This window comes from Leiobunum rupestre, chromosome 6 (genome assembly GCF_980474605.1).
Source record: "Leiobunum rupestre chromosome 6, qqLeiRupe1.1.hap1, whole genome shotgun sequence".
NCBI classification, from domain to species: domain Eukaryota; kingdom Metazoa; phylum Arthropoda; class Arachnida; order Opiliones; family Sclerosomatidae; genus Leiobunum; species Leiobunum rupestre.
In genome coordinates, this window is record NC_143389.1 from 18,265,192 (window position 1) to 18,337,280 (window position 72,089).

The following is a 72,089-nucleotide window of genomic DNA, read 5'->3' on the forward strand; positions in this document are numbered from 1 at the left end:
GCTCAACCATCTGGTTTTTCCTATATTAACCAGGCGAAGCAATTTTTCTCTGCCTTTTAATATATTTGTTCGTTTCTCCCAAAGAGCAACCCGTTTATGGGATTCCGATAGAAAAACATAGGTCTTTTGCAGCAAGCCAAATAAATTCTTTGCTGATAAAACGCAAGATGTTGCGTCTACAACTACTAAATTTAAAGCATGCGCGTAGCACCAAGTGTAAATGATATTCGAGTTCAAGTTCTTTTGAAGCCTAGCTTTTAGTCCGAGCTCGTCTCCCCTCATGTTAGAGGCGCCATCAAACGAGCATCCCACTATTTTATTCATATCTAAATTATTATTCAATAGTTCTTCTTTAATAGAGTTGAAGTATTCTTCTCCAGTGGTCGATTCTAATCGAATAACACTCAAAAGGCTTTCTTTAATTGGATCAGAAATTTCTATTGAAATGAATCGAAGAACTACGGCACATTGCTCATGTCTTGCGTACTATCTACCATTATACTATATTCCACACTTTCACGAACAGCATTGACTAGTTTTTTCTTAATTTCACTGCCAATTATCTGAATTAATTTGTTTAAAGTTGACTAGCTTAAAAACGTTATTTTAGATCCCCGCCCTACTGGTCCACTCTTTGTCTTAGCAGTCTTCTTATTTTCCTTAATAATTCTTTGAAAATGTTGATTTAAAATTTCATCATGTTTGTAAGCAGTAAGCAAAATTTCTAATAAATTTCCGTGATTAATACTTCCATCTGACAGATATTTGATTGATTCGAAATTTCCTCTATACGCAATTCCTTGTTTTCCGATACAAATAAGCCAGTTTACAATTCTTTCTAATAACATTCTGTTAATTCTAATTTTTTCGTTTCGGAGTAATCTTACATCAATATTTATTGCCTACTCAATATCTTTGGACTTTTCGGCTAAAATTAGAGCTTCAATCGTTTCTTCATGGGCTAAAGATCCTTCATGTCTGATAACTTTAGTTGATCCGTGTTTAGTATTCAAAATAATACCTTCCACAAATAACGAATCTTGGTTGCTAAAGGCCATGCGCACTGGGAGATGTTAGCTCCGTCCAAATGGTCCTATCTCCACCTCCGACTTCGGTCAGGTGTGGGCTGGATACTGGGCTTCGGCCCAGGCTAACGGAGAGGGTCCAGGCAAACTGGCCGCCTCGGCGGATTGGGTAGCCTGCTGTGGGGCGGCGGGCCTCCATATGCAGGCACGGTGGCCCTGTTTCCCGGCCTTTTGGAGTCCACCGGGATATCCGGTGCCAGCTGTGCTGGGTTACTTGGGCTGCTGTGTGATCATCGTTCCCCTTTGGGAGCTCTTTCCAAAGGGTTTGGCTCTCTTCCTTCCTAGGTAGGGTGTCGGCCGGAGTTGCCAGAGCATCCGCACTCATTCCCACTGCTGTGTGCGAAGTGGCGAGCTGGTCGAACCATTGCTGCACCTTCTGCTGGGTTGAGCGGCTTGCGTCAAGGGTGCGACCATCAGTAGTGGGGTTCTACTACCCATGCTGGTTTTGTCACCTGTCCGGGCTTGTGGACGCCGGTGTAGGGCATTCTGATGATAGACCTCCGGTGGTGTGGTTTGAATCTTACCGGTACACCGGGCTATAAATCTGACACATGCTAAAGGCCATGCATGTTGCACAGAAAAACTTTCGGGTGAGATCTCCAGACGTAAGCCATTTTCGTTGATTTTTTTGATTTTTTATTGTTTTGGAAAACAAGTTGTAGTTTGGACAGTTTTTAGGTTGAACTGGGTGTGATTTGAGAAAACGTAGTTTTTCGTCAATAGAATTGCCCGGCCTTTTAAAACGAACAACCGATTCATTGTCATTTTCGATCGATGTTAGCGAGAGTTTATCCGAATGCAAATTTCGTATGTCAAGTAAATAATTTCCGAAAGATACTTGCTGGACATCGGTATTCACTATGAATGACGTAGAACTGAAATTCATTGATAGGTCAATTTTATTCTCAGGAAAAAATATATCTCGAGTCGGAGGAAGAGTCTGTTATCATTATCTTTTTCGGCCCCGGGGTGGGAATTACAGATACCATAGGTGAAAGTTTCTGTCGTGCAGTATCAATTTCATTAGGTGGCTTCTCTAAATTATCAATAATACTAATACGATCCGATGATTCCGATTCCATATTGTCAGAGATAGAATCATTTTGCCTAGACAAATTGGCCAAAGATGTAGTCGAATCTAAGTCTTCTAAGAGATCTGTTCAATCAAAATAAAACCAAAGTTATAGGTCACACGAGTCCGTATACACAATTTTCGTTAAAGCGAAGCACAGCTGCACAAGCAGACTTGGAATTAGCGGGAGTCTTGGGGCCAATGGCTCTTAACAAAAATCAGTGGGTTCTTAAAATAAATAATTCGAACGGGGGTTGCGGGCCACCGGGGCTCTCAATTTAATTAAAAAATATTTATTAAACTTTTCACGGAAATTTCTCGATCATATTGATTTGTACGCCGTTTTTCAAACTCTGTTTTCCTACCGTATACGAGAGCGGGATCTAGCGTTACAAATGATTATGTGTGATATTATAATATACTTGCTTGTTTTAAAGTTAATAAATGTTATGTAAGTAACGTAACCAATTTTTATTTTCCTATTTTCCCTACCTAATTTTAAATTTTTTCCCCTAATCCCCCCCCCCCGGTTGGGCCAGTGGCTCTCAATAAAAATAAACTTAAGGGGGGTCGGGGGCCCTGCTGCGGGCCCCCGTAAAAAATATCACTATTTCCAAGTCTGTGCACAAGTAACAAGTAACAAACACATACAGCCATACACTGACTCTCTGAACTCTTTAAAAAAACACACACAATATTTTTTTTATAAAAAAAATATCCATAAATACCAAATTTTCTTATTTAAAAACGAAATAAAATAGTAAATTTTTATTTGTCAATTTATTAATATCGACGTCGTGTGTCCCACCTTAGACCAAAAATAACATGAAAGTAAAACTTTCACCTACAACTAATAGCTCTCTAGTCATATAGCGCTGCCTACGTTAACGTAGGCAGCGCATATAATCAAAAACGAGCGACAAGACGATTAAATTTAAATAATACCTTTATCCAAATTAAAATTGTGTTCTGAGTCTGAATTCTGTAAAGTCTGAAGCTGTGGTTTAAAAGAGTCAAGAATAGACTTTTGGGTTGGTGACGAAGCTATTCTAATTCTCGAAGCCGCTTCATTTAACTTTCTGAATTCCGCACCACTTTTCTTTTTCTTCTTTGTTCACATATCAATTGTTGCATTTATCAGCGGCGGGGCTAAGACTTTATTCAGGGTAGGCTATAGAAGGTTTTGGGGCCCCCCATAAATAGGTCAGGGGCGAGCAATTCTACACTAATTGAAATTGTCTTTTTATTTTCGTTAAAATTTTAATTCAAACATAGATTCAAAAAAACATTTTATTTTAAAAGTTATTATAATTAGGCTAGAAAAGTTTAGAAAATATATAGGCGCTATTTATTTTACAGCCTAAATTGAAGCCTGCGATTGAGGGGGCCAGATAATATTTATAATTTCAAAGTATCCTGAGAATCATTTTTGGGCCCCCTTTTTCTATTATAGGCTACATAGGATATAGCCTACTTAGCCTCAGTGTAGCGCCGCCACTGGCATTTATGTTTCTCTTTCCCCCAAATAGCAACATAATGAAATAAAATTAATTAATAAGTATCACTGTGTTCTTTGTATTATATTTCATGCATGCACGCGGCACACTAGAACTATAATTCCCGCCTAGTCACAAATCTGAAATCAAATAATTAAGGTAAATCAAGTAAAATATGGATAACGTAGGGAATAATAAGAATATTAAAGTTGTGCGTAGATTGTAGACATAATAACGTAAAGCAGGATGCTAGGAAATAATAAGAATATTTCCGAAACGAGCCAAGGTGGCGCAGCACGGCAGCGCCGCAGCGTCGCTGTCCGCGCTGAAGCTTTAGTGTCTGCTAAAAGCGAGGCTAAAAAAGTGAACATCAACTTTGAATCGTGTCCTAAAAGTCTAAATCGTCTGCTTAAAGATGATTTTTCTGTATTACGATTTTTTAACCTCATTCGATGTTTTCGGTAGCTACCAAGTACCAAAAGGAGGCATAGTGATAGTTTTCGGTAGCAAATAAAAGATTTATCTAGTTATAATATTTTTAGATTCTTTTTAAAGTAATAAAATGAAAAAATAAATAAAAAAATTGTTGAATAAGGGCGCCTTTTCGGTTTTTATGGCAAGGGCGCATGTGGCGATCGCCACATCGCCACAATGACCAGTCCGTCACTGGCATTTATCAACCCGAGCGTGGCTGCTTGGAATAATCACTTGCTACTGGAACTGGATATATCACTTGTACCTTCCACAACGCATTCGCGGGCGACGCTCAAAAGGGAGAAAAAGCGGGGGTCTTGCGCGGGCGGGATGAAATTATGGTGGGACAAACTCTTTTGCGCAGGCGCCAGTTTCCGAAAATATGGCGGGAATTAGGCTCAACTTTTCGGTTTTGACGTTTGTTTTCAAAATATTAAACTTATAGATAAGTATTATTATTATTTCTTTAGGTTGATATGGCGAGAATTAAACATTGTGTCTATCCAAAATGTAATGGCGATAGTAGGTATGAAAAGAAACCCCACATGTTGGGAGTAACCTTTGTCGCTTTCCCTAAAGCGAAAAGGAAACCAGAAATTAGTAAAAAATGGTTTCAATGGTTAAAACAAGTTAGAACAGATTTTAAATTTAACAACATTACTAAGGACACATATGTGTTCTAAACATTTTTTGGGGGAAAAGGACCAACAATGGAACATCCAGATCCTATTCATTCATCCGTAAGTGCATAACAAAGTATATTAACTTATATTTATGGTAATAACTCATAAGTGTTATCCTAGACAAAACCTCCACCTTCTGGAAGTGAAGAACGACATATTTTGGCCGAACAATTGGATTCTGAGGCTGTAAATGAGTCTGTTGAATCGGATATACAAATGATGGGGGATTCAGATCCTATTCATTCATCCGTAAGTGCATACCAAAGTATATTAACTTATATTTAATTTTATAACTCATGCTTGTTATCTTAGACTGTTTAATCATTGCCAAAAAGGCTGCGTTCTGGAAGAGAAGAACAATTGCATCGAAAGGCTGTTGGATCAGAAATAAAACTAATAGAAGAACTTGAAGAAATGGAACCTGAATCAAATAACCCATTGACTGAAAAACCTGAAGCATCATCTAAAGAAATCGGAATTATTTCGAGTGGAATAGTTGATAACGGAGAAAATATTGAACCTCTAAATACCGAAGTAACACATAACGTTACATACTTAAGAAATTTCTTATGCAGTGACCAATGGTTCAAAATTCAAGGTGAATCAAATTGGTTTTCCTCGTTAAATACCATTCAACTGCAACTGTTCAGAGATAAACAAGGAACGACTAAAACAGAAATAGCTTTGACTATCAGTTACGACTTCGAATTTGAAATGTCTGTTTTAGGTCAAGATTTGGATAATCATAATTTATTCGCTGTGCCTCGTAAACTTTGTAATAAAGACGAATTATGTGGCGCAATGTTCAACTTAAATGAGCTAACAGTATGCAGTGGTATTGCGGAGGAAGATCGAGTGGAATTGTTGAAAGTGAGAAATCGCGGAACGTTTTGCATGGAATCGGGAGCTGTGCACGATGAAAGGTGTCTCAAGTTGTCCAAGAAAAAAACCTGCGTGTTTTGTGTAAAGCTAAGGAGCTATGCCTTAAAAACCAAGTCATTAAGCAAGAAGACAGTAAACAAAAAATACAAATCTTTATCCAAAAAAGAGCTCATCAAATTAGTCAAAGCTTCGAAGTCGAAAGAAATGCTAACGAGAAGAAAGATAAAACGCTTACAAAAATGATTAAGCCAAGCCATTGATGTAGAAGGACAACGAATTGAAGAGAGTGACGATTCCGCAATTCAAGAAATTTTAGAGAAGAGTTTACCAAAGAACGAAGATAATTCTTTTTTGGTTGTTTTTTACGAACCAAATTGAAAATTTTAAAGCAAACGGATAAACGAGGCAGGAGATGGCACCCCCTTGTAATAAAATGGTGTCTATATCAATTCCATAAATCTCCAAATGCTTACAAGAGTCTTGCGGAATCCAAAATACTTCAATTACCTTCGTACAACACTCTTTTTCGACATACACCAAAGGATAAAAGAACTCTAGGATTCTGTTATAAAATCTTAAACAAAATGAAGGAAGAAATTCAGCCTGGGAAACTAATATTGAAACACACGTACTAATGTTGATGTTCAGAGGAAAAACTACTACTTCGCCCACTTTGCGACATGAAATGAAACTTTATTTACTTTTGGAGATAAATAAATAATACAATAACGACATAATAAACAATCAATACATATTTTAAAAACACAACAAATTACAATGAATAAAAGCGGTATTTATTTAAGTAATTGTTTGTTTTATTTAAATAATAGGCTTATTCACTTTCAATTATTTAAACATTTTGCAATTTCTATTAAACTATTAGTTATTTAAATAAATATTGAAATATAGCCGAGCTTATTTTATTCATGGAAAAAAATTAATCGACTGCCGAACACTAACTTTTGCAACTCGAAAGACTATAATTTTACACAAATGGATGGCTGGTTAATTTTTAATAGTAAAATAATATATTATAAAGTTGGAAAACATTTTTAAATTACATAATCAATAAGAATTCCAAAACCATTTATTTAAAATAAATAAAAAATAATTAACTTTTTTAAATTAAAAATAGCAACATTGTAATAGAATTTTCTCTGACTATACACAGTAAACGAACGGGTATTTATTGGTGGCTAAATTAAAACAAAATTAAGTTTGATAATTTGAATTATTTTCAAAATTAAACATTACTTACATTGATTTATAATTTTTTAACTTTCTGTTGATCAGCATTACCAGAAGCAAGCTCTATGAAACTCTGCCGCATTGTGAACTATAAAAAATATCTATATATCTTTAAATTCATAAATTAAAAAATTACCTCTAGGATAGAACAGGTTCAATTGCATTAGCCTTGTAAAACTGATTTGATACCCACCCTTAATTATCGTCACGTGTAAACGTTATCATCTACAGTTACAACCTTGTAAAACTAGTTTGGATTTTTCAACAATTGACTAATTATATCAATTAAACGCAAAAATGTTTATTAACATATGGCATCATTGATCCTACTCTATTTTTCCCAACTTTCGCATCTCCGCGCCAGATTGAATTAATCAATAAAATTATAAACGCAGATCACGTTTTGCCAGGAGACATTCCACAGAGCCCCGTTATAAAGAGAAAAAAAAACTGGTTGCTCTAACAAACGTTGTATATATTTAATGTGAATTAAAAAACGGTTTTTTTCAAAAAATTGAATTTTATTTTGTATTGCTCTGTTGTTTATGTAACTTTTCTCTATATAATACAATAAATATTTATAAAAAAAAAGATTTATTTCATTTTATACACAGTGTTTTTTTAGATCGAGGATAAATACATACCGAACTATATTCAGATTCTATACAATCTGTATCTCTCGAACGTCTTTTATTTCCTCTTACACCACATATTATACAAATTAAATGTTGAGGAAAGATTAATAATGCATCCGATGGAATTCTCATTGATAAACAATTGCCTTGTCTAAAAACAACAGGTTGGTAGTAAAATCGACATTGTTTATTCCAACAATAATACAGGAGTCCACCATAGGTTTCTAACGACTCAGTATATCCAAAACAATAAGGACAACAAATAAAACCATCTTTTTGTACTTTAACAGAACCTCTTTCTAACAAATTTTTGCAAGAACTCTCGTCCACTATATAAAATGAAGAAATAATTAAAAAAATATAATTAAAGAATATTAAAATTACTAAATAACATACTTTTATCTCCAAAATTGAAGAAAAACTGTATTTCTTAATATTCAACTCTCTCGTTTACACGGCGAATATATTTCTAATGATTAAAGGTAAAATTCAAGTTTTTATACAAATGTTGTATGTGTAGATATTAGTATTATCATAAATTAAAAAACCCGAAGATTTTAAGTTATATAAAAAAGAGTCAAGGTAAAATCTTTTTTCATAATATAGTATATTTAAAATCACCTTTAGAAATAATTAATCAAATAATTATGTTTCAAAAATAATTTATATTTTGTAATTATTTTCAACCTTATTAAACGATAATTATAATACAAATTTATCGTAAATACATGTACTTTTTATATATTAAAAAGGGTGTTCGTATCGTTGGAATGTGCTTTCCCCCATCAATACACAAACCTGCTAACCTTGAGGAATTTAATATTTTTCAAAATATAAGTTATTTGTTGAGTTGTATAATATCACTGTAAAACCTAATTGCGAGTAAATTTTTTTATTATATCACAGTTGAAATGGGAAAACGCAAAATGTCTCAAAAATCGCCCTCTTTAAAAGTTAAAAAAATGAAGTTATTTATGGGGAAACCAGAATTTAAATGCGATTCACTCGTTGATAATTCGTGTTATTTTGACATGCCATGTCTAAAACCCGCGTTTAAAAGTATGGAGGGATTTACCTTTAAGGAAAAATGTTGGATTTGTCAAGATCTATGTCTAGACAGGAGAATTTTTAAGCAACATTTAATGAACCATTTAACATGTAGTTTTTCGAATAAAACACTCACTAATAAAAGAGTGTGTGATTGTTTAAATTCAAAACACCAGAAATACACACTCGAAGACGAACTATTAGACGATCAAATTATTGATTATTTGAACGAGTTTAACGTAAAAAATCAAGAATGGTACGATGATTTAGTAATCGACGGTAAGATTCAACCTTCGAACTCAAATGTTGAACCAACAAGTAAAGAAGAAAGTATAGATTCGAATATTCTTAACATGGCTGAAGAAACGTTGAATTCTTTAATGGAGTCTAACCCTGTGCTTACTAACGATTTGAAAATGCCGAGCGATAATCAGCTGGAAGCATTTATTAAAGAAATTTGAGATTGAAAATATGTTTTTCTATTTTTCCAAGGACAAAAATTTTTGTTTTTGAAAATATTTTGGGGGGGTGGGGGGTTGTTTTGGTGGCCATCTTGGCGGCCATCTTGGAAATAAAAGCGTTTTGAGCGTCGAGGTCAAAGATCATCTTCAAGGTGAAATTTGAAAACAAAAATATGATGATTTTTCCAAAGACAAAAAGTTTTGTTTTTGAAAATATTTTGGGGGATGTTTTGGCGGCCATCTTGGCGGCCATCTTGGAAATAAAAGCGTTAAGTTTTAGTCCTTCTCTACTGTCAAAGTTATTTAAAAAAAACCCGTAGATGCTTGGAGTATTTGTTTACGTTGCCTGTCCTTCGAGTTTGCTTTTGATTTAGCAGCTTTTTGTTGAGCTTTGTTTTTAAAATCTTCCTTAAGTTTTTTCAAATGACCATTCGCAACGGTGTTTATCAGGTACTGCAAACAATGGTTCAATAACAATAATTTTTCATTCGGTAACACATCATCTTCAAAAAAAGAAATCCAAAAGTTCATAACATTTTGATCTTGAAGAACTTATTCTTTAGCCTTAGAAACTCTATTTTCTATACAAACGTTTCCATAATATTTCGAAATTATTTTGTAGATTTTAACAAAAACCAAATAAGTTTCATTGCTGGGGTAAAAAAGTCCTCCTCTATCTTGTCTCTCAATCTAAGATTTCAACGGTGTAAGAATATTGCATTTTTGTGTGAGAAGCTTGGACGCTAATTTTCTTCCTAATTTTGACTTTCGACTTAATGACCGCACAACCGCACCTACATGTATCACATACATTAGAATATCACTGGCTTCTTCTACAGGAATATTTACGTCAATAGAAACTTGTTTTTCCTTTTTACATGCAGTTTCAATTGTTCTCCGGAGTATGCAGTTTATAGCTCGTATTTCTTTTTGTGTCACTCAAGTCATTGAAACCCTTAAGTGAAAATGAAAAAAAAAAAACGGGTGTTCGTGAATAATTATGAGAATTTGTATTTTAACTTACTTCAGTATGTTTTAATGACTTTATAATTTGACTAGTTTTCTTTTTATTGTTTATAAGCTCGTTCATTTTCAATGATGCATTTTAAACGAACCATTCGCCCGAAACTCGAATTCGATTCCAAGGACCTTACGGACCTGTCCAAGATACTTGACTTCGAACTTCTGTGCTATTGTTCTGTAAACGTCTTCTATGCATTCTTTGTTTCTCGCCAGTACGACTAGGTCGTCCACATAGACCAGAACCAGTGCTTTCATGGGTGTATAATACACGCAATTCGTGCCGACCAGGGATTTGAAACCCATTTCATGGAAACTCTTGTTTAATTCGATGAACCATTGCCGTCCACTCTGGGGCAGCCCATACAAAGCTTTCAGCAGGCGTAAGCAATGCGTGGCTGTATCTGTGGTCGTGAAGCCAGGTATTTGCTTCATGTATACTTCTTGCTCCAGACTCCCGTACAAATAGGCGTTCTTTACGTCTATGTGACAATGAACCCACCCTAGACAGGTGACGAATAACATAAGGAAAAACCTTATTAAGCTGAAGCTTACAACTGGGGCAAAAGCGTCGTCATAATCAACGCCTTCGAGTTTATTATACCCTTGTGCGACTAGTCGTGCTTTGTAGCGGGTGACACGGCCCTCTGCATCTTCTTTTAGTGTGTTCACCCATCTGCACCCGACTATTTTCTTGGGCGTAGGCTTCTCTACGACTTCAGACACTCCCCTCTCGTTCAAAGTATCGACTTCATTCTGCATGGCCTGTTGCCACTGCTCGGATTGAGGGGATGTAATAGCTTCCTGATACGTCTTTGGTATCTGCAGATCGGCGCAGTAGACATCAAAGGTTTCACCATCCATACCACATATTGACTCGGGTTGAGGACCTTTGTCTATCAAATACGACGGCAGAGTTGCTGTGATCAATTTTCGGGAAAAATCAAACATCGCCTGATTATACGGCAACGCATTTGCTTCTAGATACTCCGCTAGAGATTTCCATGATCGGAAAACCTCGCCATCCGGAGTGTAATAATACACATCTCCAACTCCCTTCGAAGCTCCAGATTAACGTATTCGTACTTCGTGTCGCCATCCTGGTGGTAATTTGTTTACAGCTGGTTAGGCCAATACCGCCTCTATGGCCACTTCTTGGATGGGTTTGGGAGCACCGGTTGTACTCTCAGTTTCTTCAACAAAATTGACGGGGATGTCCGTGCCCGGATTGTCACCAGGTGTCCGCTCAACCTCTTCGTCTTTATAATCTCCTTCGGAGGACCACTGGAAAGTCACGAAATCGTCATCTGACAGACCATGGTTAATTTGGTTGATTCCGGCTATCTTCTCATCTATTCGTACGTGTTGGCTCTCGACTACGGTGTTGCTTTCCGGTAACCAGACCCTGTAGCCTCCAGTCTGGACTGCGTAGCCAACAATGACCCCCATTTTAGCTCGTCATTGTAGTTTGTTGCCTCGTTGTTTCTGCGGGATATGCACGTAAGCCGGGCACTCCCCAAGCTTGGAGTGTTTAGAGTGATTCTTGATACAAGCGGCCGTTCTGACCAGTTCCATCCACAGATTTTTCGAAACCCCTGACTCCTCTAAGAGCGTTCGTACCGTATTCAATAGTGTCCTGTTTATCCTCTCTGCTACGCCATTCATTGCTGGGGAGTAAGTATTTGTTCTCTCATGTTGCAAACCTTCTCTGTCGCAATAATCATCAAAAGCTCGTGAACAGTACTCAAGTCTGAGCCATAGGATATACGGTCAGATGTCGGTTCTTGTCGTCGATAAACAGGGCCGGCTCAAGAAATATTTTTCACCCGGGCAAGGGGGATTTTTGGCGCCCCTCTTATTTTGAGACTAAATAAATTATAAATTTACCGTTTTCCTAACAATAAATAATCCCTTTAATCCCTTTCTAAATACTTTGTGTAAACGTATTTAATACCTTCTTTATGGTACAGGGTCATTTTACACGGAGCTTGAAACACTAGGTAAGGTGGCAAGACTAGTATACCTTAAGTACATTATTTATAATGTCCATACTGAATTGTATCACGGTTAATATGTGAAATAAAAGAATTAAATTTACAAAGAACCCGTGAGTTAAAGATAAAAATAATCCCTGGATATTTTTATTTTTAACTCACGGGTTGTTCTTAGTAAACTTAATTCTTTTATTCATTACATTAATTGCTTTAACAACTTAATTAAGAAACTTTTTACGGGTTTTTTTAAGGCCTACACTTATGAACTTTTTAAAAGCTGTCGCTTGCTTTTCTGCTTTAACGGCTTCTCTTAATTTACTTTTTTTTATAAAAAGAACCAGAATGCTTCTATTTCTCGGACATCTTAATTCAATTCAACGTGACTCTAATTAATATCTATCTTACAAAAACTATTTAACTGAAAGTAATAAATGGCTTTCTGCGCGTGCGCGTAAAATAGAAGAGACTAACGGTAACCACGGACACACGACAGATTAAATCGTACCGATAGACTGCTTAAGAACTAGCCATCGAAAACGATTTAAATGCATTTTAGAATATTAAATGCAGGTTCATAATAGTCTAAGAAACAAATAGAATTCTTGAAAATGGCCTGCTAGTTTATTTATCACAAAGCTGGATAAATGGACAACGAAATAGCAAGCAAGTACATAGAAGTACTGTATTACTTTGGGCTTCCTTCTATTCTTGTGGCCCTAAATTGGTTAGAGTGTGCAATAACTGGTGGGTTTACCGGGGAGTCGGGGTCCGGCTCTTGTAACCCATAAGGGCGGTGGCGCACTGGGAGATGTTAGCTCTGATCAAATGGTCCTATCTCCACCTCCGACTTCGGCCAGGTTTGGCTGGAAACTGAACTTCGACTCAGGCTAACGGAGAGGGTCCGTGTAAACTAGCCGCCTCGGCGGATTGGGTAGCCTGCTGTGAGGTGGCGGGCCTCCGTGTGAGGGCACGTTGGTCCTGTTTCCCGGCCTTATGGAGTCACACCGCGATCTCCGTGGCCAGCTGTGCCGGGTTATGTGGACCGCTGTGTCCCGTCGTTCCCCTTTAGGAGCTCTCTACAAAGGGTATGACTCTTTACCTACGTAGGTAGGGTGTCGGAAGGAGTTGCTTTAGCATCCACTCTTACTCGCACGGCTGTGTGCGAAGTGAGAATTGGTCCACCCATTGCTGCACCTTCTGCTGGGTTGAGTGGCTTGCGTCAAAGGTCCGACCATAAGTAGTAGGGTACTACTACCCTAGGGGCTATCGACTTCCCGTAATCGGTGTACACCCTAACTGTAATGATTACGTATTTTTCTGTAATCTTTTGTACTTATTTTTAATCCCGTTATCATTTGTAATCTTCGTACTCATCTGTAATCACCGTAATCATTATGAAATAACGCGTACTCATCTGTAATCACGTGTAATAATCTGTATAGTGCGTAATCGTCTGTAATCACGCTTATTCATTGGAATTATCCTGTACTCAATTACTCATCTGTAACAATTTTAAAGTTTTGGGTTGCCTGTGTACTCATCGTAATAATTATCTTCTCATCATAATCATTCTGTACTCATCGTAATCATTCTGTACTCATCGTAATCATCTGAACTCATTAATGATTACGTAATCGGTGTACAGGCAAATTCTTACTGGCTAGCCCCACGCTACTACCCATGCTGGATTTGTCACCTGTCCGGGCTTGGGGACGCTGGCGTAGGGCACTATGATGATAGGCCTCCGGTGGTATTCCCCCTGTTGCTAGGTACACCGGGCTAAAACTTCTGACACACTTCTTTTCTTGTAGTATCGCCCAACCACTTTTTCTTCTTCATATTATATACCCTGGTTTATAATGAAAATCCCAGGAAAATGCTTTATCCGTCAGAACTATGGACCGTAATTTTATGGTTTATTTACTATTTTAAAATAAATAGTCGCAAAAAAAAACGATCATCGACGATGTTGGACATTTTGGTTGGGAAAACGGTTTGTATTTCTAATTAGCTCAAGATTTTTCAAATTATGTTATGCTTTCTTTAAAAATTTTATAAACAAATCCAATTCTTGGTGTAAACTAAAAAGGCGCACAACTTAATTTTGGCGCACCTCTCAAAACGGCGTCCCGGGCAGTTGCCCGGGTTGCCCGGCCCTTAAGCCGCCCCTGCGATAAAGTTAATAAAGTAGCGAGCTCCCCCTAGCGAGACAACCTGGACGGGCCCCCAGATGTCAGAATTCACCAGTAATTTCTTACTCTGGATATCTTGAATAGGCTTGTGGCTCAACTTCGTGCTCTTGGACAGGTTACAGGCTGCACAGCTATCCAAAGAACCATGCAAATAACTGAGACCTTGTAACATGTCCTTTCACGCCACGTACTTTGTACTTCAGGTCATTTTGGTTGAGGTGACCCAGGCGACGGTGCCATAATTGAAGTAAGCTGAAATCTTTGGCCTTTGCTGCATAACCAAAACGTGTGCGTCGACTTTATAAAAGTTATCCGTAGTCAGAGGAGCGTCGAATGCAAACGTTCCATCTGGAAAATAGGCTACGCATTTCTGATTTTCCCGGCAACTTCTGTAACCTGCTTGCTAAATTATTGCTTTTCCTTGGATGATTACAATTAAATTACAATGCAGATAACCATGTTTGATTTTGTTGCTGGAGTCTTTTTCCTATTTAATAAAAAAATATTTAAGAATATCTAAAGGAAGTTATGGAACAAAGGCTAATATTTTCAGTATGCACTGTCCATGGATTTAATAATTTTAGTTAGATTTAACGTCTAAATTAACAGTTGTTATACCGACACCTATTAAATTAAGAGAAAACATACTAATTTTAAAATCAAATTAAAACTTACCATTAAATATTTTCTAATGCAAATGGAACAGTTGGAACTCCAACGAGAACACCGCACGTCCAACAGCTATTACAGCTCGCCTCTCTTATGAAAAACCGGAAGACGCAATGGTAATGGGCCAATTGCGCAGTTCCCATTTCCGCAAATGCAATTTCGCGGTTTTCCATTTGCGCAGTTTTCATTTGCGCAGTATCCCATTTCCGCAGTTTTCCATTAGCGCAGTTTTCCACTTGCGCAGATATTTTCCATTTGCGCGGTTTATCATTTGCGCAGGTTTTTCTATTCCGCGGCTTCTCACGACCTGAATATTCTATATTAAGCAATTTTCCTTGAAATAAGATTTTTTCAGGTAGTTTATTTTTAACGTAACCTTGTTTACCATCCAACTGTGCTGCTGGTGTATTTTTAATTACCGGTCGCGCTGTCCATACCAATAATTTAAAGTTGTTTGAAGTTGACATATCGGTTGTTGAATTATTTTGTTGGGAATAAATCTTCGGTCGGCAAGCGAATCGTAGCTAAAAGAAAATGGAGTATCTGGAACACTGAGGACAGTATATTGGCTGCTATTTAAATTTAATGCCTTCCACCAAAAATGCACCTTTTTAATTGCACTGCATGTTTCCTAAGGGTCAGAAAGAATATTATTTAACGGTTAGATTAGCCGGGCGCGCCACAGGCGCGTAGGCACCGTTTTCATATAGGAGGTGTTCTACGACAGAGGCCATTCTAACGAAATATCTTGGTATTGGCCTCTCACATAGGACGTAACTGTCCTATGACAGAGGCCATTTCTACGAAATACAGGCAGTAGCGTCGCTAAGGGTGGGCTGAAGTGGGCTTTAGCCCCCCTGCATTTCTGAGAGGGGCCACATGTTTATAATAAAGAGGCTACTTATTTTAATTTAAGAATTTTCTTTATCTCTAGAAATTTGTTTTACTGCCAAGAAACGTTTTTTGGAAAATCTTTCAAAATCAATTCGTTTACTCAAAAAGGTAGTAGGGAGCGAAAATTGACAGAAAGTTGAAAAGAAAAGGGCTTAAGGGAATTTAAGGAAATATCCCAGGCATGCACGTGTCCCCTCCAGGTCGGATACAAGGTCAGTAGGGGGTCCAGAAAACGCGACGAGAGCCGCAACAATAAAACGACCTTGCTCTTCTCGCTTCCTGGAAAATCTGGGATTTTTTCGATATCACGATTTTCGCGAAATATGGTCAATCCAAGGTTCCCACTAAGGGCAACAAAATTCTTAGGGGCCACAAAATAATTAGCCCACCTGTAAAAAAAACCTTAGCGCCGCTACTGAATACAGGACGCTTACTGTCCTATATTGGAGGCCATTTTAACGAAATAGTTTTTATATAGAGGTAGTTAAATCAAGGCTAGCGCGCGAAGCGCGCAACGGTTAGGTTAGCCGGGCGCGCCGCAGGCGCGTAGGCACCGTTTTCATACCTGTGTTCTACTACAGAGGACGTATATTGTCCTACGACAGAAGCCATTTTAAAAGTGGTGCTAAGGTATTAGCAGCATTTTTATCTGAAATTGAAACAATTGTTTAAGAGGTATGGCCATCATTAAAGTCGTCCTTAAAGCTGGAACTGTCAGTAAACAGTTACTACACTACGATCTTAGCCTATAGGCCGAGAAGCTTCGAGTCGCTGTTGGACTTTATATATTTTCCCAAGAGACTTATTCAACGAATGCTATTTTAACTAAGAAAAACCTAATTGTTTTTGGTATTTACAGCCCAACCGGACATTAAACCAACACTAGCAGCGCAGCTGGATGGTAAACAAGGTAATGTTAAAATTTACCTGCCAGAAATAACCCTTTTTCTAGGAAAAAGGATTAATAGTGAATATTTAAGTCATAAAAATCCCCGCAAATGGGAAAACCGTTCAAATAACAAATCTGCGCAACAGGAAAATCGCGCAAACGGGAAACTGCGCAAACGGGGAGACCGCGCAAACGGGAAACTGCGCAATCGGGAAAAAGCGCGCAAATGGTAAATCGCGCACATGACAAACTGCGCAAATGGGGAGCTGTGCAAATAGCAATTCCGCAAATGGGAAACGCGCAATTGGGAACGTGCGCCAACGAAAACTGCGGAAGTGGGAAGTGCGCAAATGAAAACTGCGCAAGTGGACCCAAACCAGACGCAATACCGCGCGAATGGAGAAAATTTTAAAATTTGTCGGCACTTCCGTTATGAGAAACAGTGGCCCAGGCGGAAAAAATCTGCAACTTAAAATGCCATCGGAAAAAAAAATCAGCGCGCACCGGCCTCTAAGATTACGGAGTCACCACTCAGTAGCTCTCGTAAAAATACTAGACTTTTTGTCTCGTTAAAACGTCTCTGGAACGCGTTTTTGAAAAAGTCTCGTATTTCTACTAGACACGTCCCCTTTTTCGAAAATTTACGAGAGTTTTTCGTCTCTGGGGGCTTATTCTGTAAATATTCGAAATCCAATTTTCGATCAAAAACTAGATTTTGAACTTCGAGATCTCGACGAATGGTATTCGGTAAAGATTTCGAATAAGCATAAATCAATGCAAATTGTCGAAGTCGATTTCGACATGCTATAGGGTATCGAGATCGAATTCCCATTCGATTTTTTACAGAATCGCCCCCCAGCTGGAACGGGCCCTAAGGCCCCAGGATTTACTGACTGTACTAATAATCCTAAAAAATAACATTTTGCCCTTCTTGATAATATAATCAAGATGTGGTTTCCATGTTAATTTGCTGTGAAGGATGACACCTAGGTATTTCACCTCAGTGCTTTCCACTAGGTTAGTTCCAAATAAGGAAATACCATTAAACGATACCTGGATCCTTCTACGAGTAAATGGGACCGTGAGGTTGACCTCCTTGCACTCAACTGATACCTGAGCCCTCCTCATTACATACTTAACTGTCATTGAGAATTTTCCAGTGACAATGATGGCAATATCATCGGCGTAACCGAAACAGCGACATCCCCCCCCCTATTCAGCCTCCGCGTGAGATCATCCACTTGTGATGACGTCACTCCGTTACTAGCTCTCAGTAAAATATTCCCAAAGTGACAAACAATATAGACTTATGGTATTACCTAAACAAATATTATGTCGTCTTGCGTGGTCGTGCACACTACTACATCATAAAAAATATGGAACGTTTGAGAGAAACGATAGTTTTAGTTTCACTTTAGGTTATGTAAGATTGTAGATTTTAAAGGGTTAATTCAGATTAATAAACTTGGTTACCAATTTACAATATGTATCATCAATGTCATGTAAAATAATGAAGTAATATAAAATATAGAAAAGAAAAACTTACAAACTTAAAAGTGTCAAATGAATGAACACAATAAAGAGAAAAACTATCCGTATAATCCGTTTCCGTTAATCTAAAAACTGAACACGATCGGCTAAAACTTCGACGGAATCGGACCAACTTCTATCGACGGTTATTACTACGTTAGTAGCCGCTGGACTCAGGGAAGCATAATAATACTAATACATATGCATTTATTTTTATGATTTATTATTTGAATGTTCTTCTTTAATTTACTCTGTAACTTTTTTTTCAACTGTATCAGATGCATTTTGCAAGGTAAATTTTTATTTTATAAAAAATAAGACTACTTCCTAACACCGCCACTGCACCAAATAAAAAAAATGCTTACCTAATAGAACTAGAAAATTTGCGCCTCCAAAAATCTTTGGACCCGTACGCAGTTGCGTACCGCATTTCGCCACCCCTGCACACGTTTTTAAGAAACTCTGCTAATGAAGTTTCTTGACTTTCTTCATTTATATTTATCCTCGATTTATCGTTTTATTTCAACACCTTTACATCTGTTTAAAGCGAAATAGATACAGAACGCACCACGTGTATTACTAGAATTGTTCTGTATCTGTTTTGAATTAAATGTTATTGTTTTACTATTTCGTTCAATAAAATCATTAAACTTAAAGTAATTTGGTGAGTGTCCGAAACTGTCCCAAAACTCTGCCTGTCCAGATATTTTTGAAAAATATACCGCTACCAAGTGCTGACCAGCTCCAACACTCGTATCGGTATTTACAATAAATAGAGAAGGGAATGTTTTAACATACTTCGGTAATTTATCCGCGGCGAACACTCCGCGGAATACACCTTTAGTATTTTTATCCTTCTCTAAAATTTGAGATATTTGAAGCGAATCCATTAATTACTATAGTCAAAAATCATGGTTCGATTTTTATCTATTTCAATCAAATTTTGAAACTCACTGTAAATTATAACGGAAATCGTCTCCGGTAACGGTTTTGCAAATTTTAATTCTATTCTCAGGTTTCTATTTTTTACAAGATGCAAGTGATTAGCATTGTTATTAAGATCTGAAGTTAAATTGTACGCGAATAAACAATTTCCGTTAGGGTAATCTTCCCGACTTATCTGATTCCCTTCATCTACGTTCCACTGATTTGTTTGAATGAAAAGATTGCAATATGCTTGAATATATTGATTTTCCTCAAAGTTTAGAGATAACGCTTTATGCGAGACGCTGCTACCGTCAATGTACAATCCAATGCTCGATAAATCAAAATGTTGAAAGTTGTACGGCGATTTTTTCAAATCTCCTAGAAACGCTTTTTGTTCCACAAACCCGATAACAACTTTCTTGGGTGCTTGTCCGGTAAATAAATGATCTTGCACACTAGTCATAAGACCAGCTGGTATAGAAAATGAAGTGCACTCCGAACGAGTTACAGGATATTTAGCGGTTCCATATTGTAGTGCCTTGTCTTGAGCGAGCGATAGTTCCGGTATCACTTTTACTTTACTCAGATAAAGGGAAGCTGATAAAATCTCCACTTTACATTTTACGTCGGGGTGAACGCAAAAAGCTGCTCTATTTTTATCGAATTTAAATTTCAAATCAACCATATTACATAGAAAACGTGGTTGTTGACATAACTCAGTAGGGACTACGCCTAACAAGTCAATCGCCCAGGTGTATCCCGATAGAAAAGTGAACTTATTAAATAACTTTTTTTCGCAGAATCTCCGAACGTTAATAGAGTTTGTATCATACTTTTATAAGCGTAATTTTGACTGGAAGGTGTTACTGATACTTCATTAAGAAATACGTGAACGTCGCTAAAAAGCGAATGAAGAAACAAATTATCGGGGGCGATATTGTCGGCTGGAGTTCCGGCGGCCCCACCCGCAACACCTCGAACCGCGGGTTGCGGTAGTTGACCATTATCTTTAGTTACCTTAACTCGAACGTGCAACAAAGTTTGTGAAAGGTCTATATACGTTTCAGAGTTACCGTTGATAGAAAATGTAATTGATGCGTTATCAACTATATTTGATATTGGATTATACTCAACCCATTCTCCACCAATAATCGAAGATTGTGTCATAGGTACTTGAAACAAATCTAGCTCGGAATTTATACACTCAACTGAGTGAGGGTGTAAAAGAGACATTATGATAATATATCGGAACGTTTAGGGAACCGTCCTTTCGCTATCCTGCCTGCTGTTGAAATGGCGCTTTTCGACTGAGCTCGTTTCCTTTTATTTCCGGAACCCGTCATTCTTTTAATATGATCCGTAGCTGAAGATGTTAGTCTCATGGCTTCATCAGCTGCTGAAGCTAAAGTTTCCCTTCCAGCGTTAATAGAATGCGATTTAAGCGCTGTTTTAATTGGGACTCCGCTAACAACATCGGTCGCTACTTTCGCTCCGGTACTTAAAAGATTTTTCCCCAAGTAAGAAGCACCTTTCTTCAGTAAAGGTACCGTGAATCTAAACGCTGAAGATAATATATTTCCTAGACCATGTCCTCTTTGCACAGCTAAACCTCTATATACAGGTATCCCTCCGAAACCAATCTGGTTTAAATAGTAACTTTCATAGTCTGTTTTGGAAGGTGAATATCCAGACCTCATGATGTTAACTGTTCGCTCTCTTAAGCTAGAATGAGGGTGTGTCTTAAATGATAAAGAGGTTTATAGTGAAGTCCACATTTTACGGGGTTTAAAATGTAATACAACGTGAGCTTTTCCACTAAGGAACTGTATTGGTTCACCTAAATCATCCGTAATATTAATTTCTATAGTCTTAATATTATTACACAAGACTGGTAGGTAATGAGGTTGTGAAAATATTTTTGTAACCGTTTTCCCATTAGTCACAGCTTTCCCTTCAAGGCTTATGATTCTTAATAGAGGTGTTAAACTATCGCCGACAACACTATTTTCAGCCAAGTCAGAATCCATATCAACTGGGTAGGAGGCTATCATTGAATTTACAATGTTGTAATCATTATCTCTTCTATTGCTAAAACCTAGTAAAATCTATAGATCGGGGCCAATTATAGCCCTGATTTTCGGTAGCTATTTAACCTTAATTCGATTAGAATAATTTAAATAAGCGAATGTAACTTTATCGTCCTGGTTGTGTACGTTCATAACATGTAATAGTTCTTCAGGAGTTTTATAAAAACCCGCGGGAACTTCAATTACTTTATCATATTCGAGAGGGTCTTTAATAACCAATCGATTAGGTTTTTGAACGTTATGCCATGTCCGAGGGTAGCTTATTTCCGCTAACCAAACTTCGTACTGTTCCTCAAATCTTAACGGTTCAGCTAAATACGTTCGAAATCTACCAACGCTATTATCTTTGTAATATAATGACGATGAATCTGAAGGTAGCGTTACGTAAAAACTCATTTTAAATTAACTTCGTGTATCCAAGAATTAAATGGTGGATCGTAATCTTGCCACTTTACATACAGTTCTACGCTGCCGTTCGATTTTTTCCTCTTTTTTATTACTTTTTCGATTATGAACTAACAGTCTTTTAAATCTCGACCAACAATCTGAACCTCATCGCGATAGAATACCCCTAAAATGGGGTTAGAATTTAAATCCACCAGCTTATATACAGGCGGGTAGTCTCTCGAATGTTTTAAACAATTTGGTAGTAAAATTCGGATTATATTTCTTATCAAAAATTGATAAATTTCTACTTATTCTACAAATGTCGTCAATTTCAAATGCGTATGTTAATGGAGGAGAAAAATTACCGAACCGTAAAGATTTTTCCATATTTTAGCAGAGTTATCTAGAGTAACTTCCACAGGTTTACATTTAATTAAACTGTGATAACTATTGTTAGAAGCGTTTATAATATCATCTAAAACGTCGATAAATTTAAGGGTGTTATTCTGTGTGAAATAGTGAAATAGACGTGATTTAAAACTCACAAACCGACGCCTTCATTTCCGATCGGGTAGCGAAAAAGTTAATGTTCCTTCTTTGTAATTCACTATGCACTTATTGACAAACAAATTCATTTCCATGGTCACTTTGAATTCTTTTCGGTTGACGACCTTTTACAAAAATTTTACGTTACGCTTCTAAAATCGTTACACCTTTCTTATTTTTAACTGCTACCGCCATAGTGTGATTGCTAAATATGTCGATGATACATAATACGTAGCGAGATCCTGACCAATACTTCACAGACAAACGTATGTCTATCACCGTGTACTTCTCTAACATGCCAGCGTATGACTCTGGGTCAGCAGTATTAGTATAGATTTTCTCAAGTTCTTTCTCCATATCGGGTAATAGTTTTATGTAATGGCATGTAACACCAAAAAATTAAATTAAATAATTCTACTATTATAATAACTATGATAATTAATACAGCTGTGATAATTTTCGGTGATTTTGAAAGTGATTGTTATGAATAGGGTAAAAGCCCTAAAGACACGGTTTCTGTACAACCTTCCATTGTAGGCTTATACTATGAAATGAGACCAAAATTGTCAGGTTAATATATTTTATTTAGTATGTATCCAAGGTCTTAGAGGACTAGGTGAAGATGAAGATAACGTTGAACTACTTGACGGTATATGAAATACAGCAAATGTTTTTAACAGTGCCAATCTTACAGGATTTTTAATTAAACTTTTTGAAATTTTTGACTTATGAATACCCTCGTAAAACTCTGTGACTCCTATAGGATCAATCGTCGTTCCAGGTGGTTTTCTCACAGCATCATACAAGAGATCGATTATATTAGATCCTCCAATCACTTTCATTACAATGTTTTCCATTGCATCCTTCGTTTCTTTTACTTGTTTTAAACATTTTTGGATTAACTCATACTGATCAACGATATTAATCCATGATGATTGCGCTAGGCTTATACCTCGTTTAAATGGAAATATCGTTCCGTAGTTGATTCCATTACCACGGTACATTTGACGAACATCTAAGAACTTTTGGTCAAAGAATCTATGAAGTTGTATCCGTTTGGTCTCGGAACCTTCGAAGAACCATGCAGTTTCCGGATATTCACCACCTCCCAAGTATGAAGATATGATGTCTTTCTTAACAAATAACTCCCGCAGTTCCGCTTTAGTTAATTTTATACCCCTAGATATATCTAGAAGACCGCAAAAGACGGTCCCATCGGCATTTACGATGAATCCTTTATCACCCGAAACTTGGAATACGCAATTCCTTTAAAATATACATATATGTTAAGAGACAAATAATTTTATGAACAGATTTTAAACTTAAATTTTTTAAGATTTTCTGAGAATTGCTTCTAATTAAGTTACAAAACTATTCGAATGTGGTTAAAACAATGAATAAGCCCCTCTTTTTATACCCGCAAAGTACTTAGCGATTCTATCTTATCGATTAAAATTGGTCTTAAAAAACTTTCTATTCTAAGTACACGCATTTTTAACTGCATTGCATTACGTGTACGTGGATTTACCCGGTCCTCATAAGGTATCACATGTACAATTACAATATTTGAGAAAAACAATTTCCCCATTATGAAAGTGGAATCAAAACTAAGAATCACTTCAATTTAAACACATTTTAAAGCGCTTTCCTCACTTTCAACCACGTCAACAGGTGCTTGAATGTACTCGAAGTACTTAACCACTTGGCCTCTTAAGTACTAAACCTCATATCTCAAGTACTTGACCTCTTGCATTCCCGCTAACCCGTGCCTTCCCCCTCGGGGTCCGACCCCGCGTATGGAACGCCAAAAGTGTCACAAGCACCACTTTTGGACATGTCAAAAGTTTTTGACTAGTGCTTTTCCGTTAGCATTCATTGGCTTTTAATTCACCGAATCCCATCGAAGTTGCAACGTTTCCACCAATAAAACAGTGAAAATTTAAGCTCATTATTTATTCAACCATTAGAAATTGGCTGTTTCATTTGGGCGTAGCTGGAGAGGAGTCACGTTTTTACATGACTCGACACAATTTATACATGTCAAAATCAATTTTAGACATGTCAAAACTTCATTTCAACTAGTGCTTTTCGTATTGACTAGACAATTTCTTCACGCATCGTAATTGGACTAGAGGTTTTTAATGGTAACTGGACAGAAATATTATTAACATAATTATTGAAAAACGCCATTCTATTGGTTTATCAAAATTTATACAAAGCCTTTATTGGCCTTTACGTGTCACGTGAAATAATTTAGTTACATCCTTAAAAAATCTCATGCCTTTATCCCCTCCTCCGACAAATTGAACATGTCAAAAAATTTCTCACTAGTTAAAAACTGTAGTCAAGTACGCCAAAGGTGTCTCAATTCCCGTATAGAAATCTAACGCGAGCCGAAAGTGTCACAATACCACAGTTTTCGACTAGTCGAAATTTTTATACACGTCCAAAATACGAGTCACGTCAAGAATTCGGCACTAGTTCGGAAATGTGTCGCTTAAAAACGTTTTTGACTAGTCTCGAAATGTCGCGACTAAACCTGCGATGCCTTTCAACCAATCACAATAGTTGAAATTCAAACTGCCCAATCGCGTGTGATGTAAATTTCGGTCGCTTAGCTCGCCAAAAGTGTCTCAATACAACAGTTTTCAACTAGTCGAAACTTTTATACACGTCCAAAATACGAGTCACGTCAAGAATTCGGTACTAGTTCGGAAATGTGTCGCTTAAAAACGTTTTTGACTAGTCTCGAAATGTCGCGACTAAATCTGCGACGCTATTCAACCAATCACAATGGTGGAAATTCAAACTACCCAATCGCGTGTGATGTAAATCTTTCGGTCGCTTAGCTCGCCAAAAGTGTCTCAAACTCTCAATACAACGGAACGAGACATGTCAAAAACGTTTTCACTAGGCTCGATCTCAACTATTAAATCTGCGATGGATGTATTGGTTCTTTATTATTTCCGTTTATTCTCCGATAAATCTGCGACTACGTCTTCTGCTGCTACGTCAGTATATCGTTTTTGGTAGCAGACGATTCCTTTAATTTATAGAAAGAATAACATAAATAATAGTGACAGGATTGGCAACTTCATAGACAAAAAGGATTTAAGACGTAGGCTTCGAATGATATTTCAAAATAAACTTGGCAGTACGAGAAGGCTGCGTCGGAATTGAGGTTCATTAATTTTTTTTATTAGATGGTTTAGAAACTGGAAATAGGAAGGATGCGTCAAATCTCATTGCGTTGTTTTTAATAACTAACGATATTTTAGCAAAGGATCCTTTCAACGTGTTAGATTTTAGAAAGCGAGCCTTATAACCAACATGTTTAAATTATTTCAACTGTGTTTTTAAGACTGGCAAAATAAATGCTGCTTTCCGATTTCTGTTAGATATTTTGAAGACCGGAGCTGGTTTGTGTAAAACCAGGTGAGTAGAAATCTTTAGCGATGTTTTGTACTCAGGCAATATACGCAAAGAGTATAGAAAGTGCGTGAACTAGAGAACACAGTTGGCATCGGCCAATGAATTGGTCGCCACAGAGAATGGAACTCCGAAGAGCTCAGGAGACGGGTCTGTACTTTGGTAATACTACTCCGTAAGTCGCAATCTTTGAATATCGAGATAGTCAAACCAATTTTACCTCACATGGAGTACCTAGGAGAAAAGTGTCTTCGAAACGGAAGTATTAGATTACTAGGTAAAAGTATACGCGCTGCCGATGAATAACACGCCGCGAAAAGTCAGAATTGCTAGCAGACGAATTTCATTTATTTTACGTCTTGCCAATGGTTTTAAATTACGTCGAACACTTCTGAAAACTCTGCCCACGCAAGTGGCATGCAGTGTTGGACATACGGATATTTTTTTAGTAGTCACTGAATAGTGGGGTAAAATGGGGGTAGCCAACATTTTGGTTTACCCGTCAGAATTAAAATAGAAGTTTATTATCAGTTGAGTTACATGATATAATTTTTTTAAATAAAATGTGATTGATGGATGATGGATTTATAATAGGCCATATTTGCCATTAGTTATGAATATTAAGGTAAATTTTTCACTAGTCAAATTGACTAGTGAGCCCCCAGATTTTGATAAATGTTAGTAACCAGAGCATTTATTTTAGTGCCTATGTCTAACGCTGGTGTCATGATGGTAACGAAATTAGTCTTCCCGTGCAAAAAGAACAAGAGAAACGAACTAGCAGATGATAAAGCACATTCGTCTGAGCAGAGTGTTCTGCTTGCTCTAAGGTTGAATACAGTGTAACGTAACTGTAACTAACGACGTTTTATTAGTTGTAAGCCTAATACACAGGGATATTGTGTATTAAGATATTTGTGTTAATTTAAGTAATTTATATTCGAAAAATAATAACGAAAGTTTGAAAAATTTTCCCATTTTAGAAAACGTAATTGAAAACTATTGACAAGACGTAAACAATGGATTACTTTCGTCCAACAGTGCAACAAGTTTTTCGTCCCGTCTTCTTCCCAACTGTACTCTACATGTCAAAAATAGAGGAGACTTGTCGCAGAATTATCCGCTAGAGTTTCTACGATCAAGGTGGGTAATTTTAGATGGTATAGAAAGATAAGTTTGAATTATTGTTATTGATTCCAATTTTAAAACATTATTGGATTACATGAAAAATTAAATTCTTTGAATTATTAGGCGTGTGATATTGATATTTTCGCGGACGGCAGAGAGCGGCACAGCGCTCGGCACTATTATGTAGACCAAGGCCTATAATTTTACATATGATATTTCTGCAAACTATAACGTTGTCCATTAGGTTTGACTGTTCGTTGATTCAGATTTGGTGCTGTTCCGAATGGAATACAAAATTTTCACAGTGTGGTCAAATACGTAAAAGTTGCTATCTCTCGAGATGGTGCAACTCAGGAATTCATATCTGAGCTGCTCTTCTTTTCCCTATCGAAGACGGTTTCATTATACAAGCAATCCGAGAGTGCTCTGAGCAACCTATAAATCAATGCTACAGCCTACAAAATTAATACTAAGGTTGATTAAAACCGGATTATGAGGATTTGCACATTTCCCTGCCTTTTAAAATTGTCTACTCCTATATTGGTATACGATAGAGGTGCGTTAAAATTCTAAAACTGAATTTTTCTTTAAACAAGAGCTCATCAGCTAGATAATTTTGTCACGGCCGTAGCGGCCCAAGGGCGTTCATTAGACGAAGTGCCCCTCTGAGACTCAGAGGGGCACTTCGTCTAAGACTGAGTTAAAAACCACACATTGAGATTTGACGCATCCTTCCAATTTCCAGATTCTAAACAGTCTAATAAAAAAATTAATGAATTTCAATTCCGAAAAACAACACATTGAGGTTTGACGCACCCTTTCTATTTTCAGTTTCGAAACCGTCTAATAAAAAAATTAATGAATCTCAATTCCGACGCAGCCTTCTCGTACTGCCAAGTTTATTTTGCAATATCATACGAAGCCTACGTCTTAAATCCTTTTTGTCTATGAAGTTGCCAATCCTGTCACTATTATTTATGTTATTCTTTCTATAAATTAAAGGAATTATCTGCTACCAAAAACGATATACTGACGTAGCAGCAGATGACGTAGTCGTAGATTTATCGGAGAATAAACGGAAATAATAAAGAAAGTAGAAACAATACATCCATCGCAGATTTAATCGTTGAGATCAAGCCTAGTGAAAACGTTTTTGACATGTCTCGTTCCGTAGTATTGAGAGTTTGAGACACTTTTTGCGAGCTAAGCGACAGAAATTTACAACACTCGCGATTAAGTAGTTTGAATTTCCACCATTGTGATTGGTTGAAAGCCGTCGCAGCTTTAGTCGCGACATTTCGAGACTAGTCAAAAACGTTTTTAAGCGACACATTTCCGAACTAGTGCCGAAATCTTGACGTGACTCGTATTTTGGACGTGTATAAAAGTTTCGACTAGTCGAAAACTGTTGTATTGTGACACTTTCGGCTCGCGTTAGATTTCTATACGGGAATTGTGACACCTTTGGCGTACTTGACTACAGTTTTTAACTAGTGAGAAATTTTTTGACATGTTCAATTTGTCGGAGGAGGTGATAAAGGCATGAGATTTTTTAAGGATGTAACTTAATTATTTCACGTGACACGTAAAGGCCAATAAAGGCTTTGTATAAATTTTGATAAACCAATAGAATGGCGTTTTTCAATAATTATGTTAATAATATTTCTGTCCAGTTACCCTTAAAAACCTCTAGTCCAATCGCGATGCGTGAAGAAATTGTCTAGTCAAAACGAAAAGCACTAGTCGAAATGAAGTTTTGACATGTCTAAAATTAATTTTGACATGTATAAATTGTGTCGAGTCAAGTAAAAACGTGACTCGTCCCCAGCTACGCCCAAATGAAACAGCCAATTTCTAATGGTTGAATGAATAATGAGCTTAAATTGTCATTGTTTTATTGGTGGACACGTTGCAAATTCGATGGGATTCGGTGAATTAAAAGCCAATGAATGCTAACGGAAAAGCACTAGTAAAAAACTTTTGACATGTCCAAAAGTGTTGCTTGTGACACTTTTGGCGTTCCATACCCGCTTTCACTTGTTTTGTTTTTCATGATATTGCCGGTTCCATGGTGTAATGGTTAGCGCTGTCTACTTAGAATTCAGCGATCCGAGTTCAAGTGTCGGTGGAACCTTAATTCATTGGAAACAATAGCGTGATGATGAAATTATCTCATCCGTCGACATGGTTTTTATAAGAAATTTTTAATTCTTTTTCTATAACTCCTTTTTGATTTTTATGACTTTGCCGGTTCTATGGTGTAATGGTTAGCACTCTCGACTTTGAATCCAGCAATCCGAGTTCAAATCTCGGTGGAACCATGATTCATTGGAACCAATAGCCTAAATATGAAATTATCTCTTTGGTGGACATGGTTTTATGGGAAATTCTTAATTATTTTTCTAAAAATACAATTTGATTTTTATGACTTTGGCGGTTCCATCGTGTAATGGTTAGCACTCTGGACTTTGAATCCAGTGATCCGAGTTCAAGTCTCGGTGGAACCTTAATTCATTGGAAACAATAGCCTGATGATGAAATTATCTCTCGGGTCGACATGGTTTTTATAAGAAATTTTTAATTCTTTTTCTATAACACCTTTTTGATGTTTATGCCTTGCCGGTTCCATGGTGTAATGGTTGGCACTCGGGACTTTGAATCCAGCGATTCGAGTTCAAATCTCGGTGGAACCATGATTCATTGGAACCAATAGCCTAAAGATGAAATTACCTCTTCGGTGGTCATGGTTTTTCTAAGAAATTTTTAATTCTACTTCTAAAATTCCTTTTTGATTTTTATAACGTTGACGGTTCCATGGTGTAATGGTTAGCACTCTGGACACTGAATCCAATGATCCGAGTTCAAGTCTCGGTGGAACCTTGGTTTATTGGAAATAATAGCCTGATGATGAAATTATATCTTCAGTGGATATGGTTTTTATAAGAAATTGTTAATTCTTCTTCTAAAACTCCTTTTTTTATTTTTATGACTTTGCCGGTTCCATGGTGTAATGGTTAGCACTCTGGACTTTGAATCCAGCGATCCGAGTTCAAATCTCGGTGGAACCATGATTCATTGGAACCAATAGCCTAAATATGAAATTATCTCTTCGGTGGACATGATTTTTATAGGAAATTCTTAATTATTTTTCTAGAAATACCTTTTGATTTTAATGACTGTAGTAGTTAACCCCCCTCTTTCTGGATACGCGTGGGGGGGGGCGCGTGCTTTCCCCCACGCGTCCACAGCTGCGTGACGGGGGGAATGAAGCGGGGAATCGCGATTCCGCCCCCCCTCGGGCGCGTGTCACGCGCGCGTGACCTAAATAATTAATGAGATTAACAGGTGTTAATTAATTAGACTAGTTAGTCGACCTGTCAATCAACCAGTTCAAGGTCAATTAAAAAAGGGTGAATATTAATGAGCGGGGTTTACCGTTATGGGTCATTGACCTGTTATATGGATAGTATATTAACATGTGTTTGGTAAGCGCGAAAAGGATCAATGAACAAGTGGAGGGGAGGTAAAGTTTGTATTTACTAGTTATAAAGTTTGTACCTTTATAATTACCAGTTAACCGTTAGTGGTAGCTATATGGTTAACAACTCATTAGCATTTTTTGCGACGCGAGGATCAGTGAACAAGTGGTTAAACTCTATAGGTCTATTACATGTTTGACATGATTTTGACGGGGAAACGGGTATAGTTTGTACTCTATAGGTCTATTACATGTTTGTACCTTTATAATTAACCGTTAGGGGTGTTTGACCTGGTTGCTATATGGTTAACAACTCATTAGCATTTTTGGCGGGGATTTAACATGCGTTTATGATGATGTAAGCGCGAAAAGGATCAATGAACAAGTGGAGGGGGGTAAAGTTTTTATTTAATAGTATAAAAGTTTGCATGGTTTAATTACCTGACAACGGTTAGGAAGCGTCTTTGGGATTATGGACCTGAACAAGTGATCTCTTTTACTGGATGTTATATGGTTGAACTCTTAGCCATTTGGCGGGTAAATCAGTATATTTGTTTATAACAGTTAGGCAACGTCTTGGGGGTTAATCAACAAGTGGTCTTAAGTAGTAAATATTAAAGAGTTTTATAAGCTGTGTTTTAACGTTAGGAAGCGCGGTAAAAAAGACTTAACAGAACGGGGTAAAGTTTGGAGGCTGGTCTCTCTTTTAACGGTTGTTATATGCACTCTTAGTAATTTTGGTTGGAAATTCATGTGTTTTGGCCGCCTGGTTTTTAGGTTATTAATCTTTATGCACATAAAAAGTAAAGACTCTTAAACGCACCTCCCCGAAGCGCGGTAAAAATGATTCATATTTAGGCTAACAACACATAACGGGGTAAAGTTTGTAGGCTGGTTTCGAGTGGTCTCTCTTTTAGCGGTTGTTAGTCATTTTTGGCTGGAAAATTCATGTGTTTTGGCCGCCATCTTTAATGATTCATATTCAAACGGGTTCTGTAGGGTGTATTGAAATAGAGGTCACGTGGCTGAACTCTTAAAATTAGCATATTTGTATGTTTTATAACCGTTAGGTAACGTCTTGGGGTTAATCAACAAGTGGTCTTAATTTTGGCCGCCATCTTTAATGTTTCATATTCAAACGGGTTCTGTAGGGTGTATTGAAATAGAGGTCACGTGGCTGAACTGAAGTCTCTAGTCCTAAGGTAGTGCCTTGGGTGTAAGCTGATAAATATTATGACAATGCATCATGTATTAATTTTATATTACCGTTAATGAGGACGCGCGGTAAACATTGTACATTACGGGTAAAGTTTTATTGTTAAGCCTAGCAATCGTAAATAATAAGCCTAAAATTTATGAAATGTAAACTGTGTATTCAAGGTTATTTTGGGGTGAAGAAATTAGGGAGTTTAGTTTTTTATTGGATATTGCAAGTTTTTTAAAATACTCAATACGTTAATGACGGGATAAAGATAGTATATCCTGTCGTCCGTTAGGAAGCGTCTTGATGGTCATCTCAAGTAAACATTTGTTCAAGGTCAATTGAAAAGGGTGAATTACATAATGCCAAAAGACATTTCAATAACTGGCGTGTGTAACAAGTTTTCCCTATATGGTTCGATCAAAAAGCCGCGTCACGTGATCATCTGATTTACGGTTATTGAAAAAGGTCTTCCATAAATTAAATTATTATAATCATGCAATGCTGCCATTTTTCGCCACTAGGTTGGTAACTATGGATTTGGGTACATGTTCCTAATACCTAAAACTGTTAGTCTAGGGAGAATGATAGGAAATTAAAAAAAACATTATTTTTAATATTGCCACTTGGGGACGCTAGGGGTCGAGTTGCGTTGGGGACATGTTAGATATTTTTAAGTGTAGAAAAATTAATTAATTCTGAGGGTGGCGGCGTCGGCGTTTTAATAATTATCAAATACTTGTAAAAGTATATTTACATCGTCTTTGTTATGTTAGGTTGACTTCTTAACAGTACATAACGGGGTAAATTGTCAAGCGTGGCCATCTTTGCTATTTTTAGGAAATGTATTTAAGAAGCGCCATATTTCCTTTAGATCACGTACAATGTTGTTTTGACGCTTATAAACAAGTTGTTCCCAACGGTTTTTTATATTAACACGTACCTAAAAGCCGCTAGATGACTTGGGCCTTTGGTATTAGCTGATTATTATTATGACACTGTTTCGGCATCGTCATTTTAAGTTCAATGTTAAATTCGTTAACCTCGCAGTTTAAAACAAGTTGTCCTTATATTAATAATAAGCTTGGTACGTCAGGTATTATTAACAACGTTTGCAGCTCTGGCCTTATAAATGTTTCATTGTATACAATGTCTTTACGCACATCGTGTACATTTCCTTCAAAAATATTAGTTTACGTATATTCGTAACATATAACCTTTAAGTTTTACCAATCGGACATGTTTTAGTTATGGGACAATGATAGGAAACTATCGTCTTTAATCATATAATAAACTAAGTATTTACTCTTAGGATTAGTGCGGGTTGAAGTACCAGACTTTTGTTATTATCTGGATATGTTACTATTGAAACATTAACGATTCTTCTAAATATAATGCATTTATAAGTTCGCGTATTGAATACATAATAGTATTAAGAACTTATGAATACGTGGCCACTATACGAAATATTTACATAACAAGGTCGGTTCGCACTCACAATAAACGTTAAAAAATCCTCTAATCTATCGTATATTATTATTCCGTGTTAACCAAGCGGCGCGAGTAATGTTTCCGCAGCGGTTTAATAGACTATAACAAGTTGTAACATGTACGGTTCGTTAATTTTCGTAAGTGGCAGCCATATTTAGAACCTTATTGTATTCAATTGCTATTTTTCACCACTAGGAGATTCATCCTTTTAATAGCATTAACATAATTTCTAAATACAGAGCTATTTAGAGGGTGATTTCTTATCTTTTTAAACTTATAGGTGTTGTGGTCAGTTATTGAGATTTTCACTCCTATACGGTTCAATGGGAATTATTATTAATCGATATTGTCAATTATATTAAGATTTCAAATAGAGTTGCAATTTATTCCGAGAGGGGGTAATGTAGTTTTAAATTATGACATACTTTATATAGTATATCAACTTATACAGGGTCTTTTTTTTTGCTCGGAAAAGTGTTTTTTTTCAAAAACTATTTATAGTACCGATTTCAAATTTGGAAGGTCAATTCTCTATACCGGGGGACATCAGTTTGAGAAATTTGAGCGTTTTCGGTAATGTTTTTCACCAATTTTGAAAAATTATTTTTCGACCACTAGGTGCGAGATAAAAGATTTCTATTATAAAGTTGTAGGCCGTCATCGAAAACCCTTAAAAATTGTTCACTCGACGAAAAACAACTTATTTATCAGTGAAAATTCGAGCTTGAAAAATTTACAAGTTGGTGAAGCCAAATTACGATTGTTTGAAACGATAATTGAAACGGGAACAAGTCTAATACAAACGTAGTAGAGTTTTCACACTTGAAAAAATGTACACGTTTGGTTTTTAAATGCAGATATTTTATTCACATAAATTTTTACAAAACATTTTCAATAATATCACCATTGGCTGCAACACAGGTTTGTGCGCGGACAATTAAGTTCTCAAACGCTTTCTCTACCATTTCTGGTGTGACGTCTCGGCAAGCACTGATTATTCGTCTAATGAGTTCCTCCCTAGTTTCAATGGGCGTGGCGTATACCTTTGCTTTAACGAATCCCCAGAGAAAATAATCCAGCGGTGTTAGGTCAGGTGACCTTGCTGGCCAATGCACTGGACCATTTCTCCCTATCCACCTTTCAGGAAACTCGTTGTTGAGGTGCTCAGTTACTTGCCGGGAAAAATGCGGAGGGGCGCCATCTTGCTGAAACCACAACTGACGTCTTTCAGCCAATGGAAGGTCGTCGATTGCGTCACTCAGTTCGTTCTGTAGAAAATGTAAATACCTTTGGCCGTTGAGGTTCGTCGGCAGGAAAAAGGGACCAATCAAACGGTTTCCAACAAGTCCAACCCAAACATTGACCCGTTCAAATTGAACCTGGTGATGATATTCAAAACCCCAATGTGGGTTGATGTCAGACCAAAGATGGCTGTTTTGATGATTAAAGGGCCCATCTCTAGAAAATGACGCTTCGTCGGAGAACAAAACATGGCGCAAAAATTGTCTATCTTCTTGGACAGCATTTAGTAACCAGTTGCTAAATTCATAACGTCTTTGATGGTCTCCGTCAATTAGTCCTTGGTGGAGCGTAGCTCTGTATGGGTGATAGCGATTCTTACGAAGAATTTTCCACACACGATTTGCAGAACAACCCAAATCAGCAGCGGCGTTAGCGCAACTGTGACGAGGATATGCCACAAAGTACGCGAGTACATTGTTCTCGAAGTCTAAATCCGGTTGACCCAATCCGCGAAACCTAGGTTGCAAGTTACCAAATTGATTGAAATCGTGAATTGCTCGTCTTACTGTATTTACAGATGGTGCTCCATTTGGATGTCTTTCTGCGAAGATTTCAGTCACTCTTCTAAGGTTTTGCGCTGCTTCTCCATAGTAAATGGCAACTATCTCGGTACGCTCAGCTACTGAATAACGAGGCATTGTTCGGAATATTATCAAACACTGATAATAATCTCCCAAAGTTTTCCTTTAAATACCCAATGCATGTTTAGGATTGACCTATAGCCTCGTGTTTTTTAAATCCGGTCGTTTTTTTAACCAAAGTTTCAACTGGATTAGGTAATTCGGTTTCAATTATCGTTTCAAACAATCGTAATTTGGCTTCACCAACTTGTAAATTTTTCAAGCTCGAATTTTCACTGATAAATAAATTGTTTTTCGTCGAGTGAACAATTTTTAAGGGTTTTCGATGACGGCCTACAACTTTATAATAGAAATTTTTTATCTCGCACCTAGTGGTCGAAAAATAATTTTTCAAAATTGGTGAAAAACATTACCGAAAACGCTCAAATTTCTCAAACTGATGTCCCCCGGTATAGAGAATTGACCTTCCAAATTTGAAATCGGTACTATAAATAGTTTTTGAAAAAAAACACTTTTCCGAGCAAAAAAAAAGACCCTGTATATTATACGAACAATAAAAAGTACAGCAAGATAAATGGCCAAAGACTATTTTCTTACATAAGAGCTTTAAAAAATTTACATAACAGAAATACTACACAGACATTTAATAACTATTTTATTTAGATTATAATATAACACTCAGTTAATCAAGTTAATTTTTAACGAAATTTGCAAAATACGTAGCAGCCTATCGATTTGATATTTTCGTTAATATTGTTGGCAATTAAACTTTAGGGTCATTTCACAGAAAATCATGTTTAGTTAACAACTTAAACACAAGTTTTTTTGTTTGCCACCTGCTTAATGTAAAAGTCGCTTCACGATTTGGTGGCGCTTTGGGTTTTAGCCTGGCTATTATTTAATAGACTAGTTTCTTAATCTTTCAGGACTTTTTTGTTAGGAGATTTCAATATCGCGGCAAAGAATACGTTTCTTAGTATAAAAAGCGAATAAGATAAAAAAAATCGTTGTGTTTTACAACTACCTAATTTTTTAATCTATGTGTCTGTAATCAAATTATTACAACGAAATTTAATAGCACATTGAATATTTTTAATGGCAATGGAAAGAAAATATAAAAGTACATGGTTGATATAGAACATTACGTGAAGTTTTTCAACTTTAAGACAGGTTACTCTCTAGCTTTGAAGTTTTTGAAACGTGAGATATAAAATATGAATTCAATCCAATCTCAATAACTGACCAAAATAGCTCTCATTAATTGTTTTTGAAAGTTCATATTCTACCAGAAATATTAATAAAATATTTTATTAGAAATTTAGGTAGTTTACGGTTATCAGATATTTACAAAGTTTTAAATCTGTTTAGGTCTACGATTTGTATTACTTTTTGTTGTACGAGTTGATAATCGGCTATTTTGTATACTAAACCAATCGCGATTTTTTATTACCAACACCTACTAAGTTTTATTTATAAAAAGAATAAAAATCCGAAATGAGATATTCAGATCACGTTTTTCATGAGCTGTTATTCCTCCGGATGTCATGGACATTTAAGTACATTCCCCCCGATGTTAAAACCAATGCTCTAATTGTATTAGAGTTTATATAACGGTTGTGAGATATTTTAATAAAAACATTTTTTTTTTCGTAGAATGAGGAATGTGTGTTTTGAATAACTTCACCGCGTGCGTAACGCCTCCCTCTGTCTTCTCTCTCGCCAAACCGCCAGCGCCGAGATATCCTGCGGGCTTAGACAGGGCAGATGGAGAGCGTTCGTTTAACGTATAGAGCTAGAACGGCAACAACTTTCGCTTTTTACACGCCAGCTTGTCCCAGCCTTTTGATCAGTGTCTTTTTAAGAGAAACTAATCATTTTCGACACTATTCAGCGGCCCCATTTTTCGAAATGAATCAATTTTTATAGGTACATTTTAATTTATTAAAAAAAACAAATAATTTATACAATTAAAATATTTTTAATTACATTCAAATTTATTGAAAAACTCAATGCATATTTTTATAGATACAATTAATTTTAAATGATATTTTTGTAGCCAAAAGGGATACTGGTACCGTCGCTTCTAAAGATCCGCTTGTTTGACGTAAATCCAACGAGTTTTTCAGCTGGTTTTTGGAAAAGCTGCCCCGTTTTTAAACGTTTCACGTTAAATGGGACTTCGACGCTGTATTTCAATTGTTGGTTGCGTGTAGCAAGGTCTTTTAAAGCTTGAAAGTTTAGAATTGACTGATTTTTTTTAGTCAACGTAATGCCTTTCAGTTTAGTGACAATCTTTCCAGATTCGAATAAAATTGAATAAGCTTTACATCCCAAGGAAACAAAGGCTTTTATATTTTCATTGGGATACTGGTCAGCTAATGTACCTAGGGTAGTCCCTAGCGGTATATTCAAGTCTTTACTCATATAAAGAAAAGCAGAGTCAGTATCTAAATAATTTAAATTAGGACCAATTTGAGCCATTAATTTGTATAATTTAATACGGCCGTAACTAGCTACAAACGCGCCTATCGTTGGTGACCCTTTCCGATAAGTTGGAACGTAGTCTTCCCGAAAACGAGTGGAGACTAAGGCTATATCATCGTCTAGTAGTTTAAAATCAGTTAATTCTTTGGTTTGATCGGCCAAAATTTCGACTAATTCCTTATAAGAATTAGTAAAAACACTTTGGCCTCGATTTAAATTAATGGAATTTTTGCCCCACAGACTGTTTAGACTAAGTTTACCAATAGCCTTTAAAGCGGGATTATCGGTTATATCGTCTAAATTTAAATCTAACCCGTCAATTTCATTAAAGTCTCGTAAATAATTAAGTTTTTGTTCTAATGTAATTATGTCTTTTGGATACGACGAATTTTGAACCTTAATTTTATAAAAAAGCCGAATATAGTCATCGAATAGCGGACAATCTTTATCGAATGTCTCTTGACAATGATGTACTTCGTGAATTGTAATAATTTTGTAACCGTACTCTATCGCTAGATAAAACTCGGGGGTCGTCCACACGTTGGTTATGCTACGCTCTCGATCAGTATGGGTACATTCGAAACATTGTTCAGCTGCACATTTGTAGCAGAGAGTATAATAAATTTTACTATTTATATTAGCTGAGAGAATAGGGAGGTTTAAATTGGTAGGTGGCAGCACCGTAGCTTTAATTAGACCAAAATAAGCGTTAACGGAAAAATTAAAGTTACAAGTTATAATTTCGGGGCTCGATTTGGGATATTTATAGGAACTCATCTGGACGGAAGGGTACATGCTATTGAAATCCACGACTTTGATTGGTCGATCGGGAGTGGCTTCGGCGTAAATTACAAAGTTTTCGACCCTCCCCCCGCGAATGGCGTCTCTCGCTCCTATCGGTTTGGTAAAGGGTAGGGAATCGCAAAAACTCGCAATTGCTGGGTCTTCTACTAACTCATCATACTCGTGTTCCCATATACTAATAAACTGCGCATTAGGTCTTTCCTTTTTTAAAAAATTTTCGCGGTCTAAGGTTTTGAGATAAATATTTAAATTTGAATCTTTTAACTGTTTATCGTAAGCCTGGTGGTCAGTGTGTAGTGGGCATTTATGTTAATGGCAGCCGTAAAATTCAGCAATTATTTCGGGCGAGGAACAATAACCGTCTAATCGATAGGGGTAAATTACATGTTCTCCACCTAGCGATCGAGCCGTTTGAAATGTCACGTTGAGTTTTTTCCCCAAATAAGCTAACCATTTTAGGGCCTTGACACTATGCCGTTTCCTATAACCCGTCCCCGGAACTATCGCGATAGTGTTTGGTTCGACAAATCTACTAAGGAATAAATTTGTGACGGCTCCCGGCAACGTTATGGCGTTTGACCCTAACAAATCAAAATCGACTGTTTTTAAAAATAAATTTCTAAAACTATCGAATCCTTTCTGTAAAAGTTTCGGTTAAAACTTTATTTAGATCAAAAACGACGTAACGTTGGGAATCGTACCATTGATTAAATTCTACGATTTCCTCGTCCGTAAATTGGTCGATACCAAAATCTTCTTTCTCGGGGAGGGCGCCGATATAATCTAAATTGTTTTCCGTAGCGAATGAATAATAAAAATAACCTTTCTTTTGGACAATCTTAAAAGTTTTCGAGAAATTTCGAAGGGCTGTAGGTAGGAACATGTAACTATCGATAAAGGCTATTTTAAATTGGGCGAGAAACATACCCAGGGCTTTGGAACCGGTATAAATTATCTCGGGTTTAATCTTTCGTTTTAATAGACCGTTAAGAATAAGGAGCGTATCGAAACCACTCCCAAAATGGCTTATTAATATGACGTTTTCAAAGAGAGGCCGCGTAACTCTTTTGCGACCATTAACTGTCACCTGGCATGCTAATAAATAATCTAGGAAATTTTGAACGCAATCAAAGCCGTGAAATTTCCGGTAATCATAATTGGTCGAAAATGGCGCTTCTTGCATCGCGGAAATGATTAAAATTGGTCTAATTGCAGTGTCAGTCGTTATGGTTTCAAAATCAAAATAACATAGTCGTTTCTCATTTGATTTTATTTCTAATGGGCGGACGTGACACTCGTTTTTGGGATGCTCAATTTTGCAAAAAGCGCATTTGTTGTCGCAATTATGATTGCCTTCATAGTCTTTCCCACAATTTAAACAGCGCCTTAAAACCTGACAGGTTCCTAGTTCTACGTGTTGGGAGAAACAATTTGGTCCGGCAAAATACCGATTACAGTCATTACAACGGGTAACCTGATCTAAACTAGGGTGGAATTCGGGGCCGCGACATCGGCGGCATTTAAGCTCGGGTCCGCAGTCGTGACTTTTTTTTCTTTGTCTTTATATAACAGGGTAAGACAAAATTTACAATAATATTTTGCCCCAAACATGGCCGAAAAAGATCGTACGACGTGGGTGTGGTCTTTAATTTTTAAGAGGAAAATTTGTTTTTCTTTGAAAGGTCCAATAAACACTTTATCGAAATTATCGTCCGCCGAGATTAATATAATTTGGTAGTCGGGTAATATATTTTGGAATCGGTTAATATCAATTATTTCTACGGGGCCTTCGGGAACCACCGCTTGGGCGTGTAATTTTTTGGCTTCAAGTTCTTGTTCGGGTTTTGTCCCGTTTCTAATTGTCTTTAAATTATAGATGTTAAAACTAGCACCCTGACCTAAACTTTTCAAATGCTGATAGTCGGCCAAAACTCTTCCCACCGCCAGGGCTCTCGTGAAACATAAATTGTCCGTATTTCTAATGGGAATAAATGTGTTACCCTGGTTGATATACTGATCTAGACATTCATAACTTCTTGTTCTAACGCTGCGAGGGGGTCCTCTCATAGGGGTATCTTGAAGAAATATTAGGTCGAATCTGAGGGGTGATTCTAAATAAATTGTCTTAACGGACTGCGCTACCTTTTCAATCCCCGTTAAAATTCTCTCAGCTGTCAACTCATTGATATTCATTAATTGGAAATTTATCGGATCGTGCAGCTCATCGGAAATTACCACCACCCTGACGCGCGTATAGCCTAAATTATCGGCCGTTATTCTATCTAATATTGATTGGAAAATACGGGTCAGTTGGTTACTGATATCCGCGTGGTTTAATTGGTCTAAATTTTTAAAATTACACTCGAATAGCATAGATTTACACCTATACTTTCGAGAAGAACTGGCAATGATTTTATCTATTGAGTAAAAGTTTTTAGGGTTGAAACGGGTGCTAAGATCGAGGGCTATGGTGTTTTTAAAGTCCTGCGTAAATATTTAATACGGTTTGAATCGTTGTCGTAAACTTCACAGGAATTCTGCAAATTTAATAGTTTTTCGTAAGTCCACGATTTTTATAGACGTCTCTTGCACGACAGGTGAGCGTTCTACCGCAGAACCACGGATACAATTACGCTTCAGTGAACTCTTCCGAGGAGAGTTATATTTTGGCTTGCCAACTTGTTATACTGGCAATTTTTATCCCGAAATTTTTATGGCGGGAAAACTCTACGACTATATCCTTCCAGCCGTCGTCTACTTGCTTAGATGGACCTGGCTTGGATGGGGTGCTTTTGGGTGGCGCATCAACTGGTTTGAATGGTGATTGTTTAGATGAGTTGTCGAGAACCTCGTGGCATAATAAGTCTTCTTGTAGAAAAGCTTTTCGCCTTTATATTCGAGACCACGTTTGACCTTATTGGTGAACAGTTGGGTGTTTCGGTGCAATGCACGAACTTTTTCTAAAATTCAATAAAAACAGACTGAATAATCTATTACTCTTCGTTCAACTTCCATCGTGCCCAGGGCCGTCTTAAGGCATCGGCTAAATGGGCTACAGCCCAGGGCCCCAGCCAAATTTGGGACCCCGGCTAGGGATAAGGGTTTAGTTGGTAAATATTATTTATGTTCATTTAATATTATGTATCTTTTAGTTATGTCTAAAGTAATTTGACTCATCGTCACATCGCGTATCATACGGTACCTACAATTTCTAAAACCTAACAGCGAGTCACTGTCAGTAAAAATCTAATTTTCAGTAGTCTTATCTTATACTTTTGTAAAGTTTCGGTTTGATTATTGTGTAGTTGAATTTAGACAACGGACATACAAAGGCTTACCGTTGGGGATCGCAAAAGTGTTAAAAATAATTTAGCCCAGGGCCCTAAAAGGTCTTAAGACGGGCCTGATCGTGCCAGAATAATAACAATAAACGGTCATTTAAAAAATGTAATTCCCCAAATTTTAAAATGTACTTACAATTTCTTCGCGTCGAATGCAAGTTGAGCAATAAATGCAAATCAACGCGCGCCTCTATTTATATTTACAAAGTCCCCTAGCGGGACGCTTAGGAAACTCTATAACACATGCTAATTTATCTAACGCTTTTTTATTAATACATGTGTAAATTTTCGTAATAAACTAAAATCCCCTAGCGGGACGCTTAGGAACTTCTATAACACATGTGTAATAATTTGTAACGGTTTTTTACACCTAAATTATCCGAAGACTTTGTCAAGCAATTATTTTTTATATAGGATGTTTACATTAAAAACACGGGAGATAAACTAACAATTCTACTTTAAGATTTTTGTAAACTCTAATTATAACAGAAAGTGTAACTGTTAATGATTATAGTAGTTATAGCTTTTTGACTTTGGTCATACTTATCGACTTTCCGCAACTTAAATATTTCCCTTCAACCATTTCCATTACCTCTCGGGTAAAAACGACGCTTTTTAAAAATTGAAACACCTGCCAGTAAATTATTCCATGAAGAATGACGTTATGAAATACCAACGACCATTTTATATTTAACTAAGTCAATCTTGTGACGATAAAATAATAATAGTATGCGTTAAATGGGTGAATTATAATACTCTAATTATAACAAAGAGTAACTGTTAATGTTTTCAATAATAGTTATAGCTTTTTGACTCTTTGGTCCGAGTTATATTCTTTAAGACCAAGTATTATCTTTAAATTTGTTAGCATTTTGCCCCTTTTTATTATGACCGTTTCTACCTTTTCGGTCATTTCACTGTATTATAGTCCATAGGTGGTTTTTACTAACAACCATCTGTGAAACATTTATAAGGCTAGAGCTGCAAACGTTGTTAATAATACCTGACGTACCAAGCTTATTCTTAATATAAGGACAACTTGTTTTAAACTGCGAGGTTAACGAATTTAACATTGAACTTAAAATGACGATGCCGAAACAGTGTCATAATAATAATCAGCTAATACCAAAGGCCCAAGTCATCTAGCGGCTTTTAGGTACGTGTTAATATAAAAAACCGTTGGGAACAACTTGTTTATAAGCGTCAAAACAACATTGTACGTGATCTAAAGGAAATATGGCGCTTCTTAAATACATTTCCTAAAAATAGCAAAGATGGCCACGCTTGACAATTTACCCCGTTATGTACTGTTAAGAAGTCAACCTAACATAACAAAGACGATGTAAATATACTTTTACAAGTATTTGATAATTATTAAAACGCCGACGCCGCCACCCTCAGAATTAATTAATTTTTCTACACTTAAAAATATCTAACATGTCCCCAACGCAACTCGACCCCTAGCGTCCCCAAGTGGCAATATTAAAAATAATGTTTTTTTTAATTTCCTATCATTCTCCCTAGACTAACAGTTTTAGGTATTAGGAACATGTACCCAAATCCATAGTTACCAACCTAGTGGCGAAAAATGGCAGCATTGCATGATTATAATAATTTAATTTATGGAAGACCTTTTTCAATAACCGTAAATCAGATGATCACGTGACGCGGCTTTTTGATCGAACCATATAGGGAAAACTTGTTACACACGCCAGTTATTGAAATGTCTTTTGGCATTATGTAATTCACCCTTTTCAATTGACCTTGAACAAATGTTTACTTGAGATGACCATCAAGACGCTTCCTAACGGACGACAGGATATACTATCTTTATCCCGTCATTAACGTATTGAGTATTTTAAAAAACTTGCAATATCCAATAAAAAACTAAACTCCCTAATTTCTTCACCCCAAAATAACCTTGAATACACAGTTTACATTTCATAAATTTTAGGCTTATTATTTACGATTGCTAGGCTTAACAATAAAACTTTACCCGTAATGTACAATGTTTACCGCGCGTCCTCATTAACGGTAATATAAAATTAATACATGATGCATTGTCATAATATTTATCAGCTTACACCCAAGGCACTACCTTAGGACTAGAGACTTCAGTTCAGCCACGTGACCTCTATTTCAATACACCCTACAGAACCCGTTTGAATATGAAACATTAAAGATGGCGGCCAAAATTAAGACCACTTGTTGATTAACCCCAAGACGTTACCTAACGGTTATAAAACATACAAATATGCTAATTTTAAGAGTTCAGCCACGTGACCTCTATTTCAATACACCCTACAGAACCCGTTTGAATATGAATCATTAAAGATGGCGGCCAAAACACATGAATTTTCCAGCCAAAAATGACTAACAACCGCTAAAAGAGAGACCACTCGAAACCAGCCTACAAACTTTACCCCGTTATGTGTTGTTAGCCTAAATATGAATCATTTTTACCGCGCTTCGGGGAGGTGCGTTTAAGAGTCTTTACTTTTTATGTGCATAAAGATTAATAACCTAAAAACCAGGCGGCCAAAACACATGAATTTCCAACCAAAATTACTAAGAGTGCATATAACAACCGTTAAAAGAGAGACCAGCCTCCAAACTTTACCCCGTTCTGTTAAGTCTTTTTTACCGCGCTTCCTAACGTTAAAACACAGCTTATAAAACTCTTTAATATTTACTACTTAAGACCACTTGTTGATTAACCCCCAAGACGTTGCCTAACTGTTATAAACAAATATACTGATTTACCCGCCAAATGGCTAAGAGTTCAACCATATAACATCCAGTAAAAGAGATCACTTGTTCAGGTCCATAATCCCAAAGACGCTTCCTAACCGTTGTCAGGTAATTAAACCATGCAAACTTTTATACTATTAAATAAAAACTTTACCCCCCTCCACTTGTTCATTGATCCTTTTCGCGCTTACATCATCATAAACGCATGTTAAATCCCCACCAAAAATGCTAATGAGTTGTTAACCATATAGCAACCAGGTCAAACACCCCTAACGGTTAATTATAAAGGTACAAACATGTAATAGACCTATAGAGTACAAACTATACCCGTTTCCCCGCCAAAATCATGTCAAACATGTAATAGACCTATAGAGTTTAACCACTTGTTCACTGATCCTCGCGTCGCTTTCCCAAAACACATGTTAAATTCACGCAAAAAATGCTAATGAGTTGTTAACCATATAGCTACCCCTAACGGTTAACTGGTAATTACAAAGGTACAAACTTTATAACTAGTAAATACAAACTTTACCTCCCCTCCACTTGTTCATTGATCCTTTTCGCGCTTACCAAACACATGGTACTATACTATCCATATAACAGGTCAATGACCCATAACGGTAAACCCCGCTCATTAATATTCACCCTTTTTTAATTGACCTTGAACTGGTTGATTGACAGGTCGACTAACTAGGCTAATTAATTAACACCTGTTAATCTCATTAATTATTCAGGTCACGCGCGCGTGACACGCGCCCGAGGGGGGGGGGGCGGAATCGCGATTCCCCGCTTCATTCCCCCCCGTCACGCAGCTGTGGACGCGTGGGGGAAAGCACGCGCCCCCCCACGCGTATCCAGAAAAAGGGGGGTTAACTACTGACTGTGCCGGTTCCATGGTGTAATGGTTAGCACTCTGGACTTTTAATCCAGCGATCCGAGTTCAAATCTCGGTGGAGCCTTGGTTCATTGGAAATAATAGCCTGATGATGAAATAATATCTTCAGTGGATATGGTTTTTATAAGAAATTGTTAATTCTTCTTCTAAAACTCCTTTTTTATTTTTATGACATTGGCGGTTCCATGGTGTAATGGTTAGCACTCTGGACTTTGAAACCAGTTACCCGAGTTCAAGTCTCGGTGGAAGCTTGATTCATTGGAAACAATAGCCGGAAGATGAAATTATCTCTTTTGTGGCCATGTTTTTTTTAAAATATTTTAATTTTTTTCGGTGGACATGGTTTTTATGGGAAATTCTTAATTATTTTTCTTAAAATACAATATGATTTTTATGACTTTGGCGGTTCCATGGTGTAATGGTTAGCACTCTGGACTTTGAATTCAGCGATCCGAGTTCAAATCTTGGTGGAACCATGATTCATTGGAACCAATAGCCTAAAGATGAAATTACCTCTTCGGTGGTCATGGTTTTTATAAGAAATTTTTAATTCTACTTCCTTTTTTATTTTTATGACTTTGCCGGTTCCATGGTGTAATGGTTAGCACTCTGGACTTTGAATCCAGTGATCCGAGTTAAAGTCTCGGTGGAACCTTAATTCATTGGAAACAATAGCGTGGTGACGAAATTATCTCTTTCGTCGACATGGATTTTCTAAGAAATTTTTAATTCTTTTTCTATAACTCCTTTTTGATTTTTATGACTGTGCCGGTTCCATGGTGTAATGGTAAGCACTCTGGACTTTTAATCCAGCGATCCGAGTTCAAATCTCGGTGGAACCATGATTCATTGGATACAATAGCCTAAATATGAAATTATCTCTTCGGTGGATATGGTTTTTGTAAGAAATGTTTAATTCTATTTCTAAAACACCTTTTTGATCTTTATGCCTTGCCGGTTTCATGGTGTAATGGTTGGCGCTCTGGACTTTGAATCCAGCGATCCGAGTTCAAATCTCGGTGGAACCTTGATTCATTGGATACAATAGCCTAAATATGAAATTATATCTTCGGTGGATATGGTTTTTGTAAGAAATTGTTAATTCTTCTTTTAAAACTCCTTTTTGATTTTTATGACTTTGCCGGTTCCATGGTGTAATGGTTAGCACTCTCGACTTTGAATGAAGCGATCCGAGTTCAAATCTCGGTGGAACCATGATTCATTGGAAACAAGAGCCGGAAAATGATATTATCTCTTCTGTGGCCATGTTTTTTTTTAAATATTTTAATTTTTTTTGGTGGACATGGTTTTTATGGGAAATTCTTAATTATTTTTCTAAAAATACAATTTGATTTTTATGACTTAGCCGGTACTATGGTGTAATGGTTAGCACTCTGGACTTTGAATCCAGTGATCCGAGTTCAAGTCTCGGTGGAACCTTAATTCATTGGAAACAATAGCGTGATGATGAAATTATCTCTTCGGTCGACATGGTTTTTATAAGAAATTTTTAATTCTTTTTCTATAACACCTTTTTGATTTTTATGACTTTGCTGGTTCCATGGTGTAATCGTTAGCACTCTCGACTTTAAATCCAGCGATCCGAGTTCAAATCTCGGTGGAACCATGATTCATTGGATACAATAGCCTAAATATGAAATTATCTCTTCGGTGGATATGGTTTTTGTAAGAAATTGTTAATTCTTCTTTTAAAACTCCTTTTTGATTTTTATGACTTTGCCGGTTCCATGGTGTAATGGTTAGCACTCTCGACTTTGAATGAAGCGATCCGAGTTCAAATCTCGGTGGAACCATGATTCATTGGAAACAATAGCCGGAAAATGATATTATCTCTTCTGTGGCCATGTTTTTTTTTAAATATTTTAATTTTTTTCGGTGGACATGGTTTTTATGGGAAATTCTTAATTATTTTTCTAAAAATACAATTTGATTTTTATGACTTAGCCGGTACTATGGTGTAATGGTTAGCACTCTGGACTTTGAATCCAGTGATCCGAGTTCAAGTCTCGGTGGAACCTTAATTCATTGGAAACAATAGCGTGATGATGAAATTATCTCTTCGGTCGGCATGGTTTTTATAAGAAATTTTTAATTCTTTTTCTATAACACCTTTTTGATTTTTATGACTTTGCTGGTTCCATGGTGTAATCGTTAGCACTCTCGACTTTAAATCCAGCGATCCGAGTTCAAATTTCGGTTGAACCTTGATTCATTGGAACCAATAGCATAATTATGAAATAATTTCTTCGTTGGACATGATTTTTAAAGGAAATTCTTAATTATTTTTCTAAAACTCCTTTTTGATTTTTTAGACTTTGCCGGTTTCGTGGTGTAATGGTTAGAACTCTCAATTTTGAATCCAGCGATACGAGTTCAAATCTCGGTGGAACCTTGATTCATTTTAAACAATAGCCTTAAGATGAAATTATAGGAAAATGCTCTGCTACGCTGAGAAAAAAGGGGATATATAGGTAACCCTGGGTATTTTACTGCGGCTAAGAAGGGATTGGTATTAGAGAAGATCGTACCAATTGAAAACGCCCTAACTAGCATCGTACCAAATGACATCTTATTAAGTGGCATCGTACCAAGAGACATTGCCCTAAGTGGCATCGTCCTAAGTAGAACAGTACCTAGTGGTATCGCCCTAAGTGGCATCGTACCTAATCTGGTACTGAAATCTATTGTGTATTGAGAGGGGAGTTTTGCTTTTCAGCCTATATTAGTCCGTCGGCCAACAGTCGATATTTAAGAAATTAGTACCACCTGGGCGGGCAAATTTCTACCTATACCACGTTGTACCTTATACTATAACGGCCTTTACATACTAAGTAGGCAAACTTTTCCCGTATTTCAAAATTTGTCCTAAGTCATGGTAGTGTTATTACTATTTACATGTTTAATTTAAATATAAAATATATCTCCATAAAATAAATCAAGAATTCTATAATATAACGTTATTAAAAATATATAGTCCCCCCAGTAGTGACGTTTTCCACATTGCTTTGCGTCATCACAATAGCTTTATTAATGCACAACATTTTTAAGAATTTTTTTTCTCAGTGGTAGAGTAAGCACTTTACTGACTTTACATACATTTTGCCACGGAACTTTTAAGCCGCTTTAATTTGGGAATGTTAAGGTTTATGGAATTTTTCTCATTACGTCATCCAACGCGCATTGGCCCACGAATCAACGTTTTTATTAAATTATAAATTCCTTTTAATCATAATTAAGAATAGGACTGTACTATAACTAAAAAGTAATTTTTAAATACGGGTAAAGTTTGCCTACTTAGTAGCCGTTATATATAGTCCGTCGGCCAACCAAAATTTTGGTACCACCTGGGCGGGCAAATTCCTACCTATACCACGTTGTACATTATGACCCCCTTATAAAATTTTGACGTGATAGCAATCTCGTGAGGGTAGCTTAATAGGGTAAAAGGGGGTCAAAGGTCATTTTGGTGAATCTTTCGAATCGTATATCTCGTCAGCCTCTCAACCGATTAAAAGGAGAAGTACATAAAAAAATTCCTTGAACAAAATGCCATCGATTGAGTGTGAACACGATGTTGTCACGTCCAGGGGTCACGTGTAAAGGCCACGCCCCATAAAATGTGGTTTCGTGGTCAAATCGCCCTAAATACTTGATGCATATACTCAAATTAAAGGTCTTGACGAGGGGAATACGATTATGTATGTATTAGTGCGATTCATAGTTAAATATATCACTTAATTACTAATATTAACCTTGTTTTCGTTAATATAAATATGGTGCAATCCAAATTTATAAAAAAAAAATTAATGTCACAAAAGTAAGGGTAATATTTTTTGATACAAGATCGCTTTCAAACTTCAATTTTATAATGGCTGGAAATCTTTAAAATAATATTCAAAAAGTTACAAGTCGTCATCACTATCAGTAATGGAGTCACTGTCGGAGTCGCCTAGTTCGAATATTGGTGTGGCAACCTCTTCCTCCGGGTTTTTATTTTTGCATGTCTGTAATTTACACATATCGGTACAGGGTAATCCATTTACCATGCACGAACAGGTTGGAAGTTTGCAAGAACGCGAGCAATTACACGATAAAAGATCTAAAACCGCTTGCGGTGCTGGACTAGTCCGCATCCAATCGATCACTAAGCTATCACCTTCAATTTTCCATCCATAGCTTATTGGTGATGGAATTTCAGGATTTACGTGTAGAGATTTCTTCCAGATGCACGCTTGATAGTTGGAGCGCAAGATGTGCATGTATAAACAAACTTTACAGGGTGGTAATTGACTAGAGTCTATTTTTCCTTTTTTGGAACAAAATAGACTGTATCTAAGGTCATTGACGGACGAATTTTTGTTGCGCGATAAATATATTTGGCAAGTAAAGGCTTCGATGTCTTCAGAAACGCAAGGTTCAATTTCCCACGATTCCCCGAGTTTAGCAAAGGCGTTTTGAAATTTGGAATTATTTTTCATTGTTCTCAGCGCTTTAACTTTACCACGCCCAGAAAAAGAGCTAACGGTGTCACAACCTGTGAAGGAGTGAAAACCAATTAGGGCGTCGCAGACTGATTGTCCGAGGGATTCTGATAGATTCCTTATGTCTAAGAATCTTGTCCTATTTTGGGTTCCGCATTTAAAAAACATTGGGCTTGCAATCTGATTAGAAAATGCTACACATAAGATTAAAACGTCATTGTCTTCGACACAAAACGTTATTGATTTTAAACCCTTATTAGCAGCGTTATTAGCGTGAAGTAGCATGCGGGTGTCAGCTTCTTCTTGGGAGGAAAATAGTTCCGAAACCTCCGTACAACTGTCACTCACGATTGAGTAGCATTTGTCATCACAAGTTACATACAGTGTTTTATTTCCCAATTTTTTATTGTACTTATCTAATTTCCATTGTTCTATTAAGAACCTAATGAGATTAGTTTTATTTACTGAGGAGCATAGAAATTTTCTCCACTGCGATATAGGGTGCGCTGGTGTGATGTTTTTGAAAGTTATACTTTGTACCCCGTCTGCATATCTCGGCATTTTTAATAGAAAAATCTCTGTATACATCGAAAACTACATCTATTCGCTGACATTCTAAGCCTTCTCGTAAAACCATAGACTTTACCATGTCTGCGACATCTCCAAACGATTTGGGTATTCCAATTTTATGAACTATACTCATTCCGTCTATAATTCATGCAGCTGGTTTAGCTCGGGACTCTGAAGGAGTGTTCAGTTTTTCCAGTTCTTTGGCAAGTGCGGCTTTGTTTGTCTTGCGCAGAGAACCATCTGCATTTGCAAGAGCCCAAGGCAAAGGACCAAGCGGATGAGCAAGAACTTCTCTCATGTTGAGCTGGCGGCTTTGAGCAACAAGAACCATATGGCTAAAGATATTGTGATCCGACTTGAGAATGAGGTCTTTGGTTTGTCCGCTACAAATTTTCTTTTGCATATTAATGCTACTGAAAGTTTTCAAGTTGCACTTTTTCATCTTGTCAAAAAAATTTACTCTAGTTGAAAGATTTTCGAGTCTTTCCTCTTTAAAAGTTTGATAAGCTTGTTCTCCGACACTTTCAGCTCTTAAAAGATCATTCTCGACAACGGCAGGAGGTATTACACCAGTAGACAGACTGACCAAGTCAGTCTCTCCTCGTTGCATTGGGTTCAACCAACTACTTTCCATTAGTTGTAGAAGAGATTGGATATCAACTTCATCTCTTTTTACTCTCGACGATTGAAGGTCAGGATGGTTAGGGTTGCTCTTTTTCTGATCAGTTATGTTCCTTAACTGTCTTAGACATTTACTCCTGGAATCTGAGGTGATATAATACCTAGTTATTGCTCCCGGGTTCAAGCTGAAACCCTTGGTTCCTCCCGCCGTTTGCGTATCTTTGTTTATAGTCTCTTCAATGGTTTGATCCACAGGGATTCGTCCAAATGGATTCAGTTGCCCAATTTGAACGGAAAACCCCCCTTCTCTCAGGAATTCGTCCGTCTCTGGATGAGTGTTGGGAAGTTGTGACATCTCAGCAAAGTAGACGGGAAGATACCGTGCGTAATTTATTCTGTCGTAAGCAAAGCACCATGGTATAATTTTTCGAATGGACGATAGATGAAGTAACCAGTCTCCTTCTCTTGTCGATCTGATCAAATTTAGAAGAATATCAACCATATCGATATAAGATACCCAGAATTGAGATAAAGTTCCATTATAGGTTCTCAAAATTTCCATGTATTCTTCAAACTTTACTATAATTCTTGAGAATGAAGCACTTTGTATAACCTTGTTCAAGGAATCGTAACCAATTGACTCGCTGAAACTAGATATCATTTCAACGACTATTTTCAAGCACTCTTGGTCGTCGTCATTTCTTGTTTCTTGAAACCATTCAAGGAAACCTTTCCACGCCAATCTCAGCAATGCTTCGTATAAAAGTTTATGTACTCTAACTGCTCTGTTATAATGACGACCTTCCAAGACGCCAGAAATAGAACCTTCACTTAAAACACCAGCTTCGATGCACATATCTTTCAATCCAGCGTCTTGATAGCGTTTTCCGATAACTGCAAGGTAGGTACAAATTGTATGAAAGGAACCCATTCTTAGAATTATACTGTGAAATGTTTCGGGGTGTTTGAAACGTATTTCCATTGCTTTCGCGTAAAGGGCTTGATCAAAAACGCAAACAATCTCAGTAAGGTTCAACGATTTCATTATAGCCAGTGACTGATTCAAAAATTCCAAGACAGTTGAAAAATCAGTTGCCGGAGAATTAATAGTTGGCAAATACCCGACTGAGTCTTGAGTTATGCCTTCCCGGGGTTGCGTAAGAATATTAAATCCTGTCCAACTTTCCATAGTTTGAGAGTCTTGTTGTAATAGGCGAGAGATAATCAAAACGATATTTTTATACTGGGATTGTTTAAGTTGGTGGCTTGCGTCCTGGTGTTCAGTAGTCAATATGTTTCTTGGACCAACTCTCTGACCGACGTTATACGTTTCTAAAATAGGAGGTTGAACTGCTACGCTTCTTTGTTTGGTTTTCTCTATAGATGGCAATGTATTTAAAGGGTGAGGACCAAACATTTTCGGTTGAACTGCAATTCCGTTAACGCGGTGTGAAGTTCCCTTTCCGTCTAGCGTTTCTTCCAGCCGATCTATGTTGTCCCAAGCTAAAGTTGTGTGTATTCCAGGGTAGATATTTGATGGAATAACAGAACATCCGTATTCTTGCACGGTAAGCTTTTGAATACAGAGCGCTGTATCAATCTCTTCCAACTTAGTGTAAGATATACAATGTCCAAACCGATTTAAAACGTGTATTAACTCGGCATTGCCAGTTAGAGACTTCACTCCAAAAGCTAGAAGTATGTGCTTTGGAAGATGGGTTTGGCCTCTTGTGACGGAATATATTAAATCTTGGGCAAAAGATGAAACGTAGCGCAGAGTTCGTGGAGATGGATTGTCTTTGATTTCGTTTTTGCACAGTAAAGTGTACAGATACTTGGATAATGTCTTTGGAATGACAAATTGGTCCTCTAATAGATCCAGTTTAGGTGGCCAATGCTGAGGGGTAGGATTGCTTTTAATTTCATCTCTTACTTTTAGGGCGAATTTTGTGGCGATGTTGTCATCAAAATTTAGTTCGGATTTGAGTGAATTTAATTGGGCTTTTAAAGAGTAATTTTCTTTGATCAACTCGTGAAGTGATATATTTGTAGGGTATAAAGAGAGTAAACAAATGCTACTTTGAAATTCGTTCTCCAGCTTCCGACGAATATGTTTTTTCGTTGAGTCTTTTACCTGGGTTACTCCCAAGTAACTCATAAAGAAAACAAGCTTTTCAGTCAGATATACCATCGACACAACTTGCGATTTCAATATGACATCGTTCCGGACAAACTCGAATAGAAGATTATACGCTAGCCACAGATTGTTGTCGGTCTAAATCCTTCAGATCTTTTATTCCCCTCGTATATGTGCGGTAACAGGTACGGTGATAGTGCCCTTCGGCAGCAACTATATCTCTACATACCACACTAATTATTCGGGCATCCATTTTCTTTGTTGCTACCTCCCTAATTTTTTCATCAGATCGCAAGTCACAGCATTTAATAAGAGATTCTCTAGTTTTTTTTCCACGTAAAAACTTGTCATTTTCACAAAAAATGCACTTAATGTCATAAACTCTAGAAGTTGGCTTTGATCTTACCAAACGCGTGTCAGAACTTGAAGCTTGATCAGGGTGATTTTCTCGTTCGTTATTTTTTAAAGTAATTTTCTCTAGGTCTCTTTTCATCGTGAATAAGCTACGGCATTTTCTATGGTATTGTACACCGGGTATTGCAGTACCTGATACACTTTCTGCGATTTTTAAAATTGGCTCATGACGCCTTATTTCGGCCGCTCTTTTCAATGAGTTCCAAGATTGAATATCTTGAGGCGATATCAAATTAGATTCATCGTCACAGCAATGGATTATACACTTTTGTGGAAGCCCTTCAGAATTCTCCATTTTATTATTTGTCCAGAATTCAGAGAATAATTTTACTTATTTGCATTAGAAAACAAACAAAAGCAACGTACGATTTCAAAGGTGTCATAACGGTATAGTTTTCACTTATGCCTAGTCGAGTAGTTAAAGATGGAGTAGGAGAGGAGGTTAAAAATCCGTTATTAAAATTTGAAATTTCCACCACTTCAGAGCCACCAAGTGAGGCGTTTTAGAACGTACCTCTACATACAACTAAAGCAAGACAAAATCGTGCAAGAAGCTAGACCTAGAATTTAACTGAAAAACTAATTGTAGAACTGGTGAAAACAAGGTTAATATTAGTAATTAAGTGATATATTTAACTATGAATCGCACTAATACATACATAATCGTATTCCCCTCGTCAAGACCTTTAATTTGAGTATATGCATCAAGTATTTAGGGCAATTTGACCACGAAACCATATTTTATGGTGCGTGGCCTTTACACGTGACCCCTGGACGTGACAACATCGTGTTAATACACAAACGATGGCATTTTGTTCAAGGAATTTTTTGATGTAATCCCCGTTTTAATCGGTTCAGAGGCTGACGAGATATACGCTTCGAAAGATTCACCAAAAAGACCTTTGACCCCCTTAAGCTACCCCCACGAGATTGCTATCACGTCAAAATTTTATAAGGGGGTCATAATGTACAACGTGGTATAGGTAGGAATTTGCCCGCCCAGGTGGTACCAAAATTTTGGTTGGCCGACGGACTATATATAACGGCTACTAAGTAGGCAAACTTTACCCGTATTTAAAAATTACTTTTTAGTTATAGTACAGTCCTATTCTTAATTATGATTAAAAGGAATTTATAATTTAATAAAAACGTTGATTCGTGGGCCAATGCGCGTTGGATGACGTAATGAGAAAAATTCCATAAACCTTAACATTCCCAAATTAAAGCGGCTTAAAAGTTCCGTGGCAAAATGTATGTAAAGTCAGTAAAGTGCTTACTCTACCACTGAGAAAAAAAATTCTTAAAAATGTTGTGCATTAATAAAGCTATTGTGATGACGCAAAGCAATGTGGAAAACGTCACTACTGGGGGGACTATATATTTTTAATAACGTTATATTATAGAATTCTTGATTTATTTTATGGAGATATATTTTATATTTAAATTAAACATGTAAATAGTAATAACACTACCATGACTTAGGACAAATTTTGAAATACGGGTAAAGTTTGCCTACTTAGTATGTAAAGGCCGTTATAGTATAGGCTGAAAAGCAAAACTCCCCTCTCAATACACAATAGATTTCAGTACCAGATTAGGTACGATGCCACTTAGGGCGATGCAACTAGGTACAATTCCACTTAGTGCGATGTCACTAGGTACTATGCCATTTAGGGCGATAGCACTAGGTAATATTCTACTTAGGACGATGCCACTTTGGTACGATGCCACTTAGGGCAATGTCTCTTGGTACGATGCCACTTAATAAGATGTCATTTGGTACGATGCTAGTTAGGGCGTTTTCAATTGGTACGATATTCTCTAATACCTGTCCCTTCTTAGCCGCAGTAAAATGCCCAGGGTTACCTATATATCCCCTTTTTTCTCAGCGTAGCTGAGCATTTTCCTATAATATATATCCATTCTTCCGAACTGAGAAATAAAATAAATAGTTTCAGGACGATTGTACTAGATTTTAATGTAACCAATAACGAACAGGGTTTCCATATTAAGATAAAAATATCTCCTTATAAAAAGTTATATTTTGTTATGAGTTATTTATTTTGTCGCCAATTAACATCAAATAGATGATGTAATGTTATATGAACTGTAATAAATTGAATTTCAAATACGTACATTAAGATGACAAAGTTATATTAAGTAAAAAACCTCAAACTATGAAATAGAAATCATTTAAATTGATATCTTTCATAGAGTACTTTTTTCATGTTTATACTTATAAATCAAAACAGTTCCTGATTCAATATTGAAATATATTATTTTTTTAAATAAATTTTGTCATTCCAAAAACAAAATAAAATATTTTTCAAAATTAGTACAATGGTACTTTTTATATCAAATCATAAAAACATTTTGGGTAAAATTCTTAAGTTATTTAGCAAATTGCACATAGTATCGCATTTCTCCATTTTATTTAATTCTATTCTCTATATAAATTAAAATGATTTTAAACTTAATTATACAATTATACCATATTTAATAATGTTTTGGTGCTACCTCGTTATTCAACAAACCCACTGAATTTCACGCAAAATTAAAAAAAAATCCTTCATTTATACCCTAATCATAATAACCCGGACACTTGGATTTATAATTCGCTAGTTGACTAAAGCCAACAGATGTACATAAAGCATTAGCTTAGCTGAATATTATTATTATTACTTTGCATAAAGTATTGTCTTGAACTGGATTTTTTCAATAGAACAATTTTTAGAAATGAATTGAGTGGCTCCTTGGAATTATTAATATAACTAAAGGAAGGGGTGTAATATTTTAACATAAATTATAATACTAATAATGCGAGATTTCAACAATTAAAATATATATCCAACTGGTGTATACACTGAGATAAATTTATATTGTATGAATTACAGAAAATATCTGGCAAACCATCATTCCAGAAATGTTCTGATTTCTTTACAGACATTTCCGAAATAAAGTTTTACAGTTACAAACTGTTTTTTTAACAGATAAAAACAAAATTTTTACTTACAGAATAATTATGTAAAAATTACAGTTATTTGTATTGTAAATTTCACAGAACAAATATGTTAAATAAAAATGTAACGTTTTTTTTTTTAAAAAGTCATTGTTCTGTATATATTAAAGAATTTTTTGTTTTAAAAACTGAACAACTTGTGTTTCTATAAAACGTACTTCTGTAAATATGGCATACCGTTCTGTAGGACAAACTGAACAACTTGTGTTTATATAAAACGTACTTCTGTAAATATGGCATACCGTTCTGTAGGACAAACTGAACAACTTGTGTTTTTATAAAACGTACTTCTGTAAATGTGGCATACCGTTCTGTAGGACAAACTGAACAACTTGTGTTCATATAAAACGTACTTCTGTAAATATTTTATACATTTCTGTAGAAACTGAACAACTGGTTTTTATAAAACGTACTTCTGTAAATATGTCATACCGTTCTGTAGTAAGTCTTATGTGTTGCAAAAAACGTAATTCTGTACACATTACAGATTATTTTGGTAGAAAACACTTAGCCCAGATTTTCTGAAATACTTTGAATTGGGTTTTTTAAGGAAACTTCTTTTGAAAAACGGACTTTCCGTTGTGATAAAAAACCTAAATTCTACAAATATTATAAAATATTGGATACAATTTCGAAAAAATCATTTATTCATGAGCCAATTTCCCAAAATAACTACCGGATTTTATTTTTAATTAATATCCAATCATATTGGGATATTTTGTTTATCAAAACAAGGATCTTTACGTTTATAACCTCTTTCGGATTCTGTGGATTTATCTTAGTTTCTATAATATTGAAAAGAAAATTAGTTAAACCTTGCCCTCAATAATTTATGTTTAGTAGTAGAGTTAGCCCGCATTCAAAGAAAGGACTTATTATACAAGAAAAGATTATTCCCTCAAAATGTTAATCCGAGTTGCCACAAAGTTTACATTTTAAAATTCCCCGACTTTTCCAGGTTTTCCCGGACAGTCTAACACAATTTTCATGGACCAATCAGTAGCGTAGCAAAGGGGGCGGCACTTTTCCCTTCATGGTAACTGAAGCGACGGTCAATACTACATTTTAAACTATCTTAGAAAACTATTTCTATGTATTAAGGGGGAGGCAAAAGGTCTAGCTACGCCACTGGGACCAATGTACCTACTTTTATGAAATAACGTTCAAATCTTACAATTAAATTATTTTAAGTTAAACCATAACTTCTTTTGAAGTGGTAATTAAATATGAACAAGAGCACATAATACGCTGACGTTAGAAGGCTATAAAGAAGTTAGAGACAGTAAATCTAATGCATGTGGTCACCGGCCAGTGATGGTCGTTGTTCTACCCCTGTGAGAATAGGGTGAGAATTTGAGAGGAGGTGAGATGCGCGAAACTTCAAAAGGAGAGGAGCGTGAGAGGAGTTTCACAAAGTACGCGTTTCAGAGAGAGGAGATTGAAAGGAGGGATTTTACAACTTCCATAAACGGAAAAGAGTGGGAGATGAGATCAGATTTTTCAATAAAACTAACGGGAGTGTGCGCGAGGTAGATTAATTAGTGAAATTCGATGAGAGGAGATGAGATACAAAATTAGTTTACGGTGGTTAGAGGAGATGAGTTTGAGTTTAAAATTTTAGAAACGGGAATGAGGTGGAGTGAGAGTTATCACGATATTTTGAAAAATGCCCATCACTGCCTAAAACTGACGCAGGGTTCATATAACCATAGGCAAACCGATTTCCTTGATATTTCCCGTTTTTCCATTTATATGTGGTCGATCTCGAGTCGAACATTCATTAGACCTTTAGCGTAGGAAAGTACAGGGAGTGTCACACTTTTAAGTAATTATCTCACTTTTGTTATTACCTATAATTATCGGACATGGGTGAGGCGGCAGCTTTTTTTCTATGTCACTAATAGGAGTTCCAGCCTAAAATATAGGAAGAATAATAATAATAATAACTTAATAATTTCATATAATTCACGGCACAACTTGTTCTTTCAATAAATCCCCACTTTTTCCCCGGATCCCGAAGTATGTTGGAAGAACTCGAAAATTATTTGTCAAAAAACGTCCAAAATATTAGAAAATAATTCAATATTATTGTAGTACAGTCCAAAAGAAATAATTCAAACAATGTCATCTTCACGAGTTCTACTACAGTCGAACTATGATCCCCAGAAAGCTTAGTACGGTTTGAACACTGTTTGCGTCTATGTCCGTCACGTGTTCTACTGCAACCATTCCCATATAGTAAAATTTAGTCAACGGTTTTACTTAATACAATAGGTGTTTCAATAAAATAATAAATATAAATTAATTAAGCTTGGTTTTAAATTAGAGCCTCACAACCTAAGCTACAGTCTACGTCACTATTTACATTCCTTAACATCAAAACTGGAACATTAAAATCGTATAACTTTAACTTACGCTGCTGGCGCCCCAGGTCGCGGGAATTTCTGGGCTTTGTAAACTCGCATCGAAACATTTTCTGTTCTCATTCATTAGTATTACCGCGTATTACAGCCATGTCTATTTTTGAACCGTTTCCGTGCGAAAATAGTCCTCGGCTATTTAAGCTCGTACCCGTTAGCCGATCCAAAATAGCCGTTTTAAAGATGGCGGCTATAAATGTTAACACCGACGCGTTTGACGTCAAGTCATCAAAAAAACCTTCTCGCCGAGATGGTTTTTTTGATGAGCATCGGATGCCTATCGTGACGTCAAATCGGAAACGTGAAAAATCGTACAGTAACAAAATGTTGGCATCGATTACTCAGCGATGTTTTTGATGAGCGTTACTGAACGTACCCCTGTTATATCTTATTCTAATGTAAATACAAAGTTAACTTATGGGTTAGAATAATACAAAGAAATAACTGACAGCTGACTCTGCAACTGCATTTCGTGAAGCCAATATAGAAATCGGATAACAAACTAGAACGGGTTTTGAAATTTTGTCGTGTGGTCCGATTAGAACTTTAAAGAACCTTGCCTTTGGTCCATGCTTTTCATTTGGCTGGTAACGAAAGTTACGCCATCAGCGCCGCACTGGTGAACCACGGTCAACTTTGATCACGCGCTGTTCACGCTACAGTGGCCAACACATTCGTCGAAACTCCGCGAGCAAGGATTTTCCCCCTATAAAATGTACTATAACGTGTTCAGCGCCACGCTTGTTTTTATAATGGCTTCAATGTAAAAACTATTTTAAAAACAATCCGCTAGGGGCGCTCAAATCATACACATAAATATTTAATTACACAAATTAAATATTTATGTTTTAAATAAATCTTGTGCACTAGAAAAATTCTTCGTCTATGTTATTTTAATTTTGGTAATTTTTGCGCAAGTTGCTAAACTGTAATTTAAAAAAAAAGGCATTCGGTTACCATAGAACCTGCTCGGCCAACGCTAAACTACTGGATTTCCGTCTGCTAATTCGTCTACTCACAGTCTAGAGTAGAGAAAAAACAACGCAATTTTATTTGTGATACCTCAAAAAATCACGTGCTTAAGGTTTGAGTAACAAAAGAGGTGAGAGTCGCTAGTCGCGTCATGACACGAGAAGCGACCCGCACAGTCATGCTGCCGTGAGCGACATTTTAAATCGTGCCCTTGTGCGACGACGATAAACGACCTGACGGATGACAAAGGCTCTGTATGCTTAGGTGGCAAATCTTTGGTGTGGGATTTCACCTAATCTGCTATAGGGTTTATTTATCAGTAGCATGAATGTTACTGTTGTTACATAAGTAAGCCTATAATCAAGAATTAAGTTTTTAATTTATTTAAAAAAATTGGTTTACAAAAATGAAAAGTAAAAATTAGTGGAGTTTGTAAAGAAATTCATCAAGAGAGGAGCCTGGTGGGAACGTGTTCAAGACGGCGGCCGCGTTGCCCCGCTGCACGGCAATGACTATGCGTTGGCTGATGTATTCCACGGAACGCGGCTACCCGGTTACTTCGCGAATTTTCCGGCCAGTCGCGTGTTCCAGGGCCAAGCCAAGAGTTTCAACAGCCAAAGCACAGAACTGGAAGCGATGACCGAGGACCACATATATTTGGCCTTTTTTCTTCAATTCAGCCTGGATGGCGGCCCAGAGAGGGGCTGTAGAAGACGAAATCAAATACGAAGGAGCTATGGGGTCGGAGCATGTGAAATCCCATACTTATGATTTACCACCGGACCAAGGGACAAGGGTCATGCCATCTGGGCGTTTGCCGTCGTCCCTCGACAAACTGCGGGGGCTCGAGGATGGAGGGCACACAGGCGGACATGTCATGAGAGCGCGCCGTACGATGTCGTTGACGGCGGCGTGGCGGGACAGACGACCAGTGCTTTTTTGCAACTTATCCATGGGTCCCGAACGAGTCGACATGGGCACCGCAGTTGCAGATGCGTGGAACGCAGATATGGGCACTAAAGCGAAGACCGATGGCGATTCTAAAAGAATCATCGTCGAGATGAGTACCCAGAGACGGAGAAGGAAGCGCGTTCAGCCAGGCGCTCGATTCCTTTGAAACGACAGATAGGAGCCGAGTTTTATCGCAGTCGCAAGAGGCGCGTTCCGTTAGATGCGAGAGTGGCTATCATAAGCTTATGGTAATAACGCCAGAAATTTTGAAAATTTCGTTTCTATAAAATATTTCTATTACAACTACGGATATACATGTAACACTTACATTAGATAATTGTAGCGCAAATTACAAGACGAGATCTGTAATTTTTGCAGTTTTTGGTGAAAATTACAGTGCCACAAATAAACATATTTGGTCATTTTAACAGCCAAAATCGTTGATCGTGGATTACAGAAATAGTTCTGTAATCTCTACAGTTCTTAGTACAAATAACAGTTCTGTAACTAAAATATACATAAGGATATTGTACAAAAATAAAATGACTGAACTGTTTTACTTGCTTACAGAAACGTACTGCAAAAATTTCGCACACATTAATACTGTACAAAAACTCTCAGTACAGAAATTTCTCTCAGTGTAGTAGACTAATATTTGGCAGTATTTGCACGGTTAATTATAAAGGACTAACTGAGTTCAAATAAACCGCTCTCTGCAGCCAATTGATATCATTCCAGCCCCGGACTGGGTATCAAAAGGCGCACCGGGCGGGAAAAGCTAAGGGCGCCAATATCTTTGATCAAAACTCTATTATACCCCCCCACCTTAAAGGTGTTTATTATTAAATTATTATAGACTTCTGCTGTTACGGGTCTAAATGATTTTCAGTCTTTTTGAATATATATTTTTTTAATTCTTATTAAACTGGTTATAAATACAGGGTGTTTTGAATAGCTCTGACTGGGAATTTTTGTCAGAAACTGCAAAAGATAGAGTTGCGAAATTTTCAGGGTATTATGTATTATGGGATCGCTATAAATCCTTAATTTCAGAAAAATCGGAAATAATTTAGGGTTTTTGTAAAAACTATTTTGCTAAAAACGTTTCAATGATAAAGTTGTAGAGTGCTGTCGAAAATGTTCAAGGAAATTGGTTTCATTGGAAAAGAACACTTTTTCACGAAGATATGAGCTGATGAAAAAAACAAGCTGTCCATAGGGGCCAATAGCCTTCGCATTTTGTACTTAAATGAAAGAAATGTCTGAAAGATTTAATTGATCATTTTATTCGAATAAACACAGGAATTTTACAAGTTAGGTTCTATTATACCTCCGTTTGCCGCGATACATGTTTGGGCACGATGAAGCATGTTTTGAAACGAGCGTCTGATCATATCAGGAGTGACAAGCTCGAAGGCTGCAATGATTCGGTGACACAAATCTTCGATGTTCTCAACCCCCACAAGATAAAGTCCATCGGAGTTAGGTTCGAAGACCTCGCGGGCCTTCAAACCGCGACCGTTAATGCCAGCCCAACGTTGAGGGAACTCGTTGTTAAGATGCTCCACTACACATCTAGGTACGTGGGGTGGTGCGCCGTCATGTTGGTACCACATCTGTCTGTTAGCTTCCAGCGTAATGTCTTCTAAAGCGTCTGCTATTTCGTTCTGCAAAAGCGCCAAGTAGCGTTTTCCAATGTCCATTAAGATGAGATGTGAGGAAAAATGGGCCAATAACTCGATCCCCGAGCAAACCGGCCCAAACATTCAGTCGGAGTTGTTGTTGATGATGATGGTGAAGAAAACCCCAGTGAGGATTTTTGTCACACCACATGTGCGTGTTTTGATAGTTGAAAGGCCCATCTTTCCCAAAGGAACACTCGTCGGTCATCAGCATTTGATTGATGAAATTTGGGTTATCATCAGTCATGGTTATTAGCCAGTTACAAAAATCAAATCTACGTTCCATATCTTCTTCTTGCAGCTACAAGAACGGTGTTGTGGCTTGGTCTTCTATCAGGATATCGAACAGTGAACAATTCACTAACCCTATGCGCGTTACGATTGGCACGCTGATTACGATAATAATTAAGTGGCATATTGATTAGACTCAATAAAGTTAGAGAATGGTTGAAAACAAAAAGATTTCGCATTAAATAGTAATTGAAAACTTGACCTTTGTGCGTTTTAGGCCTACTGTAAGCCTAAATTGGCGTTTTGGTAAATTACATGTACTTTATTTAAGGAATTTAATCTTGTAACGTGATTTCTTTGCCCCTAAGGATGGCTTGTTTTTTCAAAAAATGCCCAGTCAGAGCAATTCCAAACACCCTGTATAACGGTAACACGGTATATTAGTATTACCTAAACAAATTATTATTTCGACTTGTGTGGTCGTGCACCCTACTACATCATTTAAAATAGGTCACGTTTTAGGGAAACTAACACGGATGTATTGATATTTATGTTTTATTATTTTCGAGTTTTAGTGAAATATTTTCACTGCCCGAACCTTTTTAACCATAGGGCGATCCGCGATCGGGGGAACTATGTTTGGCACTTTAGGGGCGCCGAGCCCTTTTTTACCCTTGGGGCGCACCGGGCGCGCGCCCGATCGCCCTTATGGCCAGTCCGGGCCTGAGTAAGGGGGCTCAAATAACATTAAAAAAACCAATTAGTAAAAGTAAAAAATTATACGCGAAACACAAGCCTAATACTCTGGTACTTAATTTAGGTCATTAAATTACCAATTTTTGATAAATTCTTCTAATATGATAAATTGCATTTTCTAAAAAGAATATATGATTGCGGGGTTTGTCTGATGCATCGCTCACATTCCAGTTCATTTTTTACTCTCCCATAACTTAAAAAAATAGGTCTATCACTAAGACTACAAACTAACGGGAGCTTTATATTACTTACACAATTGCGCACATTATTTTTGGTAATTAATTAATACCACCAATGAGTTTCACTTAATTTTATGTGAATTCTATTTTGCCATCAGCAACTTCTGAATGTCAAGGGAATCCAACTTTTTGATACAAGTTTTTAGGCCACATGGAAGTTCCTTGACTGAGTATAATTTGAAATACATGCAGCGATTTATAACGAAATTATAGTTTCTCTAAAAATAAACAATAGACATCAGTCAAATTTTTAAAAAACCATTTTCTTTGACTTATTTGACTGTAATTGCAAAGTGTCCACCCTGTTCCAGATCCAGGATTCTTTAGAGCAACTATGTAATGCCCCGCTGCACAGTCTTCTCCAATATGAACTATAGCAGCTTTGGTTTTGAATAAGAAATCATTAATTTTTACCCTATCAGTACTAAACTCTTTAATTGGAGTGTGAATTTTAATTCGTTCACCCCCCGGTAAGTAAACCTGGCCAAATTCAAAATTAGATATTTACTAGAAGAATGCAAAATCGTTCGACGTTCCTTCTTTTAATATTGGCACTGAACGCAAGGGTTTTCAAACAGCTCCCAGTAGTCCAACAATTCATTATAACTTAAATTTTTTTATCAGCCAGTACATTAACGATGAAAACATTACCATCTTGAGGTTGTTGATTATAAACTCTCTCATTAGGACAATTTGGGCATCTAGTTTGATACTGAATACGAAATGACAATAAATTATAAATAAGAACATTTTCACCTTCAAATTTTTGAAACAGATTCATCAAAAATTCCACTGGATCCTGTTGATCATTTCCATGAAATCGTACATCAAGCGTACCTCTGACAGCAGAGGTTTTTAAAAGTGAAATATTAGGATCTTCCCTCTGAAGCAGCAGTTGTTGCAATGCAAACGTTGTTGGTCCTGGACAAATAACTTTTTCTCGAATGCTTCTGACAAATTCTGGAATTTGTAAAAGAGCTTCTAAAATGGAAATAGCATAGCATGAGTTATCATTATTCAAAAAGCCTTTTATTACCAAAGGTGAATTATCTTTAGGAATATTACCACTTACAGATTTTTTTGGCACTCTAGCCTTGGAGGGAACAGCTTCATTACCTGAACTAGCTTTTATACCCATATAAATTTCATCCACTGTATGCTCAAATCACCTTAGCGACACTCCAGAAGTTGTTTTGGTTGTTGTTTTTGGAAAAAAGGCTATTTGAGGCAAATCAGGCCTAAATTCTTTTCTTAGTCGATTATACTCGAATATCGCTTTGCAATCTGCATATATTTTCGACCCATCAAAATCAAGCAAATGAAGGCCATCCAAAGATGTAACCCTCGAAAGAGCAACGTATGCCATCCCACTTTGAAAAATACTTGGTCCAATATTCATCAAACCACATTCCATACTCATACCTGGACTCTTATGTATGGTAACCCCATAAGCCAAAACCACTGGAAATTGACTTTTTGAAACGTAAATGTTTGTCAAAATTTCAAACTTGACTGTAACTCATTCAATTTTCTCTTCAGTGGTATGATTATCAAATAAAACCAATATTTGTGAAACAATTCCATTTACATTCTTTTTAAACCTTTTCACAGTACCCATGGCTCCATTAACAAGTCCTTTATCCATATCGAGATTTCTTCCCAGCATAATACGAGCATTTATGCAAAGCAATAGTCTAGATTCTAATCCTGAGCAGGATATATCTGTGACAGCACTGTCACTGATATATTGCTTTCAAGTTTTCTGAGCTGCTCTTTAACTGTTTTTTGCATTTCCTGCTCCCCATGGGCCTTATCCTCACTTAATATTTCCAAAATAGGATTACCACATTTTTGAAGCATAGCACTGTTTATGTCATTGCACATTTTATTGGTTGATAACAAGCAAACAGGTTTTTTACCTTCTTTGTACAGGTTATCGTAATAGTTGGCAACCTCCTCAACATTATCTGCATTAGGAATTAGGCGTGTCTACAAAAGATCAACATCTTCAGCAGTAACCTTTCCTAACCTCAGTCTACTCAACATTTCTCCATAGGAAAAGTCTTTCTTGTATTTTATTAATAGTTAACTCGTCAAATTTGAAACACTGTCGAAATAAATTAAATCCACCAACTGAGCCAATAAGTTTACGAGCTTCTAAATGAGTGAGCATAGAAAATACAGGATCCCCTTTAACGGGTTGTAATTACAATAAATCTCCTAATGCCAAAATTGAAATTCCACCATATGGTTCTTCTTTACCAGTTATCTAACATAATCTTAAATGGATATAAGCTAGCAAAGCCGAAGATACCATTGAAAACTCATCGATTATTAGTAGCTTCAAATGGCCCAGTGTGCATTATCTTCAAGGTGTCCGGGCCTAATTTGTAATATTTCGCAGTTTTTCCACGTTGAACAGGTAGCATTAACAAACGATGCAGAGTAACTCCTCCTATGTTATAGGCAGCCAATCCAGTAGGAGCTGCGAAAGCCACGCAAAAATTATCTTGAAAGTGCGAGCATAAAAATATTCTAAGGGTTTTAATTAGGAAACTTTTTCCAGTTCCTCCATATCCACTTATAAACATATGCAGTGCTTCGTCAGAAGAGTTTGAACTGCAAATATGACAAGTGATTTTATCAAAGATACTCCGCTGATCTGTTTCCAAATATACAAGAGCACAAATTAAGCTGTCAGGAGTTAAAATTAAATTTTCCTTAAGAGCTGCGTTCACTTCATTCATTGCACTTTCGGCTTCTCCCAACTCTCTTCCCACAATAGGATTATCAGTGCTAGCTACCACAAAATTATTTTGATTGTCAGGTGGTGTATCTTTAGTCAAAGCTTCTTGCAGTTCCTTTTCTGCCTCTAGTAAAGCATTTAACTTTTCATGATACTTCATCATATCCTTTAACCTTGGTAAATTACTTTCAAAAGATTCTTTAAAAGTTTTATGATTCCTTAGTATAGAACTTTCTTCTCTCCAAGGTAAAAATAACATCAACAACCCATAATAAAACTTTTCATATTCTGATTCAGATTTATTTAAATCATGATTTGGGTGCTGAACCAGGAAAGGTTTAACCCTCATCTTTACAAAACCAGCTCCATTTTTTAGTTTAAGTAATTCAGAAGGTCGTTTTGTAATAGGCTTTTTTGAAACCTCGACTATCAGGGCGATTTGGATGTATACATCCAAATCGCCCTGATAATTCTTCTTCTTCTAAAACTTCTTTTTGATTTTCATGACTTTGGCGGTTCCATGGTGTAATGGTTAGCACTCTGGACTCTGAATCCAGCAAGATGAATTCAAATCTCGGTGGAACCTTGATTCATTAGAACCAATAGTTTTAATATGAAATTATATCATGGGTGGACATGGTTTTTATAAGAAATTTTAAATTCTTTTTCTTAAATTAATTTTTGATTTTTGTGAGTTTGCCGGTTCCATGGTTTAATGGTAAGCACTCTAGGCTTTGAAACCAGCGATCCGAGTTCACATCTCGGTGGAACCTTGATTCATTGGAACAAAAAGCCTAAATACGAAATTATCTTTTCGGTGGACATGCTTTTTATAAGAAATTTTTAATTCTTTTTCTAAAACTATTTTTTGATTTTTATGACTTTGGCGGTTCCATGGTGTAATGTTTAGCACTCTGAACTTTGAATTTAGCGAGTTGATTACAAATCTCGGTGGAACCTTGATTAATTAGAAACAATAGTCTTAATATGAAATTATCTCTTGGGTGGACATGGTTTTTATAAGAAATTTTAAATTCTTTTTCTAAATTTCCTTTTTGATTTTTATGAGTTTGCCGGTTCCATAGTGTAATGGTTAGCACTCTGGACTTTGAATCCAGTGGTTCGAGTTCACATCTCGGCGAAACCTTGATTCATTGGAATCAATAGCCTAAATATGAAATTATCTCTTCGGTGGACATGATTGTTATAGCAAACTTTAAATCATTTTTCTAAAATTCCTTTTTGATTTTTATGACTGTGCCGGTTTCATGGTGTAATGGTTAGCACTCTCGACTTTGAATCCAGCGATCTGAGTTAAAATCTCGGTGGAACCTTGATTCATTGGAACCAATAGCCTATAGATGAAATTACCTTTTCAGTGGACATGGTTTTGTGTAAATTTATTTTAATTTTTTTTCTTAAACTTCTTTTATATTCTTGGAGCTTTTCCGGTTCCATGGTTTTATGGCTCGCACCATGGAACAAGAATACAGCGATCCGAGTTCAAATCTCGGTGTAACCTTGATTCATTGGAACCAATAGTCTTAATATGAAATTAACTCTTCGGTGGACATGGTTTTTATAAGAAATTTTTAATTTTATTCTAAAACTCCTTTTTGATGGATATGATATACCCGTTTAAATGTTGTAATGGTTAGCACTCTGGACTTTGAATCCAGCGAGCTGAGATCAAATCTCGGTGGAACCTTGGTTCATTGGAAACAATAGCCTAAATATGATATTGTCTCTCCGGTGGACATGGTTTTTATAAGAAATTTTTAATTCTTCTTCTAAAACTTCTTTTTGATGGTCAAGACTAAGCCAGTTCCATGGTGTAATGGTTGACACTCTGGACTCTGAATCCAGCGATCCGAGTTCAAATCTCGGTGGAACCTTGATTCATTGGAACCAATAGTTTTAATATGAAATTACCTCTTCGGTGGACATGGTAGTAGTTTACCCCCCTATTCCTGGATACGCGAGGGGGGCGCAGCGTGCTTTCCCCCACGCGTCCCCAGCTGCGTGACGGGGGGAATGAAGCGGGGAATCGCGATTCCGCCCCCCCTCGGGCGCGTGTCACGCGTGCACTCGTGCGTAACGAGCACAGGTGTTAATTAATTAGCCTAGTTAGTCGACCTGTTCAAGGTCAATTAAAAAAGGGTGAATATTAATGAGCGTGGTATTGTTTTACCGTTAGGGGTCATTGACCTGTTAGATAGTAACATGTGTTTAGGATCATCAAGTAGTTATATTATATGTTTGAATATTAATTTTTGGCGGGAAAGTGTAAGCGTCGATCAACAAGTGGTTAAACTCTATAGGTCTATTACATGTTTGACATGATTTTGGCGGGGAAACGGGTAAAGTTTGTACCTTTATAATAACACGTTAGAGCTAATTGACCTGGTAGCTATATGGTTGAACTGTTAAAGTTTTGGCGGGGATTTAACATGCGTTTATGATGATGTAAGCGCGAAAAGGATGAAGTGGAGGGGGTAAAGTTTGTATTTACTAGTATAAACGTTTGCATGGTTTAATTACCTGACAACGGTTAGGAAGCGTCTTTGGGATTATGGACCCGAACAAGTGATCTCTTTTAGTGGATGTTATATGGTTGAGCTTTTAGCATTTTGGCGAGAAAATTATTTAACATGTTCTGAAGACGGTTAGGAAGCGTCTTAAGTAATCTTAAGAAGTAAATATTAATGAGTTTTATAAGCTGTGTTTTAACGTTAGGAAGCGCGGTAAAAATGATTCACTTTTAATGACTGAACATAACGGGATAAAGCTTGTATCGTGTTATAACCTGTCATTCGTGGTCATCTTTATAGTGTCCCACCAGGGGTGTCTCATTGGGTAACAAGTTGTCCCTATATGGTTCGTTAATGATTATAGCCGCGTCACGTGATCATTTTATTTACGGTAATTGAAATGGGTCTTCCATAAAGATTGCTGGTGAAAGTTTAACATTTGTCAATGCTTCACCACTAGACTGGTATCTTTGGATTCGGGTAGAAGTTTCAAATATAAGTCACCCCTAATAGGGCCCCTTTTTAACGGTTTTTAGGTTATTAATCTTTATGCACATAAAAAGTATAGACTCTTAAACGCGCCTTCCCGAAGCGCGGTAAAAATGATTCATATTTACGCTAACAACACATAACGGGGTAAAGCTTTTAGGCTGGTTTTAGCGGTTGTTATATGCACTCTTAGTAATTTTGGTTGGAAATTCATGTGTTTTGGCCGCCATCTTTAATGATTCATATTCAAACGGGTTCTGTGTATTGAAAAGTGTGGCTATCTTTGTTATTTTTTACGAAATTTGCCATATTTACTTTAGATCAAGCTTGTTTTTAAACAAGTTGTCCCTAAAGGATTTTTATATATATTAACCTAAAACGTCGAATTTAAAGTCGCTAGGCCTAAGGTAGTGCCTTGGGTGTAAGCTGATAAATATTATGACAATGCATCATGTATTAATTTTATATTACCGTTAATGAGGACGCGCGAGAAACATTGTGCATTACGTGGTAAAGTTTTATTGTTAAGCCTGGCCATCGTAAATAATAAGCCTAAAATTTATGAAATGTAAACTGTGTATTTAAGGTTATATTGGGGTGAAGAAATGAGGGAGTTTTTTATTGGATATTTCAAGTTTTTAACATAGTCAATACGTTAATGACAGTAAAGATAGTATATCCTGTCGTCCGTTAGGAAGGGTCTTTGGGGTCATCTCACGTAAACATGTGTTGAAAAGGGTAAATTACATAATGCCAAAAGACATTTCAAGAACAAGTTTCCCTATATGGTTCGATCAAAAAGCCGCGTCACGTGATCATCTGATTTATGGTTAATGAAAGGGGTCTTCCATAAATAAAATCATTATAATCATGCAATGCATTTTTTAGGTATAAACGTCGCTATCTATGGATATTTTCATTCGGATACATGATTACCTGATATGAAAACTGTACAAGTTTCAATATTTGGTTAAGTTGTCCCAAACAGGGGAAACATTATTCTAACCATGCCTCACGTACATAAATCGTTTACGTATACATTGTTTTATATTACCGTACCATCGGTCTGGTCTAATAAGAATTCGAACATGTTTTGTTCGCGAAAGATAAGGAGAATGAGATTAAGAAACTATCATTTTTAATATTACCACTTCTATAATAAACTAAGGTAGTGCTTTGGGGTCCAGTTGCGTTGGGGACGTGTTAGATATTTTTAAATGTAGAAAAAAAATTACTTCTGATGGTGGCGCGGTAATAATTATCAATTACTTGTAAAAGTATATTTACATCGTCTTTGTAGACTTCTTAACAGTACATAACGTGGTAAATTGTCAAGCGGGGCCATCTTTGTTAGATCACGTACAATGTTGTTTTGACGCTTATAAACAAGTTGTACCCAACGGTTTTTTATATATAAACACGTACCTAAAAAGTCGCTAGATGACTTGGGTATAAGCTGATTAATATTATGACATTGTTCGGCGTCGTCATTTTAAGTTCAATGTTAAATTCGTTAACCTCGCAGTTTGAAACAAGTTGTCCCTATATTAAGAATAAGCTTGGGATTATTAACAACGTTTGCAGCTCTGGCCTTATAAATGTTTCACAGTCTTTACGCACATCGTATACATTTTCCACAAAATATCAGTTTTACGCATAAAATTTAATATTACCACTTATAAATCCTAGTAAATATAATGCATTTATACATTGACACTATACGAAATATTTACATAACAAGGTCGGTTCGCGCTCATGAAATTTAAATAATAGTAAACTTTGTAGGGTAGATCACTTGACTTTGTAATGGATATTTCAATAACCGTTCATCATTTTAATAGATCAATGACGGTTTGAATTAATATTGTGGTATCTTAGGTATAATTAACAACGTTTGCAGCTCTGAATTTTCGTCGCTAAAGAATATGTCCATAAAGATTGATTATAAAAAGTTAAACACGCTGGTATCTATGGATTCGGGTTACCTAAACCGTTACTTAAACATGTCGCTCCTATATGAACTTTTAAACGGTTATTCGTGTTAAACGTGTACATTGCATAAAACATTTACGACAACATATAACCAGTCGAACATGTCTGCGATTATTTATAATTTTGCGTTAGTTTATCAATAATATCGTGTATATAAATTATAGTATTAAGAACTATACTTGTATTGAGCCGTTATAAATGTCGTAAAAATCTTTAATATTTAAATCTATCGTTAACTAGCTGTATATTATTCCGTGTTTACCAAGCGGCACGAGGAATGTTTACGTAGCGGTTTAATAGACTTTAACATGTACGGTCCGTTAATTTTCGTAAGTGGTAGCGAAATTATGGAAGGGGCCACTACGTGAAAGAACGCTCATTCAATTTGTGAACCTTTAAAATGAGCTTATAGTAATATTTACAGATTCTATTTAGATTTTAGAGTGGCATTGCCATTTCTCACCACCAGGGGTAAATTGAACTCTTATAAACGTTCGTTGTTTATTAAAGGACATTATAGTATTGCCATTTCTTGCCACTAGGGGTAAATTGAACTCTTATAAACGTAACAAATAACGAACGTTACTTAATTCGTTGACCGAGGGTATTAAAGAGCATTATAGTTTCACCACCAGGGGTAAATTAAGAACTTAGTGGCAGCACACACTACCCTGATTGTAACGACTGCGTTATTAATGTAAGCAATGTTTAAAT

The 72,089-nt window shown here is 36.6% G+C and overlaps 12 non-coding genes across 12 annotated transcripts; all 12 read left to right on the forward strand.

Moving 5' to 3' along the window:
* Positions 1 to 29,024: 29,024 nt before the first annotated feature.
* TRNAQ-UUG (transfer RNA glutamine (anticodon UUG)) lies at positions 29,025 to 29,096 on the forward strand. Its single transcript has one exon. It is a non-coding gene; the product is annotated as a tRNA-Gln (tRNA).
* Positions 29,097 to 29,210: 114 nt separating this feature from the next.
* On the forward strand, positions 29,211 to 29,282 carry TRNAQ-UUG (transfer RNA glutamine (anticodon UUG)). Its single transcript has one exon. It is a non-coding gene; the product is annotated as a tRNA-Gln (tRNA).
* Positions 29,283 to 29,583: 301 nt separating this feature from the next.
* On the forward strand, positions 29,584 to 29,655 carry TRNAQ-CUG (transfer RNA glutamine (anticodon CUG)). The gene has a single exon. It is a non-coding gene; the product is annotated as a tRNA-Gln (tRNA).
* A 116-nt stretch (positions 29,656 to 29,771) lies between these two features.
* Positions 29,772 to 29,843, forward strand: TRNAQ-UUG (transfer RNA glutamine (anticodon UUG)). Its single transcript has one exon. It is a non-coding gene; the product is annotated as a tRNA-Gln (tRNA).
* Positions 29,844 to 45,507: 15,664 nt separating this feature from the next.
* TRNAQ-UUG (transfer RNA glutamine (anticodon UUG)) lies at positions 45,508 to 45,579 on the forward strand. Its single transcript has one exon. It is a non-coding gene; the product is annotated as a tRNA-Gln (tRNA).
* A 107-nt stretch (positions 45,580 to 45,686) lies between these two features.
* Positions 45,687 to 45,758, forward strand: TRNAQ-UUG (transfer RNA glutamine (anticodon UUG)). Its single transcript has one exon. It is a non-coding gene; the product is annotated as a tRNA-Gln (tRNA).
* Positions 45,759 to 46,059: 301 nt separating this feature from the next.
* On the forward strand, positions 46,060 to 46,131 carry TRNAQ-UUG (transfer RNA glutamine (anticodon UUG)). Its single transcript has one exon. It is a non-coding gene; the product is annotated as a tRNA-Gln (tRNA).
* Positions 46,132 to 46,246: 115 nt separating this feature from the next.
* On the forward strand, positions 46,247 to 46,318 carry TRNAQ-UUG (transfer RNA glutamine (anticodon UUG)). Its single transcript has one exon. It is a non-coding gene; the product is annotated as a tRNA-Gln (tRNA).
* A 153-nt stretch (positions 46,319 to 46,471) lies between these two features.
* TRNAQ-UUG (transfer RNA glutamine (anticodon UUG)) lies at positions 46,472 to 46,543 on the forward strand. The gene has a single exon. It is a non-coding gene; the product is annotated as a tRNA-Gln (tRNA).
* A 302-nt stretch (positions 46,544 to 46,845) lies between these two features.
* TRNAQ-UUG (transfer RNA glutamine (anticodon UUG)) lies at positions 46,846 to 46,917 on the forward strand. Its single transcript has one exon. It is a non-coding gene; the product is annotated as a tRNA-Gln (tRNA).
* A 153-nt stretch (positions 46,918 to 47,070) lies between these two features.
* On the forward strand, positions 47,071 to 47,142 carry TRNAQ-UUG (transfer RNA glutamine (anticodon UUG)). The gene has a single exon. It is a non-coding gene; the product is annotated as a tRNA-Gln (tRNA).
* A 21,044-nt stretch (positions 47,143 to 68,186) lies between these two features.
* On the forward strand, positions 68,187 to 68,258 carry TRNAQ-CUG (transfer RNA glutamine (anticodon CUG)). The gene has a single exon. It is a non-coding gene; the product is annotated as a tRNA-Gln (tRNA).
* The last annotated feature ends 3,831 nt before the right edge of the window (positions 68,259 to 72,089 follow it).